General features: G+C 42.8%; 2 protein-coding genes across 2 annotated transcripts; both read left to right on the top strand.

Annotated features, from left to right (window-relative positions):
- The first annotated feature begins 29,101 nt into the window (after nt 1-29,101).
- Nucleotides 29,102-43,219, top strand: LOC133898891 (glycosyltransferase BC10-like). The gene is made up of 11 exons (XM_062339698.1): nt 29,102-29,418; nt 32,697-33,176; nt 33,608-33,706; nt 34,469-34,569; nt 34,733-34,804; nt 34,938-35,028; nt 41,121-41,201; nt 41,673-41,735; nt 41,830-41,952; nt 42,042-42,080; nt 42,663-43,219. Exons 2-11 carry the CDS (start codon nt 32,862-32,864, stop codon nt 42,789-42,791), a joined length of 1,113 nt encoding a protein of 370 aa, XP_062195682.1. The 5' UTR covers nt 29,102-29,418; nt 32,697-32,861; the 3' UTR covers nt 42,792-43,219.
- Nucleotides 43,220-49,159: 5,940 nt separating this feature from the next.
- On the top strand, nt 49,160-60,558 carry LOC133899503 (uncharacterized). Its single transcript, XM_062340490.1, has 8 exons — nt 49,160-49,340; nt 49,434-49,559; nt 49,646-49,723; nt 50,796-50,921; nt 51,024-51,125; nt 51,211-51,357; nt 52,653-52,743; nt 60,434-60,558. Exons 1-8 carry the CDS (start codon nt 49,176-49,178, stop codon nt 60,556-60,558), a joined length of 960 nt encoding a protein of 319 aa, XP_062196474.1. The 5' UTR covers nt 49,160-49,175.
- Nucleotides 60,559-67,686: the final 7,128 nt, after the last annotated feature.

Raw genomic sequence — 67,686 nt, forward strand, 5'->3', positions numbered from 1 at the left:
CACGCCCACTAGTGGATCCACTAAACTCGATGTCCACCTGGGGCTAGGGTTTGGGACGGCGGCGACATCGGGTCCGATTATGGGGCGCAATCAAGTTGGATTTCAATTCCGTTGCTCCGTCTCTCTCTTTCCTGGTGGGTGCTCTATTTGATTTGATTGTTCTTCCTATTCTCAAAATTCTTTCATGGTCACTGTTCATACAAGGTTTAGCTTTTTTTTGGGTTCTGATGCTCCTTCCTCATTGTTGCATTGTAGTGTTCCTCTCTAGAAACTAAATGTTTTGCTGTGGACATGGATGCAATCTAATTCATTTGAATCAAATGGAAGATGATGTATTTCTGGATACCGTGACGAATAATGAACTATTGAGTGGATCCTTGAGTTATGCAAGAATGGTAGATGGAACTAATCCATCAACTTGGGAGTCTTGGTCCTCTGCACCGTAATCAGGTCACTGAAAAAAACCTCAAAACTTCACCTAGACCGAACAAATTAACAAAGCATCCGATCTCTTAAATTATGTTAAGAACATCAAGACCATGAACCTTAAGAACAAAATCTGATCCACAAGTTAGGACATCTTATATAATTTGTTGTCAACTACTCAACTGCAATTCAAAACCAAAATTTGTGGTCACAAGATTACTTCTTACTGACCTAAAACATTCTCTCATACTGAACACAACACAATCAAATGAATACATACAGGAAAAAATATACGGAAACACTAGGTAGCAAGGTGAGCTAAGCTATGCTCGCCTTTTTATATGCCTGCGGATGAAAAGTTCTATCGTAAGTGATAGTTACACATTGAAATATATTATCCTGCTGACGGAATGTTCAGTCGTAGACGTCAATGAGAATGATTGTTACACAATATTGGTATTTGAATTAGATGTGTTCCTAAGAAAGGCTATATAGTAAAATTTCATCTCAAACAAATACAAGCATGTGCAGGATGCAGACGGTAAGAAAGGCACGTATCCAAGAAGTGGCACTTCATGAAATCTTTGAACCATGTAATACTACTCTGAACTTCGTGATTTGGATGTTTACAGTGAGATAGAGAACAACTTGACCAAATGGAATGTCTATCTGCATACCGAGCTGCTCCTCTCTACGTGTTTCGCCATCTCTGTATGTGATTTTGCATAACTAACCACCAAACCCCGTCTACTGTCCTTGCCCTTGACCAACAAGTCCATGGCCTACCATGTCATATCTCTCTACATTCATGCTCAGTTGCCACAAACCGGCAAAGAGGCGAGGATTACAGGAGGGATGGCTCAGGGTCAATCTGACCAATCGACCTTCCTCAGATTTTGTATTAACAATATTCCCCTGCGAGTCTATCATTATCAGGGGCGGGTTCAACGCGAGGGCAGAGCCCCCTAAGCCTCCCTACATTTTTTTGGTATGAAAGAGGAAGAAGAAGAGAAGATGAAAAAATAGAAGATGAAGGATGAAGAAGAAGTTGAGCCCCTCCTAAATTTGACTTTGGATCCACCACTGATCGTTATATCATCATGATTACAATTGTTGCCTCTCCTATCATATTTATAAGGAGGCCAGGTTACAAGAGTTTGACACCGACTATACCGTATACCGCTAATACAACTCGAAGTCTAATACATAACCTATTAGTACATAATATTTGACATATATTCAATGCAGTGCATCAAGCAAAGCATATTCAGAACAAAGGTCTACATTATTCAGTGCCTTAAATAATAATTAGAAAACCAGCTGCTGGTAAACAGTTATTACGAGCGGGTCTTATTCTTGCTTGAGAGAGAGACACAGAGAGATAGAGAGACGTTGCAGCTTCTAGCTTGCTCGTGTGGGAGGCCGCAGCTCATCGGAGCACAGGATACACCTCCCGGGCACAGATCAATTTCCTCAAAATTGTAGGGCACAACAGAATTTGCTAACCTTCTTGTCAGGATTCTTTCTTCCTTTAGTTGAAATCGTGCTCACATGGAAGTGACACGTGGTGCAAAATAACGAGGGACGGCCATCCGCTAAGACTTGTTGTCGGGTGTGACCGCAGAATAGGAAAGCAATACCCTTTTTTGAGAGGAAAGGATTCTTGGTTTCGATGGGCCCACGACAACACGGTAAGCAATGGCCATAACAAACCTAACAAACGTAGCAGACTCCTCCATCATGAAACTGTAGCTGCTACTCAACTTGGCACCTTTTCCGATCTGGTCGTTTCTCCACCGTGCGTACTGCTACTGCATGCTAACTGTAGTACATGCATGGCTGATGCATGATCATGAAACCAAAACCCTAGTTACCTCCCCATGGCCCCATTGTACACTACCCCATAACCACTTTTTCCTGACAAGAAAAACCATTAGCAAATTCCGGAAACCGTCACGGAAGACCTTCCTTGATGGTTCCCGTCATGATTCAAACGTCAGGGAAAGGAATGAATTTGTGATGGAAAACGGTCACGAATGTTTCCCTGACGGGAGAAACCATCACAGGCTATGGTCTATGTCGGTTTTCACCTTCCTGTCAGAGATGGTTTCCCGTCGGTTCTAATACCATCACGGAAGGCCTTTCCCGTCAGTTCTGACACTGTCACAGAATGCCTTCCCTGTCGTTTCTAACATCGTCACGGAATGACTTCCCATCGGTTCTGACACCGTCACAGAAGGCATTTCCTGTCGTTTCTAACACCATCACGAAAGGCATTTCCCGTAGGTTCTAACACCGTCACGAAAGGCCTTTCTCGTTGGTTCTAACACCATCACAAAAAGCCTTTCTTGTTAGTCCGCCTACTGTTGCCCAAATATCTGGAAATTGGAATGATTTGTCCATAACAATAATTATGAATATAATTCATTAACCCGCATAGGTCAACAGGTGATGAAAGCTACATTCAAATGTCCTCATACATCATATCATTAAAATAGCAATGGTATATTCATACATCAAGTTTGAAATCTACATTAGAGCTGTGGCAAAACAAAGTCTCCCATATAATCAATACATAAGACAACCAATGCACAAGGGCAGTCATACAAGTGATCTGCAACAAGGCGCAAATGGCACTTCCAACCATGAACAAAATTTTCCACACCACAAAATACTTGCAGCCATTATGCCAATCTCAAGATCTGCAACAAGGTCCTAGGTTATTCAAATGACCATCACTGTTGCTGTTCACACTATTGATTGAAGCATGAGAGGATCCATATCCAGTCCCTCCCTACATGCAAAAAAGATCAACCTCTTAAGAGCTCAATATTTTGGATGGGAATGCAGGAGAAGTCCCTAATTGGAAAGTCATGAGATCTATTGCAAGCATCAGAAGTCATTGCAACATATGGGTTGGTACTTGCTACATGACTGAAGTATTGAAGTTTGTTTTGGATTAACTGGTGAAGACAATCATCACCAGATTGCATTCAAGGTCATAAGTATTGTTGTAGGGTAATTATTCAATGAAACCGTTAACTACAAATTGTTTTGGTTAAGTAGAACCAGATATATATTGGATTCATTAGCTGCAAATTTACAATGGAACTGATATCAGTTGTGTAAATGTCTTTGCAGCAAATTCTTAAGCGTCAGTTTCTTTCTAGAGTGAAAAAAATGTACTATCACAGTACTGTATCATGTGCGTATCTATGGATATTCCTGATCAAAGAACCAGATGGACAGAGCACATATATATTGCCATCAACATACCAAGGACTATACACAGTGCATGCAGTGCTAAAGAACTCAAGAGGTTTAGGGAACTTAACGATCGGACTTTAGCTTCTCTTCACCAACATATGGGCTCAATATTTTTTTTTGCAAAAAAGAGTAACCTACACTTATGAACCTACAACAAATCAACACTTCTTATGTTTCAGTGAAACAGCAGATATTGATCTTACCATATCATTATCTTATTCCTCAAACACATAGGTGACATCCTTATATCAATCTTGCGACAAACCATCTGCATGAAAAGAAGTACCAACATGATGCACACATCTTTGGACCTTCAATTCCAAAACTAAAAATGCATACCAAAACAGAATAACAACCTCAAGAACACGATTACTTCGATTCACACGTCGAGTCAAGATTGCATTTTGTTGAACCAAGTTCTGGTTAGTCACAACTTGCTCCTCATACCTTCTCAAGAGATTCTGGTAAGACCTTGAGTTTGATGGACTTGTATCACTTGCCTTGACAGCATGAATAATGCTAGCCTTCTTTAGAGCATCATCTCCTATTGCAAGGCAACCATGGGGACAATCACCAGAGCTGTCATACATGACTTGAGGATCAAAAGGCCGCTGCTACCAATTATCTGATAGCTTCAGTCCAGTTATCCTTAGAAATAACATATAATAGTAATGGAAAAATTTAAACACACATAATGCATATATGTGAGAAAGAAGCAGAACTGGCATGTAATCAGGCACTGAATATATGGCCTGGAAAAGAAAGAAACATCAAATATCAGTGGTCACTTGTAGGCTATATGTGAGAAAGACCACGCTGAAAATAACAGAGATAATGCATATATGTGAGAAAGAAGCAAAACTGGCATGTAAGCTGAATAGTTTCATGATCACTACAACTATTGAAATGATGTTATTTAAATCCAGAAGACTAAGGACATATAAGTTTCTCTCATGCATGATACATTGGGGTCATATACAATAATGAAATAATATATGCATATGGGATTTGTTTATCAAAAAAGAAACACAATGCTTGAACTTAATGCTCATCAAAAACTCTACATTCACACGGTCATCTAGGGTTTGTAATTCATCCATTACAATTTCAGAGTAGTGATGCCACTTGCTTGCATGATATTTAAATGACTAACCACCTCTTGTAGTTCCTTCAATGATGGGTAGGTATTTTTGCTTTAAAATCACTCCAAGTATAGGTCATGTCTTCATTTTGTCATCCAATGAGTAATTAACATATTTGAATTGCCTGCAATTAATGCGATTGAGGATCTGTTTTGAAATTTATGAACACAATTCACATGAAATATGTTAAATTTACTTACCTATCACCCTTCGGTAGAAGGACAATCTGACCATTAAGAGGTCTATGTAGTTTGTTACATCCCCTTATCCTCTTTTCTTCAGGTGGCTGACTCTCACTAACATTGGACACATCACTTGGCCGTGCTCGCTTTTCCATCCGATGATTAAAAGACTTCATCTCCTGCCACAAAACATGTTACAACAAATTGACACTAGCAGATTTTTAAAAGCTATAAAGATGTAAAATATAGCAGTACAAATAGTAGACACCTAATAGCTCATACATCCATTGTATCAGTCTAAGCTAGGATGCTACAAAAATTAAAATAGTGGGACAACAATTTAGCAATACAATTATAATTTTCAGAAATCCACCTCTTCATACCAGTCTTCCTCTTCAATTTCAGCAGCATCTCCCTCCCTTTCTCCATCTTCATCATTTGGTAAGGTCTCTTCTTGTTGTGGACTATCGTTCTGCTTCTCAAGCTCCTCCAATTCTTTTGGATCAGTTATCTTATCAGAGGTTGGTGATGCAATTATTTCAAAGTCACCTCCTAGATGAATTACAAATGTGCCTTCCAATCCATCCTCCTGAAAAGTTGAGTTGTTATCAGCTGTCCCTTCAACTTGATTGGAGTCATTTTGGTGTCCATCAGAGGCAAACGGTCTCTCAGTGCTACATGGTATACTACCCACCAATCTCTCAAATTAGATCTAGTTGCACAAGCATATGGTAGATAATAAACTTGTGTAACTTGACTTGAAAATACAAATGGTTCAAAATTTGAAAGCCTTGAGCTATGCTTCACTTCAACCAAACCAAGATTTTCAGTTTGCCTAACACCTCTAGAGGTTAGATCAAACCAATGGCAATAAAATAAAATTTGATCAAGTTGCTCACAGCCTTCCCAAGAAATTTTAATGATGTCTTTGATTACACTAAAATACTCAAGAACACTACCATCATATCAGTACAAGTCACACAAACACTAGTGTTGGTTGTAGCTAATCTTGTCTTATTCCTCTCATGCTTCTCCGACCGAAATCCATACCCATTCACATCATAGCAACCATAGGAGGACACTCTTTTGCGAAACCCATATGAAATTTGACGCAGCACATTGTGCACACTTGATCTAATTGTACAATGCAAATAATTGCATCACATTTATTAGTTTTTTTATTATTTAAAAATTAGACAACTAGCTAGTTCCAATTGTAGCAAAAATAGCCCTATTAGGCCATGATTGTGTTTTTGGTGATTAATGACAACATAGTCAATGGGACTAACATGTTTGTTAAGAATATATGTTAGCAGGTCTCATAGATGCAATACATGAAGAATCCACCGCAGTCGGGATAAAGTTAGACTGAATTGGAGAAATCCCAGGAAGATTTGTCTCACCGGATGGTCCGTTGCTCTAGGTGTTGACCTCACCGAAACATATTTGACAAAATGGGAGAGATGCCTGAAGACCTTACCGGAAGTTCCGGTGATTAGCAAGTGTGCTCACTGGAACAATTCTTCTAGAGAAGGGTGTCGTGTAGAAGAATGAAGGCTAAGCCTCAACAGATAGTCCAGTGACCAAAGTATGGCAACACCAGAGTGTTTTTGTTCAGAACGCTAAATGGACCAACTCATCAGAAAGTTCGGTGATCAGAGGAAGATACACACCAGAGCATTTCCACCAGAGAAGATTGCATCCGTGGAAGATCGAAGATCAACACGCCGGAAGGTCCGGTGATGAAGCAAGGCTACATCGGACAATACACCAGACAATAAACAGTGTAAAGAGGTATAACGGAGTTCAAGGCATCGGATAGTTCAGTGATGAAGTGATGTGCACCGGATACTAACACCAGAGCAATTTACACATAGAGAATGCAGTTGACTCGGATGGCTTAGGATAACTCACCAGATAGTCCGGTGATGGAGATGAAGTATACACTGAAGTGTCTGGTGTTCATAGAGGCTTGAGTGGGGTTCCAACAGTTAGTTTGTGAGAGTACTCACCGGATGATCTGGTGTTAGTACTATTATTCTCACCGGATCATTTGGTGTTAACAACTTTTCTAGGTCGTTAGGTTAATGGCTAGTGCGTAGGTTTGAGGCTATAGATACCTCTCAACTCAGTCATTTGAAGGTGTGGCATACTACTGGAGTCTAGAGAAAGCTCATACACACTTGAGAAGACATCCAAGCCTCCAAAGTGCTTAAAGTGATTATCTAAGGCAATTAAGTACAAGATTAGAGAGTGTTTAGTGCTTATAGGCCTATAGTGAGTTGTAGCAAGGTGCTGCAGCTTGAAGAGTGGATCAAGGAGTGATCCAACCTTGTACCAAGTGGTACGCTGGCACCTTGGAGTCTTGGTGACTCGCCAACAAGCTTGTTGACCCTCCGACTTGGTGTAGAGCGGCGACAAGGCGATTATGCAGGGATGTGGAGACTTTTATCTTGATGGCTCAAGCTCCAAAGTAATTACGACAGCAAGAAACCGGAAGAGAGGCTAGTGATGAGACCTTAACTTGGTGGTTTGGTGGCTCATCAGGGTGGAGGCCTTTTCTTTGTGACTTGGTGGCTCAAGAGTCGTGATCGGGTGCCGACCGGGAGCATATCATTTGTGGAGCTCTAACGTGGACTAAGGGTGGTATTCATGCCATCGATACCACGTGATAAAAATCCCTTGTGCCGAATTTGCTTTCTCTACCTTATTTACGTTTCCACATTTCCATTCTTGCAATTTATATTCTTAGATAGGTTGCAACCGCTTTGATCGGTAGGGTAGGTACACTAGATAAAGCTAAAGCACATTTAGATAGAAATTTATATAGATTTATCTTGTGTAGTTTTTGGAGCCGAATAGATTTTAAGTGTTCTAATTCACCCCATCTTAGGACGTTATCGATCCCTTCAATTGGTATCAGGGCTAGGGTTCACATCTAGCTCTTCGATTTGTGTTAGAGCTTCACACTTTTCACAAGGTTGCCAATTTAAGTGGCATTTGAGCCTTAGTCTCATTATGATCGGTTAGGTTTCACCGTCTAGTGAGTTGTGGTGTTCGGGTTTAGGATGGATTCACATAGTGCTCTACTTTTTGATGGCATAAACTTTTCCCGGTGGAAAATTCTAATAACTTGTTATTTGCAAGATCGAGGGTTAAATGTTTGGAGAGTCACCGAGGAAGGGATGAGCGCAATGAGAAATATCATCTGCTTGTTACTAAGCTCAATGGTATCAAGCAACTACCCAATAAAAGTGCTAGTAACATGTACTCATGTTTGAATATTCTTATTAATAAGATCAATGGGTTAGGTTTGACGCCAATTAAAGATGATCGAGTGGTGAGAAGAATACTTCAAGATCTTCTTCCAAAGTATAAGTTGATAGTCTCCATCATCCACTACAATAATGACATCAAGAAGATGACTCTAAATCAAGTGCTTGGCAAGATCATCGTAAGATGACAATGAACATGGAGGTGGAAGCTTCTTCCTCATCCGACACCAAGAACCTTGCTATCACAGGCAAGTAAGCTCAATTCCAACACATGAAAGCAAGGATGAGAAAACAAGAGCAAGAGTCAAGATCAACTAAAGATGATGGTGATCAAGATGAAGAGAGCGATGAAGAGGATGATCAAAGTACATCAAGTGATGAAGAAATTGATCCTAAGATGGCCAATCTCTTCTCAGATTTAGAGAAGAACATGAAGAGGATCAACACCAAGATTGATCATCATATCTCCAATGAAGACTTGGTCAACACAATTGATCATATCAAGAAGGAGAAGAAGAAGACCAAGAATAAGAGGGGAAAAAGGGGAAGAGCCAAAGCATTCGTAAGCATAGAAAGATGGGTGAGAGACGATGAAGAGTCAAGCTCAAGTGATGAAAGCTTCACCATCCTCCCCTCCAAGAAAATCTCTTCCTCAAGGTCGTCATCAAACAAGCCGTCATTGTGCAAGTCATCTCACAAGTACTTATGGCCAAGGGTATGGATAGCTATGTGAGTGATAATGAATTCGATGAGGATTCTACTTCCTATGATGAACTTCATTTGATCAATAAGCAATAAAGGGCCCTTAAGAAACAATCAAAATGGCCCTTAAGAAACAATCAAAAGAGCTTAAGAAATTCAATGCACTTAATGATATTCATGCTACATTTATTTCTAATTATGAATAATTATTGAGCAAATTCAATTTGCTAAATAAGGAGCATGATGAGCTTAAGGAGAAATTTGAGTGCATTGAATCTCAAACTAAGGTCCATTTGAAGCAATCTATCTCTCTATTTAATTTCAATCATAAGGTAGTTGCTTCTAATTCTTGTGATGATTTAATTGCTTTATCTAGCTCACCTTTTTGCAATAAGATTGTATTGAGAATGTTGTTATAGAATCATCTAACAACCTCATTGCACAAGAGAATGATGATCTTAAGCAAGAAGTGAAGAAGCTCAAGAAGGACTTGGTGAGTTTAAAGGGCACATAACATGTCTAACCTCCTCAAGATAACCGTTCTTTCATAATAAAGAAGCTTGCAGAGGGTTCCACCATGACATGCTTCAAATGCCATTAAGAAGGCTACAAGTCGTTCCAATGCAACAAGTGAAGAAAGATAACAAGGAGAAGAAGAAGATGTCGAACCTCTTCAACAAGACCTCCAATCTCTACACCCAACTATAAGATCAAGACCTAGAGCAACCACTACAAGAAGCACTACAAGATCAAGAAGAAGGACAATGGCAAGATGGTTTCACACATGGTTGGGAGAAAGGATTGGAGTTGGAACCAACCCATTTGGATGCCAAGGAAGTCATCACCAACTTCAAGGAGCCACAATCGGTTTGGGTTCCAAAGAAGACTTGATGCTCGAAGCGGCTATGAGGATTTACAGACTTGGCTCACAAGATGAAGTGAAGGTTCAAGCAAAGAAGTCAAGTATATAAGGTTGGCTCATTGATGAAGATTATGATAATCACATACCTAAATCCCCATACAAAGGTAAAAGAGGTAAATGATACCTAGACTTATGTTCATGCATTTTGTTAATTGCTTCTAGCTTATTTGCCTCGTCTAGGATTGCATATGTTTATTTCAATTTATTGCAATGACTAATATAGGTTTTCATATGGTAGGTTGCTTGTGTTTATTTCTAACCCATGAGCAACTTACATGGTTTATTAGTTGTAGTTTCATTTCATTGCACTAGTTTTTACAATTGGTATCTTTCGTGCGTCATGATCCAATCTATAGTATAAATCTCTATTGTTATCAATAACAAGTGCATATATCTCACAAGTATTAACACTTATATGCACACATTATGTGGAGTATATCCTATAGGTTGTGATTTTGAGACTGACATGTGTTCCAAGTTGTATCTCTTGTAGTCTCATGGAGCAATCAACATGTCCCCGGAGGTATGCAATGCTTTAATTAGTATCACTGTAAAATCTTGTATTCATTTAAGCTACCTCCATACATAATATAGCTTAAACTTCCTATCTTGACGTATTGTCTAGTTGTGCATATGTTTTTTTTTCTCATCATATGTATGCACACACATATGAAGAGTTTAGACTATATTATATGAGTTTCATAAATTATGATCCATATGCTTTCATAGCTGATAATTGGTATCATTCATTTGTAGTAATATCCATACAATTGTTATCCTTTTAATTGGATCATGATTTGTGAAGCTCTCTCCCATGTGCTTTAATATGTTTCCCTTTGAGTTCAATATATGCATATAGCCTTTTTGGGAGATTGTTGATAAAAGGGGAGAATTTTGATAACCAAAGCAAGATGCATGTTGCAAGATGAACATTATGGAGGAAAGAAGAAGAAGAAGCTCTTGCAAGGTTGATCAAGGGAGATCGTGGCGATGGATAAAGGGGAGCTACAACAAAAGGGGACTAAGTGGTAAGAACACACATCCAAGTAATGTAGTAAGATTTTGTGCTCATTTATGATCCTTACATTTGGTATCATTTATTATTTGTCACTCGCTTTGGTTGTGTTGTCATCAATCACCAGGGGGAGATTATAGCGAAAATGACCCTATTAGGCAATGATTATAATTTTGGTGATTAATGACAACATAGTCAATAGGACTAACATGTTTTTCAAGAATATATATTGGTAGGTCTCATGGATGCAATACATGAAGAAGCCACTACAGACGGGACAAAGTTAGACTAGATTGGAGAAGTCTCAGGAAGATTTGCCTCACCAGATAGTCCAGTGCCCTGGATGTTGAGCTCACTGGAGCATATTTGACAAAGGGGGAGAGAGGCCTGAAAACCTTACCGGAAGGTCCGGTGATTAGCATGTGTGCTCACCAGAGTAATTCTTCTAGAGAAGGGTGCCGTGCTGAAGAATGAAGGCTAAGCCTCATCGGATAGTCCGGTGATCAAAGCATGGCAACACCGGAGTGTTTCTGTCCAGAACGCTGAATGGAACAACCCACCGGAAAATACAGTGATCAGAGGAAGATACACACCGAAGCATTTCCATTAGAGAAGGTTGTAGCCGTGGAAGATCGAAGATCAACACACCGGAAGGTCCGGTGATGAAGCAAGGCTACACCATACAATACACCGAACAATGAACAGTGCAAAGAGGTAGAACGAAGTTCAAGGCATCAGGTAGTCCGGTAATGAAGTGATGTGCATCGGATGCTAACACTAGAGCAGTTTACACAGAGAGGATGCAGTTGGCTCAGTTGGCTCATGATAACTCACTGGATAGTCCAGTGATAAAGATGAAGTATACACCAGAGTGTTTGGTGTTCACAGAGGCTTGAGTGGGGTTCCAATGGCTAGTTTGTGAGAGTGTACTCACCAGATGATCCGGTGTTAGTATTATTGTTCTCACTAGATCATCCGGTGTTAACAACTTTTCTAGGTCGTTAGGTTAATGTCTAGTGCGCGGGTTTGAGGCTATAAATACCGCCTATGACAGTCAAACCAGCAAGGCTTAATGCCATTACATAGTTAGAACGTATTGGAATCCCACAAGCATTGTGGACATGCCAAAATCCCATGGGTGCTCCATCCAGCAAACATACCATATGCAGGAAAGTCATGTATGGACCATAAGTATGATGCTCTGAGCCTAAAGTTTTGCTTTAGTGCAGCATCCCAGGTTTCTACCCCATCCCATAGCTTCATCAATTCATCTACTATAGGTTGCATTAAGACACTTAGTTCCCTTCCCAGATGTTCAGGTCCTGGGATAACCATAGCAAGAAATATATACCAGGTGGAAGATTATATGGAAACCAGAATACATGCCAACAAGAATAAGAGGCTGTACCCAAGCTATATGGTGTAAAACCATCAGTTGTAAAACCGAGCCTTACATTCCTCGCCTCTTGTGCAAAGTCTAGAAATCCGCATCAAATTGCTTCTATGCCTCTCCATGACATGGATGCAACATTTCACTAGAGCTTGAGAGGCAAGTTTCTTTGTGTGAACGCATTAGTTTTGCTATGTCCTCATGTGCATACCACCTTTGTAACCTATCTGTAATGGGCAAGTAGCGCAACACTTTATGACGGATATTGTTTGAACCATCCGTGTAGTGGGAGGTACCACAAATGTCACATATATCGTTGTCATTGTTTTCTTTATATAACAACATGCGGTTATTATAACAAGCATCAATTTTATGATATGGCATACCAAGGCCCTCCAACGGTTTTTTAGAATGGTAGAAGTCCTTAGGAAACTTAGAATTAGGAGGGAGGAGTTCATGCATGAGGTTCACAAAATCATCATAACATGCCACTAATGGATTGTATTGTGATTTAATGGCTAGTAGACGAGCAATGGCAAAAAGTCTAGAATGCAAGGTTTTCTCATGTACTAGCTCATCTACACTAGCAACCATCCTATAAACAGCTTGGACATAGGCTATTGGATTTTCATCAACTAATAGTCGGTGATCACCAGCTAAGTCAGCTAGCATATCATCCATCAGTTTGTCTCACCAAATCCCTCAAGTTCTACCTCATACCTGATGTCATGGTTATGGTTTATGGGCCTCTCACCATGTGATGTCCAAGTTTGATAATTTTTCCTGAACCCATTTTGACACAAATGAAAATCTATTTTTGACCTTTTGTGCTTAAAATAATTCCGGCATATGAAACAAGGACACTTGATTGTATCAGACTCAACTAAATGAGGTATTGAGAAAGCATGATCCAAGAACACATTTGTTTTCTCAACCCGTTCATTAGATGACCTACCACACTTCCAACCACTATACATCCACCCACGATCTGTCATCAATTATATTTATCTGTATATTTATTGTACAATTGTAGAGTTAGGATATAATCATAAACAATAAAGCAATGCATATCAAACTAGGACTACACTAGAATACTTTTACAACTCGAGCAACATGGGCAAAGGATTATTCATTTAAGTTCAAGAATAAACCAGTAGTTCAGAAAACAAAGCAAACACGCATATGGTATATCAAATCAGTTCAACCTCAATGATGGAATTAAAATCTTTAATTTCAGTTCAAGCATAAACCATCATCATGAAGTATAAGCAATGACTGAAATAATGCAACCAGGCTAACAGTCAAGAGCTCCAGAGAACATACCTCTCAGTCACAAAACAATGTAGGCTGCGGATATACCCCAATAGTCAAGAGCTCTAGAGAACACAAGTATCAACAAGCAGCCGAGGAAGAGCTTTGAAAAGGTAGAATGAACAACACAATAAGCTTCAAGCAACCAGGCCAACGATCCACAGTACCAAGTCAGAAACCTAAACACACAGCAAGATAGCACAATTCAACCATCATTACCTAAACAAAATGGCCAATCCAAACAACAACATAGGCCAATGGAAAACATAAGTAGCGGGAACCAAATTGACAGATTAACAATTTATCTTTTTAGAGCACTTTACATAATGTTTTCTCCTTTCCTAACTATGTTACTTTATGAAAATAAATTAGCATCAGATAAATGATTAAAATTTTCCATGAGGGAAACACCATCATCATAGTTTTGAGTGATAGTCACACAGGACGGCAAGAAAATTGAGAGACAAAGAACTTACACCCAATGGTTCACGATTTGAGGCCTCTGACCATGTTCCCCTCTCGCAACTGGTGTACATTACAAAGCACAATTTGCTTCAGACCTAAAACCAAAATTTTACCATTGAAGCAAGAACACAATGCATGCTACATCTTACCATCAATGTTGCAGAAGAGCTTGGGGGTGGTGGACGACAACATCAAACAAGTTTTGGGCGGCCACCGCAAAATGCCCTACCACCACTACCCTACACACTCATGGCATACGGATCTTGAAGCTTTTTTGGGTTTGGGGAAAGGTGGGGACGAGTTGGTAGGGAGAGGAGAGGCGGGGTTGCTGGCCTGCTGGTCACTACGGCAGCAGCAGAAGGAACTGGGGCAGAAGGGTTGCCGGTAGTGGGGATTGCTGGTGCCAGCAGCACAAGGAATTGGGTCATGGGGTTGCTAGTGGCGGCGGATTATGGTTTTGGGTGGTGGAGGACCCGGTGGAGGCTGATTCTTATGGCGGCTGTGAGGAGCGGAGGTCGGACGACTGCAACTGCAAAGTGGCTAGATTGAAGAGCGTGAGGTGCAGGACGAACGGATTTGTGAGAAGAAGTCACGGGCGTGGGGGATATTCTGCTGCATGTGCCTTCAAGGCCACGCCCTTTTTTCACGTGGCCGCACCCTCATCTCTCTGCTACCTTGGCCAATCCAGTGATTGGTGCGGGTGCCTCAGCGTGTGAGTCCAATTTCTAGCATGCACAAGGGACACAAATCCTAGACCGAGGCTTTGCATTGGTGCAGAACTGACGGGAGTGAGTAGGGCTGGACGAAAAGCTCAAAGCTTGTGAGCTAGCTCAGCTCGTGTCTAGTTCGGCTAAGCTCGTTCCAAAATCTAACGAGCCGAGCTAGAGTTTTAGCTCGTTTAAATTAACGAGTGGGCTCGAGATGGCTCATGAGCCAAACGAGCTGCTTGTGAACCAGTGGTGTAGCTAAGTGAGCTAACTACTCCTCTCCTGTCCCAGGCACTAGCAAACCTTATCCTCTCCTCTCCCTCACTCCTTCTCTCCCTCTCTCGGCTACACCCAGCGGTTGCTCCTCCCTACCGCCTCCTCTCCCTCAGATCCGGTCAGCCACCCTACCTTACTTCCTCCTATCCCTCAGATCCGGCTGCTTGCCCTGCCCTGCGGTCTCCTCCCAACGCCATCTCCACCGCATCTCCGCTCGTGGTCGCTCGCCCAGCCACCTCCCTTCTCACAGTGCTGCTCGTTCGTCTTCCTCTCTGTGCCGCACCTTACTTCCTTTCAGCGCTCTCCTAGTGGGGCGTCGTGCCATCCGCTTACCTACTCGAGCTATTGAATATTGCATCATTGATGTTGAGCACCGCTGGCTGGCCTACGTGTGTTGCCGCTACCTCCATTGGATGGAGGAGAAGGGTAGAGCCTCTTGTATTGCTGCCGTCCACCGAGGAAGAAAGGATCTCGCCATCGTGCCGCAGCTTGACCAGTTATGGTGAGTCGCCATGGACGTGTGCTGCCATGCTGGTTTTGTTTTCACCGTGTTGTATTATCGACCGGTGGTTTCCTATTCGTGTCGATCCATCAGGGCGCCGTCATGCCGCGCACCATCGTTGGCACGGTGTGCTGCTGCCATGTGTGCTAATTAGTGTGGTCACAAAGGTGCTCGTATCTAGCATCGACATACGTATGCATCTGAGTGCCACTGTTCGCAAGTAACTCGTGAGCCACTCGATCTTTTAATGAGCCAAGTCGAGCTGGACTTTTTGCTCATTTTGCTAACGAGCCGAGCTGAGCCAACTCATTATCTTAACGAGCTGGCTCATTGGCCAGCCCTTGGAGTGAGTTTCCCGGTTGGTATTCTGTGAACGTGAGGGAAGTTCATGCGCTCGTGACTGTAGTTTGCCAATCGAGGGGAGTAGTCCAAACCGTAGGGAAAAAAAACTAGTTTGGGGTAGTGATAAATTGCAAGCACACTAGAGAGAGAGAGCAAGAGAGAGAGAGAGAGAACTTGGGCTGGAGGGGTGCCATGTGCGAGGAGGAAGAGAGTGGGATGCAGCCAAGGATGAATTGCATGTCGGTGTAGTCACACTCCGGTGACTCTTTCAGATCCTTAGACCGCCCAGCCGGTGTCGTCCATCCTTGGCTGCACCTAGCTCTCTTCTTATCACTCATGGCCCGCTCGAAAATAGCACAATTTCCCTTTCGATCGACTACACGTTGCAGGCCAGCTAGTATTTGTGTGAGGGATTACAAGTAATCTAGCAAGCCCTCATCGACATCTCAGATCTAATTCTCATTAATTACTCACGGCTCTTTGTAATATCAATCTCGATCACTGCTATAGTGCTACATCTGATTTCTCTCTCTCTCTCTCTCTCTCTCTCTCTCTCTCTCTCTCTCTCTCTCTCTAAAGGATCCAGAGCGAGTCTGGTGAGGAGACAATTTTTTTTCTACTTTTTAATTTGCATAACTAGGTGGCCGTTTAAAAATATATAGAATTAGCCTCCTAACGCCCATAGCTGGATGATTTTAAAAAATGGCCTAGAGTGTGGGCGACTGCAAAATAAATCACTCAAAGTAAAGGTGAAAAATTTACTCCGCCCTCTAGTTAGGCAAAGTTTTATTTTGCCTACCTATCGGGCGATAGGTTATGGCACTGCTTGGACCAGTAGGATGCTGGCAAGGCCAGTTGCCCAACTGATGGGCGAGATTTTGAAAAATCTTTCGTCCGTTGGGCAACAGTGGCTTGTCGCGCACATGTGGGCCCTGTGGCCTGAATGGTGGGCGGGATTTATAAAAAATGTCTTGACCATTGGGCGATAGCTTGCTCTGGCACTACTGTGGGCCCTGTCGCCTAAACAACATGCATTTTTTTTAACAAAATCTCCCATTGGTGGGGCAACATGGGGGTGTGGTATCCTATCACTCAATGGTCGGGTGACTAGGATTTTCTTTATAAGTCCAAAAATCCGGCTGGAGGCTCATTTTAATCCGAAAAAAAGAAATGGGGAGAGAAGAGGAGAAGAGAGAAGAGGAGAGGGAAGGAAAAGAGGACGGGGCTAGTGGGGTGTCTTTACGGTAAAAACTTACATTAGTTTTATGTTAACCCTAGTAGGTTAGCCATGTGACCTAGGATTAATTGTATAGCGTAGTGGGTAGTGTAGATGTAGATTAAATTAGTATAGACTAGAGTAGTTCTATAGTTACAGTAATTGGTAATTTAGGGTAGATCTGTAGTCATAGTTTGGATCTATAAATTAGATGTAAATTGATAGATTCATAGTTTAGCCACTGTTATCTTATTAGTATAGAAATAACGATAGACGCGATGTCATTTTTGGGCAGGTATGTCGGACAAGTTAGTTTTCTAAATTTTTTATGATGAATGGGAGATTGTTGAGGGTTCCGGAGGGGTAAATCTGTATGGGTTTTAGTCGGTCTTTAGAGGGATTGAAAGGACATATGGGGCATGTACAACTGATTGATGCGAATATTCTAACTTGGTGCCCAACATCATGAGTTGAAGCTGAGGGGTGTAGTTAGCTGTGCCAGGGAAGGTTTTATCTCGGAGTTGATGATGCTTAATGCAACATGGACTTGGAGGTAGTATTTTTATTTGGCAACTCAACAAGTGTGGCCTCTTATATTGCTTGCTCAAACATATAATAGGGAGGTGGTTGAGAAGGAGTTGAGGAAGATGAAGTTGTTCCTAACAGAGCTGATGTGAGTGAAGAAAGGGTGATATCTGGGGGAAGATGAAGAGGTGGATGGGCGAAACGTGGCACATGTGGAACCGATGGGTGTGACAGACAAAGGGAAGTAGCTTGAAGGCATAGTGGAATAGATGCAGAGGGAGGACCGTGAGCACCAGGAAGTTTGGACGGCACTAGGCTTTCCCCTGGACTACGTGCGGGTCATGCCATGTTCTGCTCACTCATAAGTGAAATCATTTTTTGTAGCATGATAATATGACTTCTAATAATCCTTTCTAACTCGTTATAACTTGTAGTATGACATGTAAGGATCCAACGGCGAGTACGTAGTGGGCTCCATGCATGGAGCCTTGGGTGGACCAGTGGGTGGAGGAGCTCGAGGACCCAGTACAGGAGGACCGTCCATTCACGCAGGAGGCTTTCGCCAAGCACCTGCATTGGTACCTTCCACGGATGCAGGTACGTATCACATTCACACCTGCATAAGTGTTGCGGCACACAATGAACCTGGTGGACACATACCCTGCCCATAGGGACCATACCTCATCTCTGGTGCTATGTTGTTATTACCTAGTTGTCTTCAATTAGTTTGGATCCATAGCAAGCATTTAAATTGTCATTTCAATAGAGTGACCTAGACCAACAGGTTGTGGTAGGGTTGGGGTCTGCCTTAACCAGGGCATCCAACTAACTACGACCAAGATTGGGATCACGCTAAACATAATCTTCCACACGGCATCGCAGATCGTGAAGCTCACCTCCTGCCACATAGGTACCGAAGTATTTCCTCCATATCGCACTCCATGTAGAGGACGCAACATGTTGTACACATGTCCACCTCTGCTCAGTGTGACACGGCTACTTCACGGCCTTTGTAAATTGAAGGTAATGTTGTCCGAGCACTTTATTTTATTGCATCTTTATTGCTTTTGTCCCCACAACTTGAACCCTTTAGTTGTGCAGGCTCACAGGTAGGTGTGCGGACAAGTTCATCAGAGATCTCGGATTTGCCTGCGCAAATGGCAGATATGGTTCTTGAGATCACGATCTTCGACGACAACGAGGACGAGGCTGCAGCTCAATTGGATCGGTTTGGATGTCACAAGGTTCTTTTCAACATCGACGCATTCTCTACCCCTTCACAAGACACGCTTGGCTACTCTTAGCTAGGAGGCACACCTCTCTCCCCTACACAAACATCTCAGGACAACTTTAGCACGCCGCTCCTACACCTTAGCCTAGCTGAGATGTGGGCCCTCTTGATGCACTCACTTACTCTTCCCACCACATGAGAGCTACTGGATATAAGCCACCCAAGCCCAGAGTAGTCTACGAGGTGCCCTCAAAGCAGGGTAAGCACTAAGTTTTCTTTTGTAAGACCACACTATAAATTTATGACTTTGTATTATAACGTATTATGTACCCAGTTCTTTATTTTGTCATTTACGACTAATGATCACTCTGGCAATTTATGGCTTAGCATTTTCATATCCATGTTACAACTCGTGCACATTCTTTGTTTAAGTGTGAACTATTTGCTCTAGTTTCATAAAAAAATAAAAAAAATATATGTTCTACTTTCAAAAATAAAAAATGTGTTGTCATCTTAAGGTTGGGCGACAGAATTTTATCGCCCAATATTCGGGTGACAAGTCCAGTCGCGCCTACTGATACGCGATAGGACCTCATCCTGTCGCCCCCCAATAACTGGCAGGCAACTAGCACCTAGTTCTATATATATATTTTTAATGGCCGCTTAGTTATGCAAATTTAAAAAATAGCAAAAGTCGTGAGGAGATAGTCTCCATTTCGGCTACAAATCGCTTATCAAGCCCAGCCTGATAAAAAGCTACAAAATCTGAAATTATCGAGTCGACCTTGTGTTGGGCAGGCTCATTTCAGGTTATCTGTCAGGCTGGGCCAGATTTGCTTGGGTCTGGCTGGCTGGAAGGGCCATTTTTGTTTGTTCCCTCTGAGAGAGCCCACACTTGTAGCCATACCAAAATTTGGCAGTTTTTAACCTGATCGATCGATATTTGGCCACCGTTTGTTTTGGTTCCAAATTTTTGCAAGGGACCCTATTATTTGACACTCGGCTTTTAGTAAGACTTGGCGTTTGTGTATTAGCAACCAAGAACTAGACTGCTATAATTTGAGAAATTGTTCAGCTCTTTTCCTTCTCAATCAGAAGCATGTACAGAAAACATGCTTTTGTGCGTGATTAGGCTTTTACAGTTATTAGTATCGTCATGTACATTGCCCCCTTTCTACTGCTTGGGAATAACGATGCATGAAAGGGGCTGCTGGTACCTTTTGGTGCCTGTTCCCATTATCGTTTTTGGCACTTCCTAAATCATAATCACAGAAAAGAAATAGAATAATATATATTATATTACAGCCAAAGAAGATCTGAAAAAGATTTGGAATCATAATCCTTTTTTGGACCTACAAGCTCATGAAACTCTGAAGCTCAAATAGGTTAATTACAGGCTTCATACTTTTTTTTAAAGGACCGCAAAAGCATTGTCGGGTTTTTTAATAGAAGAAGAGAATTGACCTAGTATATAAGAAAAATCGGGCCCAACTTCACAACTGCGCGGTTTGAAAGTAAACCGGCAGACAACACCGAGACGATAATACAACCTCAACTCGAAACAAACGCACATACCAGAAGTCACAACTAGACAAGCTGATAAGTCCAACCTAACTCAACTCACACGCTAACCAACAATGATTGTCTCCCTCACAACCCGATCGGCGAAGCCCTGCTCCCACGCCACCACAACTTAGGCGCCGAAGCCCCGCTCCAAAGCCACTACAACACAACTCGGTCGGCGGAGCCTTGCTCCCATGCCGCACCTCTCTGTCACACAAGTCGGCAGCATGTCGCTTTGGAGGAACGCGTATTGTAAAAAATAGCTATCGAGAAGCACCCAAACCAGTGAAGAGCCGTTGTGAATCGAGGACATAAGGGTAAACCTATAGAAGGAGCCGACAGCTCAAAGTGCAGCTAGTGCTAAAGCCGAACCTGGCCATGTCGCCACAAAGCTGACGACCACCATGGCGCAAAAACTACATCTCCAAAGCGATGCCTCTAAGGAAGACACGACATCGAGTCGCTGTCGTCGCCCGTCCGGTTGCCCGAATAAATCTTTCACCTAGAGACACTAGGGGAGGAGAGTATGGAGGTGCCCTGGCAACGCCTCTAAGGAGGAGAACGATGCCCGAGGGCGTTGCCGTCATCGATACCGGCAAAAAACTAGGTAAGGCTTTCGGCAGCGGCTCCCACATCCCATCCCACGCGCACAGCCAATCCGCTCAAAGGCCACACTGCCTCCTCAGAGCCGCGTTGTCCCATGACTACCCTAGCGCCAAGAAGCTCCTCACAGGCCCAACCTGTAGAAGAGGAGGTGGTCGGGCAAGGGGAGGAGCAACGTCAATGCCATGGAGCCAGAATTGGCACGATGCCACCTACACCGAGCGCCAGTGAGAGATATGGAAGGAGAGGCGACCCACTACTGTCAGCACCGATGCCAGATTGAACCGAAGGCCTCGTGCCATCGGGCGCATGGAACGGCCACGCCGCCCAGCAGCACGGCCAATCGCCCACCACCCAGCAGCATGACCAATGGCCTGCCGCCCTGCAACACGGCCACCCGCACAGCCAACCATGGTCCCACACGTAAAACCCCAAGGCGGCAGGGGCAGATGCTACACCGGGCTAGCAACAACATAGGCGTCAAGCGCGACTGCACTTCCACCGCCGTCCCAGCCGCAACCACGATGTCATCTTTCAAGCCACTTACACCCAGGAAAGATAGCATGGGCACGGATGCGGATGGCGTCACACCAAAGACGCCATCGCCACATCTGAACATGCTGCAGGAGGACGCGAACTCCACCCAGGAGATGGACGCACGCCAGACCGAGCTCAACGCGTGCAAGATGCGCTGGCTCACCGGCAGCCACGTTGGAACACTGACAGGAGGAGGGTGGCCCCGAGCGACCCACCACCTCCAGATCCGGGCTCAGAGCCAACGGATCGGGACGGGACAGGTGCGGATCCGGCCGAGCACACCCAAAAACACCGAAGGGGGGAGGAAGAGGGGGAAGGGATGGGAGAGAAGCACAAACGGCGCGGGAAAAAAACCGGCCATCGTCGAAGGCTGCCGCCGGCCAACAGCGGCGACGGCGGCCGAGCGGGATGCGGTGGCTCGGGCTCGAACGACGTGGTGCTACCCGAGTCGCCCCGATGGAGCGATCGTGAGGGTTAAAAAAAATACAAGCTTCATACTCTCAACGATTTATATTGGGAACCGAAAGTGAATGACCTTGGTGCGTGAAACAGAAGCAATCATGAATTATTCATGAGAGAGGGAGATCGGGAAGCACAAAATCCTATCCCAATCATGTCATGAAGATATCAGATGAAAAAGAAGTGGCATAAAAAGGAAAGTCTACTATCATCCTGTTTCCACTTTCAATTGGGAATCAAACTTTGGTGCTGCCCTTAAAGGCCGATCCGGTGGTGTTTTAATTTGGCGCTCACATGAAATCATCCATTTGCTTCTGGGTTGATTCGACGTTTTCTTTCCCAATAAAAGGTTGTCCACAAAGTTTTGTGAGTCGAAAGGTTGGTGTTTGAAAGGTACCAAATTTGGATACGTAGGTACCAAATTTCAGTACCTCTAAAGGTGTACTTTGGTGGTACTCTACCTCGTAAACAACTTGGTGGTACCTCGTAGTACATCCCAAGGACCGAAAAAACGACCTAGGTCAGAAGGTTTTCGTCACATAGTCCCGAAACAGTGGCAACCTGATATTTGGAAATCAGCTCATTCTAATATATATATATATATATATGTTGTTGCTTGGTATATCTACTTTGTTTGAAATTGATACAATGCTAGCACAAGATTGGTTATGATTGAGTTCGAATGTGACGAAAATTGTTATGATTGGTTATGTAGCATATATCTCCATGTGTGTCTCCAAAACCAATTGAAAAAATATTCCAGGATGCACATGATGACGAGCAAATAAAAGCTGACCGAATCCGACCCTACCTTTGATGGAAACATACCTCTCTGTATTATTCCATATCCGGCGTGAGGACAAGTAGTAATTTTCTTTTAGTGTATGCAGACCAGTGACCACACAGCAACAGTAGTACCGTTGAAGCAAGATGCTTAATTGCCAATAGCTACAGTTTGGCCCACAAATCTCTCCCAAAAGGATGGAAATCCAGACAGACAGCTCTATATAGACCCCTTGCACTACTGAGTGGTGGACGTATAAGGTCAACAGGCTGGCCCACACCTGGTCGACGATATGATATTCCTTGTCAATCTCGTAGTGCCTATAAATTTCCCTTGAAGGAGCTGCTGTTCTCTTCAGAAGAGTTGAGTGTGCTAGAGAGAAGCTATGTATGTCGTCGATCAGCGCCTGGAGGGCCATGCACGAAGAGGCAGAGAGCAGGAGATGCAGCCAAGGATGACTTGCCGGCGGCCAGCTAGCGTCGACGACGCCGGCATACTGTCCATGGTTGCCATCCCGGCCGGCAAGTCTGTCCTTGGCTACACCTTACTCTCCGCCCATCATGCGTTGCCCTTGCTTGGGTCGAGGTGTGATTTGGTTGTCTGATTACTGCCTTGTATGCAAGCAGTACCACGAGTAAGAATGTATATTAGAATTTAGACATGCATGCTCGACTGGCGCATGCACCCTCCGTCGAGTTGCGGCAGAAGCGATGACCCAATAAGGCGATAACTAGGATAGATGCATGCACACTACTAAATGAATACCTATCTGCTACCGATTATCACTTCTGTTTTTTACTTTAAACCAACAGTGATAACGTATGACTACCGGTTTGTAATGATAGTCCATCTAAGATGAATCGGCAATAATAATATGTTATCATTATCGGTTATTATGAACCAACACTGATAATTGATTTGTAGCCTATCTTCAAAGATTCATAACTTTTTTCTACAGATTTAGATGAAAACAAAATTTATATAAAAATTATAGTCTATCTTTAAAAATTCATAACCTTTTCCTATAGATTTAGATGAAAACAAAATTTATATGAAAATTATAGATTTCGACGAGATCAACAACTTTGTAGTTGATCATTTTTTTTATTTAAAGACGTCTAAGAGTCCAAATCTGGTTTGTAACTAACTTAATATCTGTAACTTATCGGGTTTGACTCGTGGTTTACTCATGGGTGTACTTAGGACCCCTAAACTATATGAAAAGGAATCAACTTAGTAATAACATGATAAATTAGTAATATGTACAATGCTTAAGCGAAAAAAATGATTAACATATTGTATATATAAAATGCAGTCATCTAAGCTCTCCTTAGACTTACATTATTATGCCAACTCAGTTTCAAGTAACATGAAATACGAAATGATATAAAAATATAAGTTAGATAAATGATCATCTCTAAAGGTGGTAACTACGTGTTGAAATGATAATATACACGATGCTTAAGTTGGTTCATGTTAAAGCTAGAAAAAACAAGTATCAATTTACATGATTGTGGTGAGATACTAAGAAATTCATAAAATATTCATACATAGGATGAAAAGAAAATTATATGCAAATTATAGCTTTCAATGAGATTTATAGCTTTGTAGTCAACATTTTCATTTGTGGTAGAAGTGGACCATCCCATTCGATTGGGTGAGGAGGCTGTATTGCACTAACGGAGGAGGAGGAGCATCCCTATTGTGACATGGGCAGGTGCACCATGTATCGATGCATAAAGAAGGGTCATCCATGTGTATTATAGGAGGACTTGGCATATTCTCCACCTCCCTCTGCAAATTGAAGATTTGGTCTCGTAGGTGGTGGATGTAATCTTGGATATGCTGCAGAACAGGAGGATCGACTCATCTCGTGTATTGGCAGTTGTCGGGTCATCGTCGGAGGCCTGCAGAAATGTGAATGTCACAGTGTATAATGTTTAAAAAAAGGATACAAATGGTCATGGTGATATAGTTCTTACCCTACCAAGAGGACATCAGAAGAATTGACGCCCCCCCCCCCCATGAATGCTCCCATCGTACATTTGAACGATGCAATCGTAGCCATGAGAGCACTTGAGCTATGACTCATTCAGGTGCTCGTAAATCCTTAGATGACTTGGAGGGTGAAAATTATTCATATCATGCAAAGGAAAGTTGTAGAGGGACTCCTCGTACTTAGTTGGACCAAACGAACCCTCCCATCTCACGTCGGTCGCCCCGCCCCATTCTTCCTCACCCCCTCTTGCCCCAAGCTTCCATTGATCGATGTGGCTTCAGTTTTTAGGTACATGAGCCTTTTATAGATGTGTTGTAGTAGCATATGTCATTTTATCGTAGTGTAATATTACCATAAAATTTGTATTACCTACACACATCCAACAATGACAATAAATTTAACGGCTTCTAATAGAATTGATCACATTAGTAAACATATACTCTCTTTTCAGACATAGCCTTTTCAGACCTAGCCTTTTCAGAATTAGCCTTCTCATCAGTAGCCTTTTCTAACGTACACTTTTCAGAAAGTAGGCTTTTCAGATGTAGGATTTTTAGAAGTAGACTTTTCAGATGTAGGCTTTTCAGAAGTAGGCTTTTCAAAAGTAGGATTTTTGAAAGTAGCCTTTTCAGTTAAATGACCACTCCTTACTGTAGAATCAACTGCTTTCCCAGTGCTGATTTCCGTAGACTTAGTCCATGCACTAACACGAATCTGCTGTATAAATAGATGGCATCCTGCCCACATATAGAACTAAACCACCAGCCTCAATCTCCACAACTCTGACGAAAATATCGTCCAATCATTTCCCTAAGAAATACATGCCGGATATTACGCCTGATGGGATCGAAGTGCCCATATGCTGGTATGAAGACATTTGTAGGGTGATAAAGTCCTCCGAGTTCTCCTACACATATAGAAGGAAGTTCTTTATGTGCCACAACTACGAGTACAATACACCCCAGGAAAACACCAATGTTTCCTCCCACTACCAGATAATAACTTCTGATCAAACTACTCCAAAAACAACTAAGATTTACCACTTAAAATTTGGTCTTCTTGCAGTCACTGCCACCACTATGTGACTTTTTACAGTGGCTCAATACTGAGCGGTCGGAAGCGGATGTGTTCCTCCTTGACACTTAGCACAACGTTACTTGGAGACACTTTCATGAGATGGAAGCCGACGAGAGGAGGGAGGCTATGCACAAGTGCATTCAAGAGGAGCAGCAAAAGATGAGGGAGAAGCATAACCATATGATGGCGGAGGCCCGTGAGGCGGAGAGAGAGGAAGCGCGAGAGGGCACGTCGGGCGCGTGAGGCAGGATTGGAAGTGACGAGGAATGGAAAATACCCACGTTGCACTCAGTAGACTAAATATTGTAATTCTGTTATTTACATTCTCTAGGGCGTGTTAAGTTTAGATACGGTACTTGTTTAGGTTAGAATGATCGTGAATTGTAAATGCCACCGTGTATATCGCGGTTCCCATTAAAATCATCATGTTTAATTTTTTGTTTCCGTCAAATTCGGGTATCCAAAATATCGCACAAAGTGGCACTGGACGAACCGACAACAAAAAATTGCGGCGCACAGACACCTATTCTACTGCAAATAAAATTAAATTTAGCCACAACAAGGTGTCACCTATTCATTGGACGGCACCTTGCTGTCACCCGTTCACGGACAACAACAAGGTCTCGCTCAGTGAATAAGCGACACGAGACATGTCATCGCTATTTTTTATTTTTGACTAACGAGACCTATAAGGTGTTACCTGTTTATAGGACAATACTTTGTTCTCGCTCGATGAAGAGCGACAGCAATCTATTGTCGTAAAATTTTAAAACCGTGTAATTTTGCATATACGTTCTCCAGCCTTATGCAAAAGTCACGGCACTCTAATCCATTCTGCCAGCAGAAGTTGACCAATTTTTTTTTATTAGAGAGGTAACAATAATGATGGAGGGAGATAGCGAGAGGAAGTTTCTTTTGATAAGACTCATTTGTATTATATCTGTTACATAATTTGGGAGTTTCTTCTCAAATTACATGGTTGTACCTTCCTAGGGCTGCCCATGGCATTAGTGATCGGTGAAACAGGGGCAGACAGGTGGAAGGACGAACTCCGAGATGAAAGCATACAGAAGTGACGGATGAAGTGTTGTCGGGGACCCACCGCTGTGCTGCAACGACCACATCCAACAAGGGCCTCGTCTGTGCTCACCGATTGACCTGCTTGCAGACTTGCAGTCCTCCGTCCAGTGTTAATAAATTAGTTTGGGCAACGAAAATCACTGCCCACCGACTTTTTTAAAAATTGTGAAAATCAGAAAATTCGATTGAAATTCAGTGAGAATTCGGATAAATTCACTTGATTAAATTTATAAATCAGAGAAAAAAACTAACCGAATCGAGTCAGCGAAAACCGATCGAATTCCACTGAAAATCGAGCGAATTCTCTTATTATCAATCGCATTTTTTTTGCATGGAATGCATTTTAAACAAATTAGTTGAAAACCGTAGAATTTCCCAATTTACCAGCGCATTTCTCAAATCTCAGTGAAGTCAAAAACAAAAAAAAAGTTCAATCTTGTAAAATTAATAACTAATTCATCTAAGCTTCAAATCAAATGAAATAAATTTTGTTGGTTTTCTTGTCACATGATTTACATGATAAAAGTATTTATAATCATAAAAAATTTGAATATTTTCTATGAGAAAATGTATTTGCTAAACCTAGTTAAATGCATAGTTAATTTTTTACTAATCAAAAATCTTGAAACCAATTTTGTTAGTCTTCTTACATGATCCTATATCTTTTAAAAATACATGAACTCTTAAAATAGTTATTTAGAATTGTGTAAATGTGTTGAAACTAGATTAATCCATAACTAACCCATCACATCTTCAAAATTAGTGAAACAACTTTTATTAGTTTACATATACTATGCTTTATGTAGAAAAATAAGGGTAGATATGAAAAGGTCAATTACTATGCTGTTTCTTAACATACTCATTTTACGCTTGTGAACTTTGTAAAAATCATGAAGAAATTAATAAAATTCTAAATAAGTTGAAACAGATTTTAAAGATCCTCTTAATATACGTCCTATACAAGAAAAAAAATATGTTTGCATGTTAAACTTTTTCTTAACATGATGGACCAAATCATCATGTTCATACGAACAATTTCATTATATTTTTTAAACTTTCTCCATATAAAATATGATACAAATGACATTATTTTTGAAAATGTCTTCAAGAAAGATCTTAGAACCGTCTCTAGTATTTTTTTTAGAATTTTTTTTGTGATTTTTATTTTTTTAATTTAAATTCGAAAACTGATCGAATTTAGAATTCGGTACGGACCGAATTGACCAATTTTCACGAATATCAAGCGGTTTTCGATGAATTTTCAACCCTGCCCCGTTTGCCTCCTCGGACTTGGACTTGAGGCGTAGATTTGTATTGAGCGTAATCAGACTCTTAACAATTTTGAAGATGCGAGTCTTCTTTAAATCTGAGGAACACTGATGACGGTTTTGCAAGTGCTCGACGCTCAACCCGAATGAAGGCATCGGTATGGCCACTTCTGCAATTACATGATTTCAAGGTTGCGGTTACAAATCAAGCTACCTTGTTGTAACCCATAGCTGTTGTGAGTTGATTTGGCATCAGGCTCCCTTGCTTCCCATCTTGCTCATGGATTGTGGGGACTCTAGAACAGGGCAAGAAGGCGACGATATGGACATGCCTCCCTTCTCTTCTTCGGGTACCGAATCACGCCAACGTTGCACCATGATAACGAGGAAGCACAGATCCGAGGCATATAGAGGAAGAAAGGGAGCAGAGGAAGAGGAAGCTTTGGCACGTCGATGTGTTGGTGAGAAGAAACGAGAATTCCCCAAATAAATAGACAATAATCTAATAACCTTACAAAAATTTAGTTACACTCTTATACGAACGGTTTGTTTCTAATTATTAAGGAGACATATACATATATGTTCATATTTAGCAGAGCTTCGGCTCGTTGCTCCATTCCAGATATGAAATTTATATATTAAAATAAAATAATTTAAGCTTTTATTTTTAACTTAAAATAAAAATAACATGACTTGCCCTAAATAAAAACTCTTGTGTGAATTCACGGAGTCAGAGATTGTCTAGAGGTCTATCAAACATGTCCAATGCTACACACTCTCACCAGTGCAAAGATAACACGCGTACAAGCGTACCTATCACCGCGGAACAGAAGAACGGCAGCACTAGGAGCTGGTTCCCGATTCGGTCATTCGTTAGCCGGGAATCAGACAGGCCTGTTCGTTGTTCCCCCGTTCCCTCGGAGACCGAGAACTCTTCCGCTTCCTGCCCTCCCCGCCTTCTCCGCCGAATACAAAGCCCTCCCAAATTTTTTCTTCAGTTGCGAAAATTTCCCCCATTTTTCCTTGCCCTCCTCCTGCGAGCCACCCGGTCCCCGTCCCGCACAAATCTTGCGCGTTTAATTGCATGCGTTTCCCTTGGTCTCCCGGCGGTTTCTTGGATCGGCTCTCGCCGGCTATCCCAACACGCGGCAGGTACGAACGAGCATTTCCCGGTTCTTGGTGAAAATCGCGGGGCATTGTGAATTTTTTTGGTTCTCTTCTTGGAGATTGTTGCTAGTTGATTCGATCTGGTGGTTTCTATGGGAGACTAATCGTATTTATCTTGGGTTAGGGAAGAGGGACTTTGGTGCCATTGTGTTTGATGTTTTTGCACTGCGTCTTGCATCCTTGGGGCCAAATTTCGTGTTTTTGTGTGCAAAGTTGCAACCTTTAGGTGAATTCTTTATGCGGTGGTCGTTCTTTTGGCCCCTTTCTAATTTGCCAATGTGATGCGGGGGAAAGAACTGTAATGTTGAACAATGCTTTGTTTGTCTCATCCCAGGGATAAAGAATTGTAGTTCCTTGTGCACATAATACAGGAGTCCTGTCATCATAAACACAAATTTCAAATCTTATGGCCCGAGATGATGTTTGGAGCAATGAATTATGCATGTTGGAATCGATCCTGCAAGAGGTGGATCGTAAGAACATACACTGGACATATTTATTCAAACACCCAAAAAGCTATAACTGTTAACAGTTTACTATAGGAGTTTCCTCCTACCAACAACTTCTGATATTTTATTCAAACACTCAAAAGTTTATAGCTGCTAGCAATCTTTACTATTGGATGATCGCTGTCAGTAACTTTAGATGTTTTTTCAAACACCCAAAAGCTTATAGCCGCTATAGCCTCTACTGCTTCTCTGAGCTCATCATTCAATAGTAGAGATTGCTAGTAGCTATAGGGTTTTTGGGTGTTTGAATAAAACATCAGAAGTTGCTGGGAGCGAGAAACCTCCTGTAGTAAATTGTTAGCAGCTATAGGCTTTTGGATGTTTGAATAAACATCAGAAGTTGCTGGCAGTGTCCAGTGTGTGCTCGCGTGTGTGTTCTTACAACTCACCTCTTGCATGATCAATTCCAACAATTAGTATCAAGAGCCAGGGTTGATCTATCACGATGATATCAGCCCCTATGAGTGGTGCAACTCTAAGTCCACGGAGGTAGTTCAACTGCCGCAGCTCCCCATTGTCGGCGCCACAATGATTGCGACATAGAGACGTCTAAGTCGATGTAGTCGCGATGTGGTCGTCTAGCGTGTGGTCAAGGAAGTTGGTGACACGTCGTACCCGATCCTCACATGGAGCAACTACATCAACTGGAGCCTGCTCATGAAGGTCATGTTGCAGGCTCGAGGTCTTTGGGACGCAATGGAGTTTGGCGATGCGAATTTCTAGAAAGATCGCATGGTGCTGAAGGCCATCCTTCGCGCCGTGCCCTAGGAGATGACCGGCATGCTCGCTGTCAAAACGAGCGCCAAGCAGGCTTGGGACGCCATCACGTCGATGCATGTCGGAGACAATCGCGTCCGCAAGGCCTCGGCACAACAGCTATTGAAGGAATTCGAGGCAATTTTGTTCCATGACGGGGAGACGATCGACGATTTCACGATGCGTCTCTCCAGCCTCGTCACCAACCTCACCATGCTCAGAGAAACGATAGAAGAATGGAAGGTGGTAGAAAAATATTTGCGAGTAGTCCCCAAGAGATTTACGCAGATTGCTATGTCCATCGAGACTTTCTCGATCTCTCGCCGCTCACGTCGGAGGAACTGACTGGGAGGCTAAAGGCGGTGGAGGATCGTCTCGATTTGGAAGAACCCCCCCTACCGTCGGCGGAAAGCTCCTCCTTAATAAGGAGCAATGGCTCGCGCAAATCAATGAGCAGAAGCTGGGTGCAGGGTCCTCGGGCAGTGGCATGGGCGGTGGCAATGCCTGTCGCCATGCGTGCACATTGAGGAAGAAAGGGGGAGGCGGCGGCTCCGATGGTAAGGAGGTTGCGTGCGATCTCTCCCACGACAAGTACCTTAATTGCGGGTGCTATGGCTACTGGGCCAAGGATTGCCGATCGCCCAAGAAAGTGCGGGCTTATTTGGCCTAGGGCGAGGAAGAAGACGAGCCTGCGCTCCTGATGGCGCAGGTGTGCGCTCTCAGTAATGCGCTTGAGCCATCGCCAAGCCACGTCCACCTTGACGAGCCACATGCACAAGTCCACCTTGGTGCCAACAACGACGGCGACAACCTGGAGGGCTGATACTTCGACACTGGCACCACCAACCACATGACGGGTCGCTACGATGTCTTCGCGAAGCTCGATCAAGGTGTGATGGTCTCCGTCCGTTTTGGAGATGGCTCGGTGGTTGACATCCGCGGCTGTGGCACCATCCTGTTTGCTGGGAAGAACTAGTGGATATGAACTAGGTGATAGAGATGAAAATGTAGATGAAATTGACCATATTTCATACTTTAGGTCAAATGTGGGGTCCGATTTCCCTTGGCAGCAGCAAACATTGGTCTCGCATGCAACGGACGGCTAACTCTAATCATGTTTACGCTCCGTTTGGCGGTAGCTTTTGAAAAAGCACTTATTTATGTATGATTTTTGACGTGACTGTCAGTTAAAAGCATCTTTTATGGAGTTGCAATAGCAAACTTCTAACAGAATCAGTGAATATTCACTTAACTAGCTAGATTCCAAGCACAGTGAAGCAAATCAAAGCAACCACAAACCAGGCTTTAGAAGGATCACCCACAGTTTTAATGCAGATCACATAGTTCAAGTGTAGTCTATGGATAGATTGAAATAAATTGATGATTTGCCACTGAAAAGATTGACTCGCGCTTTAGACACTAGAACGGTAATGACACTTTGAAGTATTACCGTTCTAGTGTCTACAAGTTTCGGACATGTGCGCTTTAGAACCCTTGCCGTTTCAGATCATCTTAAGTGATATTGGAGGGGATGACTTATTGGATTATGTTAATCTTCACATATGTTGATTGAGGACTAAACCAGTTTTTGGTTGGAACTCCACCCTTCCAAATGGTTCGTTCTTTCTGTAGTCTTTGAATAATTCAGGTTAACACAAAACCCGATGATCACAAAGTAAATTTGTATAATCATTGTCTCAGATCAATTTTGACCCCCTAAATTTGGGAATGCACTCATGTGCAAATAGTAATTCCAGGATTGCTAACATTTTATTCATTTAAAGTATGTGCTGGAAATTCCCAAATAGGCTTATGCAAATTTATTTTGCAATGGAGATTGTTTTTCTTGTTTGTAGATCAGAGTAAATCTCAAGTAGCCTACTAAAATCAGTTGAATTTTATAACATGTTAAATTGCATTATCTTTTAACTTTTACTTTTAATTATTATGTCTCAAGTCCATGTTTAATTAATGCTCCTTTTTGTTGTTATTTTGCAGAAGCGTTCATAGAAGCAGAAAGAAATTTGTTTCGATTTTCAGTGTTGAAAGCTGTAGCAACACAATTTTTTAAGTCAAGTAGAGAGCAATGAAGATGGTGCACTTTAATGCGAGAAGCTGAAAAGAATGAAGTGGTATTAGGTGTGGAAATAGGGCTTCAAAGATATGAAGGGTGTTCCGGTGCCTCGCGCAAGACCTGCTCCAAGAAGACGCATATGGATATCAGTGGCTATAGCATTCATCGCCATCACCGTGTTATGGGCTTATCTTTACCCACCCCACGATTATACCTATCCTGTTAGGGACTGGTTCCCCGCAGAACCTACTCGGGAACTGACCGATCAGGAGACTGCTGCACGTGTTGTCTTCAGACAGATCCTCTCTACACCTCCTTTTATATCAAGGAACCCGAAACTTGCCTTCATGTTCTTGACTCCAGGCAAACTGCCTTTCGAAAAATTATGGGAGTTGTTCTTTAAGGTATCCCATGGAAATTTCCCTTATGTATATAGTTATGTGTACATACCACCTTTGTACATGATATGATTATTTTTATTAGAGACTCTGGATTTGCCATTTCCAGTTTACTACCTGAGGGTTCTGTGTAGGACACAAAATAGAAAGTTTACTCCTTCCAATTAAAGTGGAGATGATTGATGTGCAGCCATTCACCAGTCATAATCAAGAGAATTGGATTAGTTGGTGTTTACGCTACATATTTGATATTTCATTCTTTGAAGTGCTCTTTAGTAACTAATGTAAACTGGGGGCATCTTGCAATGAACAAAAAAGGAACCTAATGGCAGTAGGGGCCTCCCCTACTGTTTGTGCTTCCAAAACAAAAAAAAAAGGAACCTAAACTTTGAAGTGCTCAATTTCTCATTTTCATGCCATTCTGCTTATCTTTGCAGGGTCATGACGGCAGATACACCATATATGTTCATGCTTCTCGTGAGAAGCCCGAACATGTCAGTCCCATATTTGCAGGCCGAGACATACACAGTGATAAGGTAATGCCACCGTAAGGATGAAGCGTTGGTGCGCTTCTGAAATTTACTTAGATTGCGTTATGTGCACGACACGGTTTCCCCACTATTTCCAGTACATATGCATTCTAACTTGTGACCTACCTTTATAGATTACTGTTAGTTCCTGTAAAAGTTAGTCTTCACTATGCTATTCTTTGAATATAGATAGCCGCACATAATTGAAACACATATGGGCAGTTTGTGGTTGTTGTGATCCGATGTGCTGCACTGTGGAATCTAGTTAGGTGGGGAAATTTTTACTAATTCTAGAAGGCTTTGGCTGTCACAGCTCTAGAAAAGATGCTCTCAACTACAAATGTATCCAAAATTAGAAATAAATAAGTTCTTTGTAAAAAGCCACCACAATGCCAAACAGAGCCTTAACAGTAGTGGAAAAATCTGATAGTAGTAAACAAGATTAAAGCGAAGGTTTTTATATCACAATATGTAGCCATTTATCCTGGTGGAACCAAGAAGTTCATGAATTCAACAGTTGAACGCTGTGTTGGTGCTTATGGCTTCCAAAAATCATGGATGCAATACGCATAACATGTATGATTGAGCTGAAAGTAAAACTCTTCAAGCAACTGGTTTCTGAATTGTATTCTTATACCTGCAGATTATCCAATTATATAGATTTGGTAAGATCTAAGAAATAAAGATAACAGTTTAGAGAGTGGAGAACATCTGTTACACATTTACTATATTCTGTAGGCTTTGATAATATTGGCAAATTCCATGCAGGTAGGATGGGGTATGATTTCGATGGTTGATGCAGAAAGGAGGTTGTTGGCAAAGGCTCTAGAAGACATAGACAACCAACATTTTGTATTGCTTTCTGACAGGTGAAGCAAAAATTCTATATTACTACAGTTTCATTTTCTTTCATGATGGCGTCTCTCGGTTTTTAACAATGATCCAAAAAAAAACTTCTATATCACTCCAGCCTTATTTTCTTGCATGTTGATGTCTCTCGGTTTTTAACAATTCCTTGAACAACGATGTCAGCTGTGTACCTCTTCACAATTTTGACTATGTATACGACTTCCTGATGGGATCAAGACACAGTTTTCTGGACTGGTGAGATAGTGTTCTTTCTCAACTATGTTTTGTTTGTGTCCATTAGGCCACTGTCCCAGACCATTGCAACAGTTCTTATTTACCGTTGCCATTTTTTCTCTCCTGCTCACATTCTTGTTTATGTCTTGGCCAGCTTTGATGATCCTGGGCCACACGGAGTATTTAGATACTCAAAAAATATGTTACCTGAGGTTCGAGAGACAGAATTTAGGAAAGGTTCACAGGTGAGCTTAACATTTTCTCTTTGAAGTTCACAAATTTTAGATGGCTGATTGATCAATGTGATAGGATAAGTCCTTGTGCAGTCTTTGTGGGGCTGCCACATGGTGGTCTTGCTGCCCATATGCTTTAGGACAGCATCTAGGACACTAGGACAGCATCTTAGACTAGAGGACAGCATCTAGGACAGCATCTTAGACTAGAGGACAGTATCTAGGACAGCATCTAGGACAGCATCTTAGACTAGAGGACAGCATCTAGGACAGCATCTTAGACTAGCATCTTAGACTAGCATCTTGGCATATGCTTGGCTGGCCATGGGCCTATAAATATGTATCCCCAACCCCTCAGGTTGGTATGACATTTGTGTGAGAAATAGAAAAATTGCCCCAACTCCTAGTGTCATCCTCTCTCGATGAGAGTAAGAATTCTTCTACTACCAAGAGTAAGAATTCAGCGACTAACAAGTGGTATCAGAGCCTGTTTATCCTGTAGCCTGAGCATCTCCTGCTCATCTCCCCCCTCAGCCTCACAGCAGCCCCAGCTAAGAGCAGCAGCAGCCCCGGTTGCTCCTGCTCACCCCTCTCCCTCTGCGCAGAGCAGCAGTAGCTCGTCTGAAGCAGCCCTCTCCCCACGCAGCAGCCCTTCCCCGGTAGCGCGTCATGTCCGCAGGGCAGTCTCAGCGCTCGGTCGCCTCGAGCACGCGGCGCCGGCAGGAGGCCGAACTTGCCGCGGCAGAGGAACGCGAGCGAGCGGCGGCAGAGACCGCTGCGGCGGCGGCAAGGGCGTCGAGGCTGGCAGCGGCGGAGCTAGCAGCAGCCAGAGCGGAGGCAGAAGCAGCGGCGGCGGCGGTTGCAGCGCGTGCGGCGGCAGCGGAGGTCGAGGCTCTGCGCGGCAGCACCGGCAGCTCCATTTCTGCTGACGACAGCGCCGACGCGGACCTCGAGCTGCCGGAGGCAGAGGCAGCGCGAGAGCGGGCGGCACAGTGGGCAGCGGCGCACGCCCACGAGCGGGGCGGCAGCCCAGACAGGCGCGGGCGCGCCGGCGGCGCTCCTGGAGGAGGCGCGCACGCCGGCGGCGCTCCTGGAGGAGGCGCGCACGGCAACGGTGGCGGACGGGTCGATGGAGAGCGCGGCCTTTACAGGCGGCGTGGCTCTCTCTCCCCGGATCGGTATCGTGGTCACCACGGGTTCCAAGCTGTTGTCAGGGACGTCGGCCCCGGCGGTGGGTGGCCTACCCTCACTAAGACCAACTACGTCAAGTGGGCTGCGGTGATGAGGGTAAAGCTCCAGGTGCGGCACATGTGGGAGGCAGTCCGGTACGGCGACGTCGACTACGACCAGGATCGACGGGCGCTGGATGCCCTCATCGCAGCAGTCCCGTCCGAGATGCAGTTCTCGCTTACCAATAAGCGGACTGCCAAGGAGGCTTGGGACGCCATCGCTGCGGCACGCATCGGCAGCGACCGCGCCCGCAAGTCCACACTGCAGGCACTTCGCAAGGAGTGGGAGAACCTGGCCTTCAAGCCAGGTGAGGACGTTGATGACTTTGCTCTCCGTCTCAACACTCTGTTGCAGAAGATGGTGCAGTTCGGCGATGACACCTACGGCGAGGAGAGAGCTGTCGAAAAGCTCTTCCGTTGCGTCCCCGAGAAGTACAAGCAGATGGCTCGCTCGATCGAGTCTCTGCTGGATCTCTCCACAATGTCGATCGAGGAGGCGATAGGTCGCCTCAAAGTTGTCGACAGCGATGAACCACAATCTCTCTCGGGGCCCATCACCACTGGCGGGAAGCTCCTTCTCACTCGGGAGCAGTGGGATGCCTGCCAGGGTGACCGGAGGAAGGGGGAGCCTTCTTCCACGACAGGCGGCCGCAAGCATGGCAAGCCGCGCAAGGCGCGCAGAGACGCCCAGGCCGGGGCGCGAGGACGTGCCGAGGGTGATGCCCGTGGAGGCGCCCAGGGCGGCGCCGCCGGCAAGCACAAGCCGGCACGAGACGACACCTGCCGCAACTGCGGCCGGCTTGGCCATTGGGCCAAGGACTGTCGTCAGCCACGACGCGGCCAGGCCCACGTCGCACAGGCGGAGGAGGAGGAGCCGGCTCTGTTCATGGCTCATGCGAGCATAGAGCTACCTCCAGCGGCACCGTCCGCAGCGGCTCTCCTCCACCTTGACGAGCCAAAAGCACACGCCCTCCTCGGCGACGGCTCCGGCAACGACAAGACTGACGGGTGGTGCCTCGACACCGGCGCCACCCATCACATGACCGGTCGCCGGGAGTTCTTCACCGAGCTTGACTCTAGCGTCCGAGGCTCCGTCAAATTTGGGGATGCCTCCGGCGTGGAGATCAAGGGCGTCGGTTCCGTCATCTTCACCGCCGTGTCTGGTGAGCACAGGCTGCTCACCGGAGTCTACTACATTCCCGCGTTGAGGAACTCTATCATCAGCTTGGGACAGCTGGATGAGAACGGTTCGCGCGTGGTTGTTGAGGATGGAGTCATGAGGATTTGGGATCGCCGTCGTCGCCTTCTTGCCAAGGTAACCAGAGGCACAAATCGACTCTACGTCCTTAACGTGCAGGTGGCACAACCCCTCTGTCTCGCCGCTCGTCGGGACGACGAGGCGTGGCAGTGGCACGAGCGCTTCGGACACCTTCACTTCGAGGCCCTGAAGCGGCTCAGTGCCGCAGAGATGGTGCGAGGCCTGCCGTGCCTCGACCATGTGGAGCAGCTCTGCGACGTCTGCGTGTTGACGAAGCAGAGGCGACTCCCCTTTCCCCAGCGGACGAGCTTCCGAGCCAAGGAGAGGCTCGAGCTCGTGCACGGGGACTTGTGTGGCCCGGTGACACCGGCCACACCGGGAGGACGACGCTACTTCCTGCTGCTCGTCGACGACCTCTCCCGCTACATGTGGGTGATGGTCCTCGGCAGCAAGGGAGAGGCTGCGGACGCCATCAGACGCGCACAGGCTGCTGCGGAGGCGGAGTGCGGCCGCAAGCTGCGTGTGCTGCGCACCGACAACGGCGGCGAATTCACGGCGGCTGAATTCGCGTCGTACTGCGTTGATAAGGGCATTCAGCGCCACTACTCCGCGCCGTACAGCCCGCAGCAGAACGGCGTCGTCGAGCGGCGCAACCAGACGGTTGTGGGGATGGCTCGGGCCCTCCTCAAGCAGAGGGGGATGCCGGCTGTCTTCTGGGGAGAGGCGGTGGTGACGGCCGTCTACATCCTCAACCGCTCGCCTACCAAGGCGCTCGACGGCAGGACGCCGTACGAGGCTTGGCACGGGCGCAAGCCGACGGTCTCCCACTTGCGGGTCTTCGGCTGCCTCGCGTTCGCCAAGGAGCTTGGCCACATCAGCAAGCTCGACGACAGGAGCACTCCGGGAGTGTTCATAGGCTACGCGGAGGGCTCGAAGGCCTACCGCATCCTCGACCCGAAGACACAGCGTGTGCACACGGCGCGCGACGTTGTGTTCAACGAAGGGCGAGGATGGGCGTGGGACAAGGCGATGGACGACAGATCGGCTCCGACGTACGACGACTTCACTGTCGAGTACGTCCACTTCGAGGGAGCTGGGGGAGTAGGCAGCTCTTCTTCGACGAGCGTGTCTACCCCAGTCCCCGAGCCTCCACCGACCCCGGCGCCTGCTACTTCGACAGCACCACGTTCTCCAGCCAGGACCTCGGCTGCGATGAGTTCTTCGCCGGCTCCACCACAGCCGGCAACGCCACGCACTCCAGCACCGACAGGCACCTCTCCGGGCACGTCTACTCCAACACCAGCTCGTGTCGAGCACAGCCCGGTTGAGCTCGCTACTCCGCTCTCTCACGACGAGGAGCGCATCGACGCGTACCACGACGGCGAGCCGTTGCGGTACCGTACGATGGAGAACCTTCTCGGCGACCAGCCGGTGCCGGGACTGGTGCCTCACGATCTGGAGGCGCAGTTGCACCTTGCGTGTGACGACGGCGAGCCTCGGTCGTTTGCAGAGGCCGAGAGACACGCGGCATGGCGCGCCGCGATGCAGTTGGAGATGGATGCGGTTGAGAAGAACCGCACCTGGGAGCTTGCTGACCTCCCTCGTGGTCACCGAGCGATCACCCTTAAGTGGGTGTTCAAGCTGAAGAGGGATGAAGCCGGCGCCATCGTCAAGCACAAGGCTCGCTTGGTGGCACGAGGTTTCGTGCAGCAGGAGGGGGTCGACTTCGACGACGCCTTCGCTCCTGTGGCACGGATGGAGTCCGTGCGACTCCTCCTTGCGCTAGCTGCCCAGGAGGGCTGGCGTGTTCATCACATGGACGTCAAGTCGGCGTTCCTTAACGGCGACTTGAAGGAGGAGGTCTACGTGCACCAGCCGCCGGGATTTACGATCCCCGGCAAGGAGGGCAAGGTGCTCCGCCTGCGCAAGGCCCTCTATGGCTTGCGGCAGGCACCGAGGGCGTGGAATGCCAAGTTGGATTCCACGCTAAAAGGGATGGGCTTCGAGCAAAGCCCGCACGAGGCGGCCATCTACCGACGGGGCAGTGGAGGAACTGCTCTGCTGGTGGGTGTCTACGTCGACGACTTGGTGATCACCGGCATCAAGGATGCGGAGGTGGCGGCATTCAAGGAAGAGATGAAGGCCACCTTCCAGATGAGTGACCTGGGACCTCTCTCCTTCTACCTGGGGATCGAGGTGCACCAGGATGACTCCGGGATCACGCTTCGACAGACCGCCTACGCCAAGCGCGTCGTTGAGCTAGCTGGGCTCACCGACTGCAACCCAGCTCTCACTCCGATGGAGGAGAGGCTGAAGCTGAGCCGCGACAGCACGACGGAGGAGGTGGACGCTACGCAGTACCGGCGTCTTGTGGGGAGCCTTCGCTACCTCGCCCACACACGGCCGGACTTGGCATTCTCCGTCGGCTACGTTAGTCGGTTCATGCAGCGACCGACGACGGAGCACCAGCAGGCTGTGAAGAGGATCATCCGCTACGTTGCGGGGACTCTCGACCACGGCCTCTACTACCCTAGGTGCCCTGGGGCGGCACACTTCGTCGGGTACAGCGACAGCGACCACGCCGGCGACATCGACACCAGCAAGAGCACGAGCGGGATCCTCTTCTTCCTCGGCAAGTGCCTCGTTAGCTGGCAGTCGGTCAAGCAGCAGGTGGTGGCTCTGTCCAGCTGCGAGGCCGAGTACATAGCGGCCTCCACCGCTTCAACTCAGGCGCTCTGGCTCGCTCGACTGCTTGGTGATCTCCTCGGCAGAGACACTAGAGCGGTGGAGCTCAGGGTGGACAGCAAGTCCGCTCTAGCCCTGGCAAAGAACCCCGTTTTCCATGAACGGAGCAAGCACATCCGGGTGAGGTACCACTTCATCCGAGGCTGTTTGGAGGAAGGGAGCATCACGGCGAGCTACATCAACACCAAGGATCAGCTTGCGGACCTGCTCACCAAGCCTCTTGGGAGGCTCAAGTTCCTTGAGCTCTGCTCCAGGACCGGGATGGTTCAATCTTCCCACAAGACGACGCACAAGACTTAGGGGGAGAATGATAGGATAAGTCCTTGTGCAGTCTTTGTGGGGCTGCCACATGGTGGTCTTGCTGCCCATATGCTTTAGGACAGCATCTAGGACACTAGGACAGTATCTTAGACTAGAGGACAGCATCTAGGACAGCATCTTAGACTAGAGGACAGTATCTAGGACAGCATCTAGGACAGCATCTTAGACTAGAGGACAGCATCTAGGACAGCATCTTAGACTAGCATCTTGGCATATGCTTGGCTGGCCATGGGCCTATAAATATGTATCCCCAACCTCTCAGGTTGGTATGGCATTTGTGTGAGAAATAGAAAAATTGCCCCAACTCCTAGTGTCATCCTCTCTCGATGAGAGTAAAAATTCTTCTACTACCAAGAGTAAGAATTCAGCGACTAACACAATGAGCTATAAGATATGGTTAATCAGTAAGAATCCTTCCTGTCTCAGATAAATGTCTTTTAGTTTTAACCTTTAAAGATTTTTGCATGTAACATTTTCAAATCCATTGAACTCATTATGTGTGTTTGAACTAGTACTCAATGTGTTTCAACACATCTTTTTGAACATTGCAGTGGTTCTCATTGAAGAGGCAACATGCAATGGTGGTGATTGCAGATAGTCTTTATTACACAAAATTCAGGCTTTACTGCAAGGTAATCAAATCCAACTTTTGGTGGCCTTCATTGCACACAATGTAGACTGTAGGCACTAGCAGTGTAATTTTGGTGTTGATTAATCAAGTTCTTTCATAAAGTTTGCCTGTGATAATATGATATTGCCTGTCATTCTAGCTTGATGTACTGTTTCTCTCAAAATTCCAGATCCTATACTATACCACTATTATTCATACATGTGGTTTTCTAGTTTGATACCTATGGATCTGTAGATGTGATGGTTGAACAATATGTTCCCATATAACATTTGCCTTCTTTTATTTACACATTAAAAAAGATATATCCATTTTGTACGCCTTGTCTATCAGCCGAAATTGCCCAAACTAAGAAATGCTCTTGTATAGGTTGTATATTTATTTCCATTATTGTTTGATCTCATTCTTTTATGTTCATATCCCTGTTCTCTGCTCAAAAATTTCCGTTTTTGGTTGTGCTTTATGCCCTTTACAGCCAGGAATGGAAGAAGGCCGCAATTGCTATGCAGATGAGCATTATCTGCCGACACTATTCCACGTTCGTGTTCAGTAAACAATAGCATTTTCTATTTTAAAAGCTTCTGATTATCTGCTGAGTGCTGACTTAAAGAGCTCTCATTTGTATTAACCAGATGATGGATCCTGCTGGAATTTCTAATTGGTCTGTAACTTATGTTGATTGGTCTGAAGGAAAGTGGCATCCCAGATCTTTCCGAGCTAAGGCTGTCACTTATGAACTCCTGAAGAATATGACTGTATGTACCATTATTTTGTTTCATCTTCATATGATGAAGATGAACTTCCATGTTTTTTGTTTATGCCTCTAACTTTCATTTTGCTGCAGTCAATTGATGTGAGCTACCATGTCACCAGTGATGAGAAGGTTCCTTCCTCTCTCGCTATTTGAATCAATGTGCTTCCAGTTTTGCTAATGAATTTTTCATCATCTCGCTGTTTTTTTATGAGTTTATGGTGCATGATAAATTAGAGCTCTTATTTACGTACATTCATTTGCGAGGCAGGCTACGAAATTGCATTTATTCACTGAATTACTGTTACCATGTTACTTTCTAATTTATCATACATATTGAATTTATTACACATGGTAAGTTGGGGTATATTTATATTCAATTACCCATTGCACAATCTCGAGAGCAAATTATGGTAAACTACTAGGCTCTGCAGTTCAAAGTCCTTTCAGTCACTGCGATATGTAAATGAAGCAAAGTTCACACTAGGTTTGTTGTAGTAATATTGTTGCCTCAAGTTCATGCGTCACATATGTATGTTGACTCGCAGTGACCTGTTCTCCAATTAGTCCGTTGGCCTGTAGTTTTAAAGAACTTCAGGCCACGTTCTCTTTTTCTGTTGAAACTTTTGTGGACGAATTGTTCATCTGTGGTGTCAACGAACTATTGGGGAAACACTGAACATCCTGTGCTGTTGTTCTTGTTCTTGAGTGCAGAAAGAGCTCTTGCAGAGGCCTTGCTTGTGGAATGGACTGAAGAGACCATGCTACTTGTTTGCAAGGAAGTTCTACCCTGAAGCTTTAGACAATCTGATGAACTTATTCTCCAATTATACAATTTTCTGAGTTCTCACAGAAAGCAAACACATTTTTGGAAGCATTTGGCATTTCAAATTCGGTATATTGCTGGAGGAGCATATCTATTTACAGTACATTCTACACTGACTCGGTATAGAATAGGGGCGGAGTTAGCCTCCCCCGAAGCAAGTTTTAGGCTATTGTTGCACCTGCCGATAAGTTGTTATAGGGTTATTTTCATTTTCTTAGGTTTGCACAGTCACCTTTTCCTGTGAATTCAGTTAGTCCTGCCAAAATTTTCACTTATAGTAATTTTTTTCACTCATCCTTGCACAAAAGAGTTTGTAAAAGGGATTCACCATGTATTCACTCATTCTTGCATGATTCAGTCATCCTTCATTGAAGTGAATGTAGCCATCTTACTCTATCCATCAAGGAGTTCGTACTCTGGGCATATTTTTTCAAAAGTAAATGAAAGCAAGGATAAAAGGAAATGAAAGCTTTATTATTCTTAACTGAATTATGCATTAATGTTTATCCAAGAGTTCCTGTATACCAGGAGTATCCCCACTAGTTGCTGCAGGTCTAATTGCGCTTCCAATGTGTACTATCAAGAATCTGTTATTTGACATTTTATTTCAGAACTGCCAATACTATTTCAGATGTGGAGTATTTGGAATTTTTTATTTAAATGCTAACTTGAACTGAATTCTTTGAACCGAAAAATGTTCCCATATGTAGATGCCATCTGCTTACAGAAAATAAATTATACCTATAAGATAAACATTGTATCTTTTACAAAGCACATAATTTTCTCTATCATTTGACAACATAAGACATACATGTGACTTTATCAATGTTTTCACTTGTTTGCTCTCAATTATCACCTCTTCATTTTTTTAGGAAAAGAAGGCAGCCTATCTGCTGATTCATTGTAGCCGGAGAGAAAAATCAATTACACAGATTATTGCATCATATCTGCGCATTTATATATAACACTCATGAATTATTCTTATTGAAAACATTTATATCAGGTATTGAATATATAGTCATTTTATATTTTTTTCCACTTAATTCTGTACCCCCCATTAATCCTTGTTCCTCAAAATATCGCTTATATATTGGAAATAGGGGAAGTACTCTCTTGACATATTCTCAGTTTGAAAAATTTCAGACGAAATGAAGTTTATTCTTAAATGGAGGGAGTGTCCTCTATAGACATACTCAGTCGTTCCAACAAAAAATGTTTGAAAACCAAATATGGAAATAGAATCTATTTGGCTAATTCCTCGGGAAAAAGAAAAAGTTTATTTTGTGTAAGTGCAGTTGGAATTATAACTTTACAAAGGGAATATTAGCTGGGCATTCGAGAATGATATGTGCATGTTTCCATATATTTTTTCTTCAGAATAATGTATTTTACAATGTTTTGCAAATATATTACAACAAATATGAAATCTACATGTATGGGGCGATTAGGAAATATTCGGATAAATGTGTTAAAAATACAGAGTGCACTTAAGAATAAAATCACGATCAACATCTAAGTTATCAGAAAACTACATTTCTGAATGCAAAGGTTTTGCAATACTCGAACACGAAAAATAGTCTCGATGGATCATAACCGAAAAGTCAATTTATATGTCTCTTTGAAAAAGAAATGGGTTGATACTTCTAAACAAAGGACAGTTATGTGGTATTAGATAAGCTAAACATGCTGATCCTGTCAACAAAAATGTCCATACACCTTCATTGTGGTCATCGTCTTGCCGCCAAGCTTCTCCTTTGCCGCAGCAAGCCCGGCCTGCTTCTCAGCTTCCTCAGGGGCGTTCAGCTGCATGGCCGTGCTGCCCTGGAGCGATCATAAGTGCTCAACTGCTCATATCCTAGGTGGAATTTTTGATCATGCTGGTGGGTTGGGTCAGGCTCTAGGATGCATTAGGAAACCCTAGTGGAGGATGAGGAGAGCCGATGAACCATGATACCGTGGTGGTCACTTTACAGGGAGACCTTTTTGTGACGTTTGTGTCAGAGTTAGTTCGGTCAGGCAGGATAAAACAACTGCCTTATTGTCTGGGCCAAATACTACCAAGACAAAGTATTGATAGGTCAGGCAGGATGAAACCATGTATGCTGTGCATGGTTCAGCCATCCTTCATTGAAGTGCGTGTAGCCATCTTACTCTATCTCCATCCTTCATTGAAGTGCGTGTAGCCATCTTACTCTATCCGTCAAGGAGTTCCTACTCTGGGCATATTTGTCAGAAGTAAATGGAAGCAAGGATAAAAGGAAATGGAAATGAAAGATTTATTATTCTTAACTGAATTATGTATTTATGTTTATTCAAGAGTTCCTATATACTAGGAGTACCCCGCGCGTTGCTGCAGGTCTAATTGTGCTTCCAATATGTACTATCAAGAATCTGTTATTTGACATTTTATTTCAGAACTGCCAATACTATTTCAGATGTGGAGTATTTGGATTTTTTTATTTCAATGCTAACTTGAACTGAATTCTTTCAACCGAAAAATGTTCCTCAGGGGCGTTCAACTGCATGGCCGTGCTGCCCTGGAGCGACCGGAAGTACTCATATCCTAGGTGGAATTCTTGATCATGCTGGTCAGGCTCTTGGCTGCATTAGGAAACCCTATTGGAGGATGAGGAGAGCCGATGAACCATGATACCGTGGTGGTCACTTTACAGGGAGACACCTTTTTGTGACGCTGTGTCAGAGTTAGTTCGGTCAGGCAGGATGAAACAACTGCCTTATTGTCTGGGCCAAATACTATCAAGACAAAGTCCCTCGTGCATAAGAGAAGTAGGATGTTCCGGTGGAAAGATGTACTCAGGCTAAATGTGATCTATGGAGGCATTGATAAGTTCTCAGTTGGTGAAGGCGACACGATGCTGTTTTGGCATGATTTATGGCTAGATGCTCTACTGTAAGCCAAATATCCAAGGTTATATTCATTTATGGAAAATGATAGATTATCTGTTTGAAAAGTCCTAGCATCCATAGACAATCTGAGAGTACTTTTCAATCTGCCCCTGACAGAGCAGGCCTATGAAGAATTGTTGCAGCTGCGAAGGGAGTTAGATGAACTAATAATCGCAAATCCAAAAGACTCCTGATGTTTCATATGGGGTAACAAAGTATACACTTCTCGGCAATTCTACAAACTAGTCTTTCAGCATCAAACAGCCCCACAACCTTTCATACTCATATGAGAATCTAAATGCATTCTGAGAACTAAGTTCTCTGATTGGCTGCTCCTTCAAGATAGGCTAAACACTAGAAACATGCTACAACGCAGAAACATCTTCGATTCAAGATCCAAATCAAAGCAACTGCGTTCTATGCAACATACAAGTGGAGGAAACGATCAATCATCTATTTTTTCAATGTGAGTTCAGCAGAAGATGTTAGAGAACCTTAGGGATCAGATGGAGATTACACCTAGACTGAATGAAAGAATATTGTTGGCCAAACAGATGTTCTCTCACCCTTTCTTTATGGAGATATTCCTCATTGCAGCCTAGGAAATATGGAAACAAAGGAATGCCAAGATTTTTGATCAAGCGCTGCCGTCGCACCATCTCTGGCTCTTGAAGTTCAGAGAAACTGTAATTCTACATCTAATACGAGTAAAATATGTAGTTAGACCTAGTATTTACAATTGGCTAGATTCTCTTATCTAGGTAAGCTCCTTGCTAATCTTGCAACCTTGTTACCTTTTCTACCCCTTAGCACTACAGAACAGTATATCACTATGTGTTGATAACTCATGTCACTGCTGGTTTTGGAACTGATAGTGGGCAAGTGGCAGTGATAGTATAAGCACTATCACTGCTGAGCTAGCTCAAATCGAGCGGGAGCCGCTCAGCCACCCCTGCCACAAGCTCTGCCACCGGCACAGTAGCCGACGACGGCGAACACCTGCACAATAAGAAAATGCGGGCGGCTTGAAGGTCGCCGCCACAGTACATGCACAAACACGGCCCGAATTCGGTCCACGCCCTCCCGAAGTAGTCGTCTTCTCAGCTGCCCTCGCAGCTTGACCGCAGCTGAATCGTGCTCATCACACCTCTGAGCTTGTCGTACTCTTCCTCCAGCGGCCTGGTGAGCTTGGACAAGAGTGGTTTCATCACCCCTGTAGAAGCACCGACAACCTCCATGGCTGTGCTACCAACGAGCTCTCTGCAAGGAGAGATTTCAGAATGTCCGGGCATGAGAGGTGATGGTGTGGCGGGTGTGAGAGCGGGGGGAGCTTCACCTTCAGCGGAACTAATGAGGAATAGCCTCTTCTGCGTTTGCAGTTGAGAGAGCGCATAACTCAAGGTCGCTGCGTGGAGAATGGCCCCAAGTCCTCTGCCTGGTGGCGAGGAGGACTCGACGTGTTGGACCTCTGAACTCCGAAAGAACAGGATCCCGCTTCGTTGTGTAGTCCGTGGCTCCGATGAGCTAGGAGAGGTGCCTGGCTATGGTGAGGCTCAAATCTAGTGGAGAGAGGGGTCAGAGGGTCCTAGAAGTAGGAAATATGTGAATGTGGTAGAGAGAGATAGAGAGAAAGAGAGTGGATGCGAGAGAGCCCTTGGACAACATGGATAGGTGGAGGTGATGGCTGTGGCCAGACAAAAGCCCTTGGACAACATGGTGCAGTGATGGTGACGTGGAGTGATGAATGTGCCCTAGGGTCGATCTCCCCCTATGTGAAGAGATCTCCTAGCTGCTAGCTAGGGCTTGATACCTCTTGGATTTGCACTGTCTAAATGTGCTGAGGGCTTTTGATCCTTCCGATGTGATGTCAATCCTATCCAGTAAAATGTATTCCCACGAACAAGCAAGGGATTGAGTACCAAATATTTTCAATAACCTCACAAAACATGCCTCATTTGAATTGGCCTTAATATAGTTACTTTATGACATCATCAAGGTGCAGTGAGGTGGCGATCGACCTCCCATGGAGTGTGACACTGTGAAGGCTGGCCTTATCACCCTACCCAAATTGGGTAGGGTTGGTGTAGCCCTTCTTTTGGAGATTTTAACTTCATCATATCAAGTCTGATTTATGATCCTTGTTTGAGAATTGTTGCTCTTATTGGGATCTAAAACTTTGTAACTGTACACGTTTTCCCCTTGAAGCCATCTAGTTGCCCAAATAATTGCTAGAAGATTTTGATAGCATTTTAATCTCCTATTACTTCCCTAGCTTGTTTCCACCTTGACTTCTTTCATCTTTTTTCATCCATGGGAGTTCCATAGCATTATGCAAAATAGATCTAAACCTAATAACATCATTACAAGCCTAGACAATTAGTGTCGAGGTGATATATTTAAGAAAAGAGGGAAGGAGCCGGATCACATACTAGGGAAGCGATATAGTTGGGCTAGCTCATTGCAGCCTAAGATGTACATTAACAATTTCATATGGTTTTCCATTTACATTATGGCCTGTTTAGGTTGGCACCAAATTTGCCCCACCGCACCTTACCATAGTTTGGCATTGCCAAATTTTGGTCACAAATTTGGCCACTCATGCTTTGGCCAAGCATTGGCAAAAAAATGAACTAGAGCTCCAAGTAAGAAGATCTTGAAAAGGTTTGGTAGCAAACCAAATGCTTGCCAATTTTGTTCAACGCTACTAAATTTTGGTAAGGCAAACATTGGTAAGAAACCAAATATCTACAAATTCACCCCATGATAAATTGAGTTCAACAATGACGAAAAATTCTAAACTATATGGTAGGAGACTTAGGTACATTTTGAAGATCTTAGCAACCAACTATTTTACACAAATAAATATGTGCTAAAACCCACGAGATGCATATTTAAAATTCTTAAATTTCAAATTACATAAACTGCATTTTATATGCTTCGGAGATAATTAATTTTGCAACATGGAATTTTGGTGTTTACACACAAAATCCCATCCAGCACAGAGGATCCAAAAAGATTGTGCACATGAATAGACAAATTATTGCATACAGAATCCTTCTAGGTGTTAGAACTACCACCACCAAATCAATTGTTGTATTTGGTAGTAAACATAAAGGTTATTAATATGATGACTGCACAGTATATTCTAATTACAGCTATGTACGTCGAATAATAGCTAGCATTAGGTGTTGTCCTCCACTTACCTACCTGAAAGATGCATGCACACCACACACATTGTCCGCAGTGTATTGAGAGAGTAAACTACATTTCAAACCAGGATTATTTACCATACTAAATAAATTACATTTTACACTAGCTGTCAGATCTTCAAAAGGAATCTTTGAGTTGTTCCTTATCAAATGACCACATAATTTATAGCTGTGGTGGATTCCAGTTGGCACAAGATGTCCTCTGGATTGATTTAAATACCCCATCGAGTATTTGCGAGATCCAAGCAAGGGGGCGGGTGTAGAGAATGCTCCCAAACCCTCAAAATGGGTGACAAGTCTGTGATTGTGATCTCAGATGATGAGGGGGTAAAGCAACCAGTTGCGCCAAATGAGGAGGAAGAGGACGAGGCATTAGCGGAGGCACCGGATTGGCTCCCTGATGGATGGATCATGGAAGTCTACCATGGTAAAGATGGCACTATTAATCGAGTATGTCTTATGCATTGTTCTATCTTTACCCAAATTTTTTCTGCCATTGAGATTTGTAAATTTTCTGTAACTTTTTGTGTGCTTCTAATGCAGTATTACACTTCTCCTGTGTCGGATTACACATTCAACATGCCGTCAGAGGTGCTAGAGTACCTTTTTTCTGGGACAGATGAGCGTATACTAGAATCAAAGGGATGTGCTGCAGAGAAAATGCTACAGGTATGTGGCTACTATCTATGATAATGTCTGTTTTAAGGCATGTTATTATGTTTTATGATATATCTGTGTTTTGCTGACATATTCAGAAAGAACAAGAATGGCTTCAAAAGGGGTGGGTGATGGAGATTAGAGCCGGTGGGGAAAAGATGGACAAGATGTACAAGGTATGGATTTGGTTTCATGGAGCTAGTACCTTCGGATGCTGTTTCAAATTAGCTACATGCCAATTTTTCTATACTTTTGATGCTCAAATGTAGTAACTGATTGGAATAAGACAATCTATCTACTATCGGAGTGTTCTTTTTGGATGTGAGTTGCTCCATTCAATCAAGGAACACCCTAGCTCTGAGAAATTGACTTGCTTATATTTGAATTATGAGATAGCTATTCATATTAGCTAGATCTGAGTAATTGCACCTAGATGAGGGGAAAGCTACATATCTGTCATTACAAGCCTTTTCTGATCTGTATCAAGTAAGAACTGTGATTTTATTCATATTATTGTTATGTAAGTTATTGCATACATAAAATGGTAAGGTTCGATTAAATGTGATAGGTGTTTATTTTATTACATATTGTGTAGATGTGAATTCCACTGTTTTTTCTTTCTTTCTTAGTTAGCTGTACAAGTTATAACGCGTGAATAAAGAAAACATATGCAGATGCCTAGGACCACAAGATCAACTTCAAGCAAGAAATTACTTACTTTCGTAACTATCATGAAAATGTGGTATATACATGAATATGGATGTGTTCATATGTAGTACAACCGTATAGTAATAATATTCAGTGGTATATATCATTTTGATCGTATATGAGTTATGCTAATAAATAGGAACTGATTGCATGCAGCTGCATGTGAGCGGAGGTAACGAGTATCAGTGTACGAGATAGCTATAAACTTTCTTTTTTTTGAACTTCACTATATTTTTCTTTAGAAGAAGAAATATTTTTCTTAGATTATTTGTACTTGATGTATTGCATGCTCAAAGAGGGGCATTTCTTTGATGTCTAAGAATTAGTTAGGATACTTAGTGCAAATGTGTCTATTTTGTGTTCATTTCCCACTATGCAGGCTTTGAATTAACTAATTTATCATAATGAAAGCTATATATTGCCTTGAGGACGCATAACAAAAGGAATGAATATGAGCATCAAGTAGATTTCCATGCCAGAAATGATTTCAATATGAATTAATGGCTATTATTGATCAATGTCCATACGATTTATTTGCAGTTTTACGTTTACTCGTACACTGGAGTACGACTGCAATCAAAGGAAGATGTAATACTCTATACCAATAAGAAAAAGGTCTCCGAGTGTGATACAAATGGACAATGTGACATAACTTCTGAAGACAACGTGTGTCTCTTGCCAAAACTTTTACTCCTCCCTGAAAAACACAGTATATATTTTGAATGCTTGATATTTTTTTCAGTTTAATCTTTTGACATATATTTGCAGATACTTGCAAAGGTGGAGCTTCACCCAAGTGGATTGCCAGATGGATGGATAAAAGAACTAGTTTTCAGAAAGACAAAGGATGGACTGATAAGGAGAGATCCGGTAAATAATATGGTTAATCATTTTTCTTCATTGACATAAAAAAGCAGAGTTTAATTTCATGATCATTATTTGTCTTATCATGCAGTATTACACGGATCCTGCTAGTTCCTACACATTCCGTACGTTGAAATCTGCATTATCCTACCTAGAAACTGGAAAAATATCCAAGCATGCCTTTATTCAAAAGATTAGTGTTCATGACCTGTACTCCTTTGACAAGTCTGCAGATCTGGTAATTCTTCTCTTGAGATTTTTTTTATCTAGCCAAAATCTGCACCATATCATAAGTTTTTTTACTGTTGTTTGTAATTTTGCACACTGTCTTGTAAAAAGTAATTGAAAATATTATTTTTCTCGCCACCTAATTAAGCTATATTCGCTTTTCTGTCTTTCAAAACATATAAACTTTGTTTTTTCTTGCCACTCTTCTAAATATGCCTCATGACATTGGTTTTACCATTACCATAAGAAGCTGAACATTTACCAATGTTAAGAGCATGAAAAGGCTATTTCCCCCCTCCCACTCTAGTTGCATTATAGGAAACACCTACCTACCACGTACGTACAAGTTATCTGGCTCATTGCCATCATTCCCTTGCCCAACTTCCATGAACATAACTCACCGCTATTGTCTTACATAATGTTTACCAAACTTGCTAAAATACGCACTAGCTAGATGGCTTGTTTCTTTTGCTCAAGCTTTACAAATATTGATAATTGGATTCTATCCTATATTGTCCTTGTGCATGCTCAACAAACATGAAATGATATAGTAGTATTTTGACCAAACTTCCATTTCTTTTAGTCCCTCTCATAGTCAGGAAATAATTGATGTCGTCAATTGTTTTATGATAAATTTTTCCAATGTATTATGATTGGGTTGACAAAATATGGGAAATCAGTTTCATGAACTAAAAATTTGCGTAACATTGAATACAATATAATTTCATTATAATGATTTTAAAAGTTTCATGGTGTACCTCCTTCCTAAAATACGGTACCGGGCCACAACTTAATCTTTTAATTGGTATAAGATTCACCATTTTATGGTAATGGTCCACAACTTAAGTACCTTTCAATAGACACCTTTCATTCTTGATTATTGGATTTGAACAAATGAATGGCCATTGTAATTCCGAAGCATAGTAACACATCTCTAATGTTTTTGTTTTGTGACAATTCCCTACTACCTTGCTATATGCTCTCTTCAGTTATAGATACTTGATGTTTTGGACAACCCTTTGGTTAAAATTTCCAAACTTTGACTACACTAACTTTTACCATATTTAGTTAGAAAAACTGAAAATTATATATATAGATTTGTCTTGAAAAATACTTTTATAGTGTTGTAAGTTTATTAGATTTATATATATATTATAATAAAAACGAGTGATCAAAGCTACACATTAGAGACTTTGTCATTGTCTAAAACATTTAGTATTTGTGACTGGACAAAGTAGAAGTTTAGTAGAAATAAATGAGGACCTTCTTGCATTATATTTGACTAATGTTCATTTCTCTTGACAGCATGAAAGTTTGCGCAGTAGACTGACAATAAATGGGAGGCTTGATCAAAGGCTCGCACGATCATCTCGACCCAGAGAAGCATCAGGTAGCTGTAAGTTCCTACAGTTTCTGGTATTATAGTAAATTTTGTGTGGGTGTGTGCGCATGTGCAAGATTCTTATACTACATTAATTTTTATGTTCTACAAATTTTGCTAACATGCATATTTTTAGGTACGGTAAAATTCTTACACCTGTCTTAGGTACTCCCAAAATATATTTTAGGACTGTTATTTGTCATCAAAGAAAGTATAGAAATATATTACTGAAAAATTATCTTTTGTCTCATGTAGCCACACAACTTAAGTATAACATCTTTTCTCCTAACATATGCTCATCCTCTGTTGAACAATGGAAGATTCTTGATGGTACCATGTGCTAAGAAAGCTTTTTTTTGAAAAAGTTTTCACGACCGTTTGCATCCTTTTCTAAGCAATGATCGATACTACATGGTAGTATCGTAACAATTGGTGATACTGGATATGTCCCATTAACACTTATAGATAATTTAAATATCATATCGAAAATGGTGGCTTTCGGTATGCTTGCTTTGCGAGAAAATAGGAAAGATCATACTTTCATCTTTATTTTCTGTGGAAACATGGATTTCCATTTCTCTAACTCGTACGTACTGTGACTTTTACTCCATTTATTAGGTCCAACTAAGTAAGTGAAGAGTAAACTTCACAAATAAAAATAGCATGAGTACTTCTGGATAAATGCGCTCAACCTGACAATTGCCCCAAATCGTAGTAGAAAAGGTAAGTGCATGCACAACACAGTACACTAATTAATATAGAAAGCACGATTTTGATCCGTTGCATTGTGTGGCATTGAGTTCATTTCTCATTTGCACCCTTGAATCCCTCACCGTGGGATTTTCTTCGAGTTCAAGTCCAACTGGGAGGTGGAACCCAAGTCATTCAGCGTACCACGCTGGATCCCCTAATTTACTCTCAAATAGCATGCCCTTCTTATACTACTTTCTTTAGGTTCTATAAAATTTCCATCATAGTCTTAGGAACTACAAAATTATTATACCATCTTATGGAGAGATAGAGCATGAGATAACACAAACAGAAATGGACTGTGCCTGCATATATATTTAAACAGTTATTTTCCATTAAGGAGAGTATGGGGAGCGTTGGTTGAAAATTTTACCATTTCTCTCATCTACTAAGTGGGAGGTTAAATTAAATATAGAAATTGGTGTATATGCCCGCAAAAAAACTCCTCAAGTGTTCATACATTTGAACACGGCATCTGCCTTTCTCCGGCAAAACAACAAAAATGGGCCCCACTTATATGTCATGCCAAAATCAGATAGCATGCCGGTCATCAGCATTTGACACGCCACCACATATATGCATTGTACCACACATACTCTTTTCAGTCATCATGTTATTAGTCCATCCACTTATCATGCATTAGTGTATATATAGCCATGGTCCGTAGAGCGCTTTCACACATCTCAGCCGCCTTCCCTTTCGTGTTCTCATTACTGACAATGCAGAGCAAAAGTTTATAGTAATATGTATTAGTTTATGCATCAATCTAATTTTCTTCTTATGTATGCATTCCATTATTCATGCCTTCATCACCTACAACCTCAAAGTATGTACATACTTATGCATCCAACCATACATCTAGAATAAGCTGAGAAGTCATGCCTTAATTGATAGTCCATTTACATAACTAGACAGCGGGTACGTGAGATCTATGTGCACAAACTATGAATTAATTCTATAATGCAACTACCATGCGTTCCAACATGTGCAGGCTAGTTCACTAAAAAAAGTAATATTTCTTTTAAAATGTTAGTAACCAACATGCAGTTTCAATCTAAACAAAGAAGATCAACGTAATGTGTAGGTGCGTCTTGCCCTTCCACTTCACCAACTAATTTCTATCTTCCTTGTGCTAGCTGAAGAAGATGATGAAACCTCATCTAGCTCAAATTCATCATATGAGTCTGAAGAAGAAAAGGTTAAAACCAAGAAGGCTGCAGGCAACGAAGCAACCTACTCAACCACATCTGTCGAGAGTCGGCCAACAGGAAGGCCACCAATATTCGGGATTAAGAAGGAGGCTTGAGGAAATCGGGTTGCAGTCTAATGGAACCACCCGCACAAGAAATCAATAAAATTTCGCCAGCACTTGCTGTTGCATTTTGTTAAATTTCGGTTACCTCCAGCAGATTACTGCAACAGCTTAAACTATTATATACTCATGTGTTCCTGCGGGTATGATGGTTAATGCTTCTATTAAACGTAGTGAAAGTTCGAATTTGAAATATCATAATACTGTGTTCATCATGTTTCACAACAGCATGATTCTCATGCTTTGATATGGATGTGTGTTTTTCGAAGTTCGAACCAGCAGTTAGCTGAAAGTGGAATGGAAATGATTGCTTACTGAAATTTGTAACATAGAAATGAAAAGAAACTCAGAAAACCCCGCAAAATACTTGCTACTTTGCTAGGCAGTTGCAGGGGGAGATATTCGATGTTAGAGCTTGATTCAATATGGGACGCACTACATGAAAACGGCAAATGAGACACAATTTACTGACGGGTAATTATCCTACCCGTCACTTATGTCGTCTCTGGTCGAGACCGGGTGTATACCCGTCACTTATAACATGTAATAGGTAACGGGTAATAATATTACCCATCACCTATAACATAAGTGACGGGTAATGAATAAAACCGTCACCTATAATCTGATCATAAGTGACAAGTCTTCACACACCAGTCATAAGTGACGGGGCATGGTGCAACCCGTCACTTATGACTTGGCATAGGTGACGGGTCTCCCTGGGCCAGTAATAAGTGACGGGTTGTAATATGACCCGTCACTTATGAGAAGTTATAAGTGACAGGTAATATTATCACCCATCACTTATTACTTAGATCTGTTATAAAGCTGACCAGCCACTGTGCGGGTCGAACAATGGTCAACAGTACCTCGCGTTTAGTTCTAGCGATTTTCTCCGGTTCCACTAGAGACTCTCTAATATTTTGTTAATTTGAAGTTTGAATTGGTGCTAGGTATTTGAAGGTTTGTATATTCCCCTTTCCTTCTCCTCTAATCCCTATTTGGTAGATTTGTTGTGCTTTGAGTTATACTCAGTCATTTTGCATCTTTATCCAAAATCTTAGTACAAGTGAGTTGTATTTATGTTAGATTTGGTACTAGGTTTGTCCGATCTACCGTGAGATATCACAGATCTAGTGTATTTGTTGGAAATTTTTAATCACATGCTTAACCACGAAATTAAGGTCATTATTAATGAAGAATGAATGTTTTTACATTAATTGTAGATGACGGATAGAAGTTGGATGTACCTCGAGACCTGGACTTGTATGGAGTACCTGAGCGGGGTGAAGCATTTCGAATAGTATTGATTTCTTGTTCCACATTCCTAACTGTTCATCATCCTTAGAGGATTGATTTCGCTTGCCAAGGACAACATTGATATTTTTAACCTGATTGTGGACATCTTCCCTGTTGAAATGCCTCGGAGGGAACGCTTTTCTCCTTTGTGCCATCGAACTGCTTGTCCATGTTTCGGTACGGGTGCTTCCTGGAAAGGAAACATCGATGCCGTATGTACACTGTTTTCTTTGAGTTGTTCAACCTCAAACTGCATGTGTCATCTAAGGAATGGGAGCAAGCTTCACCTTTTCTTTTGCTCTGACCTGACAAGTTACGAAGTGCTGGCAGATCATTGATGGTGACGAACAACATGGCGTGCAAGGTAAAGTACTCTTGCTTGTACTGATCCCAAACCTCAACGCCTTCCGACCAGAGTTTCTTAAGATCATCGACTAAAGTCTTAAGGTACACATCTATATCGTTGCCAGGTTGTTTCGGTCCTGATATCAAGATCAACAATATAATGTATTTTCGCTTGGTACAAAGCCAGGGTGGAAGGTTGTAGATCGATAATACAACAAGCCAGGTGCTATGTGAGGTACTCATGTTATCGAATGGATTCATGCCATCTGTACTCATAGCAAACCTAATATTTCTTAATTCTTCGGCGAACCAACCATATGTGGAATCAACGATTCGCCACTGAGCGGAATCTGCCAGGTGGCTTATCATTGCATCATCTTACGACCCTCCTTATGCCAACATACCAATTGAGCCTCATTTCTGTTGGCAAACAGATGCTTCAGACAGGGAATTACAGGAAAATACCACGCCACCTTCCTAGGACCACCTTTACTTTTCTTGCCTTCGTCCCGTCACCACCGTCATTTCTACACTTATATAGATGAGTTCCACACACGGGGCATTGATCCAGCTCTGCATAATCTCCACGAAACAAGATACAATCATGCTTATATGCATGTATTTTTTTCTATTTCCAGCCACAAAGGACAAATTATCTTCTTCGCGTCGTAGACACCCTCGGGTACCAAGTTCCCCTCCGGTAGCATGTCCCTTAGTAGATCCAGCAATACTTCGAAACTCTTGTCAGTTCAACCATGGGTTGCCTTCAGCTGTAGAAGCTTTAGGTTCTCAAATATCTGCGTGTACTTCTCCTTACAGTTGGGATAAAAGGGCGTCTTGGAATCCCGCACAAATTAAAAATTACATACAAATACACTAGATCTGTGATATCTCGCGGTACATCGAGCAAATCTAATATCAAATCTAACATAAATACAACTCAAGTCAATTATAACTCAAAGCACAATAAATCTATCAATTAGGGTTTAGATGAGAGGAAATGAGGAGGAAAGAGGGAGATGCGAACCTTCATAGACCTAGCACCAATTCAAACTTCAAATCAACAAGATATTGGAGAATACTAGAGGAGCCGGTGAAAATCGCTAGCTACTGTGCGCGCGGCACTGTGCAGTAACTGTTCGCCCGCACAGTGGCTGACCAGCTCTTAAAACAGAGTTGAGTAATAGGTGACGGGTGATAAGGTTACACGTCACCTATTAAGAATCATAAGTGACGGGTTGAATTATAACATATCACCTTTGCCAAGTTACAAGTGATGAGTCATAATATAATCTGTCACTTATTACTGTTACAGGGTTACCTGTCACCTATGACTAAATCATAAGTCACCCATATTTATAGGCGTTTAGCCACCCGTCTTTGGTCAAAGGTCTATGAAAATGGACAATTTTCACATGCACAAAAGAGACCATCTATGAAAACTTATTATCAGAGGCAGAAGTGAACCGGTTATGGTAATAGGTTCTTATAGGCGATTTCTTAAGTAGACTGCCTCTGGTAGTCGGTCCTCGAATTGACGCTTTTTTTTTGCTAAAAAAACCAAAAAAATTGGCTCGACTAGGCATCCTGCAGCGTCACAAGTCACGTGATTTTTTACGTGAAATACATGCACGTGCGGTTCATGGCACTCGAACTCAGGACTTCTTAGCTCGTACCACACATCCTTACTATTCCAACATAGAAGTACTAGTGATACTAATAGCATATGTAATCTTTTTTTATCTCTTCTGTCTGAAACTTCAAATAATTATTTGAATATCTAAATGATTTTAAATAAAAAAGTTTGCAAATACAAAGTTGTATATCTTGTCGAGGATTACAATTTTCATATAAAGTTTGTCGTCATCCAACTTCGTATAAAAAAATTATGAATTTTTTAAGATAAGTTGTCATCAATTACCACAGGAATCGTCTCTAGAAATATTTTTTACACAGACGGTTCATATAAGGAATCATCTCTGAAAATAACATTTAACACATGTGGTTCACATAAGGAACCGCATGTGATAATCATCCTATTTTCACAGGCGGCTATCGTAAGCAGCCTTATGTAGAAATTTGTTTCTACAGACGACCTGAAACCATAGAAACTGCTCAAGCGGTTTGCCATTTAAGCCGCATGTGGGCGTCCAAAAATATTTTTTGCAGTAGTGATATGTATTAACCATAAAGCTTCACAGATGAAAAGGGGCAAGGTAATGCTGCCCTACATACTATTGACTCCAAAGTCCAAACCTCTTTTTTACTCTCAGTCGATGTTAATGAATGACATATTTTTTCTTTTGTTTTGCTGTTGTATTTGGTAACAGCTAATATTAGGCATCTTTTATATCGTCTCAAGCATAGCATAGGATGATAGGAACTCTCTGCTCTGCTGGAGTTCATGGATGTGGTGTAAATATTAGCAATGAAGCTCCAATGAACATGGCAAAGGTAATGGTGCCACACATCGCCTCTAAAATTGTCGACCAAGACCCTTTTTATCTTCATTGGCCAAGCAATATTATGTGTGTTCTTCATTGGTCGAGTTCTGGAAATATGGAACATTGCCTTTGCAGACAGTGTGAAAGAATAACAAGTTTTCTTTACGAATTCTGAACTTAATTTACATAACTATAATCAGTAGATCATAACCTGATAAAAGTCATTTTGCTTGACTTACCCGACCTGGCAGATTATAATGCACACCTTAAGTCATTGGCTCTTTGATTACCATGGGCGAACGCATACTTTCGTGAACAATTATTTTCGTCGAGCGGGTGATGGGGGGTCTCGTGCGAAGTCCTGCTCGGCTTCCTACCGATGCCGACAACGGTGATGCCATTGGCGTCACTACCTTCCTTGGAGGCATTATCATGATGCCCCCCTTGTTGGGGGTTTCTTTGGGTAAAAATCTAGCTCCGGGTGTCTGAATTGCGATGGCAGCGTCTGCAGACATCGTGCCCTCCTTGGAGGCATCACAGAGGAACCCCCCCCCCCCTCTCGCCCCTGAGTTGCTACTGATGGTGGCTTGTGAGTGGATCTAGATCTTCGGTGGCGGCTTCGACCTCAACCCTTTCAAAGCTCTTGGTTTTTTTCCTTTCATCATATATGTTTGCCTCATTTGTGTTGCTCTCCGTTTGTGGTCGACTATGGTGCTTGGGGCTAGTCGTGCTATTGTGAAGTCGGAGCTGCTGTATTGCAGGAGGCGCAACGGAGCTCAGCAACGATAACACAGTGCATAGCTACTCCCCCCACCCCTCGCGGTGGAGTTGGTGGTTGAGGCAGTTGTTGTGGATCGTTGTAGAAAGTCGTAGCTGCAGTCATGTTTGGCAACTTTATCCTATGGCGTAATCGGTCTGTTGTAGTGTTCAAGTGATTGTAGTATACCCTTGTGGGCTGTTGCTCCGGCGGAGTTTGTCTGTCGTGCAAGGGGTTCCTGCCGGTTATCCCTTAAAGCAACCGTTTGGTTGTGTGGTTTTTGAGCCCAATTTTTTTTATAAATTAAGTCAATTATCTTCTTCTATGAAAAACTCGGCAATGCTCTTGCCGTCCTTTTGGGAAAAAAAAAAAGGTCTGCTAGTGCTGATGTACACAAGTTGTCCACGTCGAGGGTGTCAGTTCGCAGCTAGAGGGTCTTCCTGACATACTTTTGTAAGACAGGTTCATATTTCCAGGAAAAAAATTACTAGACAAACTCAACTAATGTTTCGAATGAACTCATTTGATCTAATGTTGCAAGCAACGTTTCAAGTTGTAGAGGTTCAGGATTTGAAGGCAGTGTTCCTGAAAAGGCATTGTTGGAGATGTCTGACACGATGACATATCAGTGATCTTGCTTGACCTGATGTAGAGTTAGTCATTCGAAATTCATGTCATCCAGATGTGTTTGGTTACGACTTGTGACGGGTTTCAAGATATGTGGCCCGCGAGTATCTGAACCAAAACCAAACACGAATCTTGGTCATTAGAGCTGTGCTTGAAATTTGTGGTGATTTCCAGCTGCTTCTGAAGGCAATCTGAAGCTAGAAACAGAAAACCCACCTGCCAAGATGCAACAACACTGGACTCTGTTCAAAACTTTTGCGTTGGAAGACATGTCTGTGTTCCTGAAGTTTATTCTCTGATCAAACCACTGACGTCATTGCTGGTTTTGTTACCATCAGAACAGCCAGGCGTCACCGTTGATGCCTGGATTGTGAAGACAGAAGGCGAAGCTCGTGGACATGGCCGGTTTTGTTGCTCCACCTGACGCCTCTCCACTGGCAGCAAAGGTAGACATCTGACATGTTCAACGATGATGAAATTGAGCGCCCAGAAAAGGTAGAAATCCAACCTGGTCAAGGGCGCTGCGCTGAAAGGCTTAGATAGTCTATTCAAGTGGATTTCAATGAACAGTTTAACTTAAGTAAAAAGAGGCATGACAGCAACGGTGAATATAAATGTTGTTTCACCACACTTGTACACCCTATAGTTTTGTTTGTTTTACTCATTGTGTAGCAGTTTATGAGTCATCACTGACTAATCATATAGCTGCTCCTTGTCTTCGTGTGTCTTCAACCGAATTATAAGTAGTTCTTGGCGAAGTGTCGTGTCACTAGATTATTCAGCGTGAAACTCTCCTTTTGGTAACTATTGCATTGTATTAGAACACGCGGTAACTGGTCACGAGTCATGACCTCTCTCTCATCCTGGCCATGACCGCAAGGCGTACCAAGAGTTCTGAGACTTATGGCGTGTTTGGCAACATAGGAATTAGATCCTGATAGGAATAGCTGATCCTAGGAACTTATGTGCCCGAAGGGTCCTAAGTTGGATTAGGATTCACAGAAAGAGTGTTTGGCGCAGCAGTTTCCAGCAACCTTGACAAAGGCGGAGTCTGGGGTTGTGGCCGGGGACAAAGACCTGTCGCCTCCCCAATCGCTCCCTCCTTTTGCCCCCAACCACCTCAGCGCCGTGCCGCCGTGGAAGATGAGTTCCCACGAAGGAGGTTGTAGTTGTCCGAGCCGATGCCCCGTCGGGGTTCAAAACGGCGGCAAAAGCACGGCTCCAACACCTATGGTTCCGTCGGCCGCTGCATGTTCTTGCCCAACCAAACACTTCCTTTTGGGCTGGGACATTTCCTATTCCTAGGCATTAGAAATCCTAAAGATGTAAGGGGGCTGTCGGACCGACCGGTCCCTGGAGGCAGCTCCCGGGGGTGACTCGGGTTCGAACCCCAGCGCTTCTCCAGGGCGCTCGTCCATTTCCTCTGAAAAATAGATGAGTGTGAGTTCTGTTTCTGAAAAAAAAATATATTCTAAAGATGTGCCGGATCTTACTCATCCAAACATAACCGTAGTTGATTTTAATCGTATTTTAACAAGGGTTTATGTGACCCAGCTTTATGGACTATTTTTTACCAGTCAAAGATGCTCATCGCTACCTCCTCGTTGCAATATTTGTCCATTTAGTCTGGAATCATCATTTCACAACTTGTTTTTTTAACCGGTCATTTCACAACATTTGTCCAGTAGGGAAAGCAAGAATATAATTATCGCAATATTTTCTCTACCCCTAGATTAATGATTTCGAAGAAATTTAAGTGATCGAAGCATTCAAATAATAGAAGTATCTGTGGTATTTGTTATTAGACTTTGTGCCCTGTAGTTTTTGTGCGTATTAGTTACAAATTTTTTTTTGCAAAAAATCATTAAGCCAAGGAAATACATTCTAGTAGAAACGAAATCGATGGTCTAATATAAGGAAAATGCACTAAGGTACAACAACTTGCACGGTGGGTCAAGGTTCTTGCAAAATGCTCAAATGAGTCATAGAAGTTGATGTAGGCTGCACTTGGTGACATGGACATGGAATTCTGGAGACTAGGGGTGCCACGTAGTGCTAGTGTGGCATCCACGTAGGCACCGTACATGGGTAGGAGGAATCTGACATATTTTGCAAATGGGTCCTTGTTTATTTTTCCCTTTTGGAATCCATAAGACGAAGATACAATTAGATTGTCGCGCAACTTACAGAGTGCCCTAGTGGGCGATTCCTACCATCGCCGGGTAGTTTCAAGGTTTAGGCGATTGGTTCACACTAAAGAAAAACTTATTAGCGAACGGTAAAATTCTCGTCACTGCAAACATATTATTAATATGAATATGTTAGTGATCTATCACTAATAACATCGGATCTAGATCCAGACTCATCACTAATAACTATATACCAGTGACGGGTCGAGTCCAGACTTATTGCTAATGTACGTTTAAAAAATAAAATATTTTTTGGCCTGAAAAAAAAATATTACACCAACTAGGCACCTGAGCACTCACAAGTCAAACGAAATATGCACATGTGCGGTTTGTGGCACTCAAACCTGGGATCTCTCAGCTCGCACAATCTATTCTTACCATCCCACCACAGATGTAATAGTGATGACAATATGATACGCTTTCTTTTGATCCTTATTTTCTGAAACTTTGTTATGATTATTTGGGCATCTATATAGTTTTAAATGGAAAAATTATCAACTATAAAATTATAGATCTCATCGAGTTCTACAATATTTATATAAAGTTTGTCTCCATCTAACTCCGTATAAAAAAAATTTGTGTCCAATTCATATAGTGTTTTGTAAAACAGTCATAATTTTTACATACAGAGCTCGATTTCGATGTTCGATTTTTACTTTCAAATCTAACAAGGAGGTACATCCGAAAAAAGTGCATGTCTTTAAACCTGTACTTTGCTTGACACCAAAAAAAACTAGGAAGACCCTTGACAGGATCTCTGAAGTTTTTTTATCGAAAATTGACCTTCTCCAATTTACCTGATTTTTATTAGAGAAATAGTGCTACATCTGAAAGTTAGTGATACGCAGACGTTTCATCAATCAAAGTTACCAAACTGACAATAAAAATCTTAAATTTGTAGTTTTCAACTTTGTAGCCCTGTGTGTGGCTTTTTTAACGATTTATACTAATTTTACACTAGATCCAATAATTTAGTTTGTAGTTAAGTATGTGGTTTCCTTCGATAATCTTTAGATATTTATTTGTGTATCTATATAGTTTTAAATAAAAATAATAATCAACTACAAAGTTATAGATCTCGTCAAGAGCTATAATTTTTATATATAGTTTTTTTCCATAGTTTATGAATTTTTTAAGATAAGCTGTCATCGACCACGGTTGGTTGTTCATCAACTATGGTGGTCAGCTAAAACTTTATTATGATTATTTGGGTATTTAAATGACCTCAAATTAAAAAGTTTTCGACTATAAAGTTATAAATCTCGTTGAGGGCTACAATTTTTTATAAAGTTTGTCTTCATCCGACCCCATATAAAAAAGTTATAAATTTCTAAAATAAACCGTATTTAGTGATGATCCGTTACTAATGATCAATCGGAATTATGAAAGTGCTCGAGATTCCGACCAGTTATTTATGACGGGTGACAACTATAACCCGTCACTAATGTGAAAGTTATTAGTGTCAGGTCATAGTTATCACCCGTCACTAATAAGCAGTCATATTTTTTGTGTGACAGACTTATGTGAGCCGTCACTGCTGTTTTTAGTGATGAGTGATATCTTCTCCCGTTATTAATGACATGTTATTAGTGACAGATTTTACTCGAGTTCTAACTCAGAGTTATATTAATGACGGATCATCATTGGATTTATAAGTCCATCACTAATAAAATATCAGTGATGATTTCTAAACGGCGGCCGTCACCGCCGTGGTGTCTCTCGTTGGATTCTTAGTGTCAGTGTCGGCGGCGTGGATTGGTTCGGGGACATCGAGATCACGCCTAGATCTTCTGGTCCACGTGAGGCAAGGATGGAGTCTGCTCTTCGTGCAGTCAGCTCACTTGCTAGTTGCTCCCTTCCCTTGCGTAGTGAGTTCTGCTCTGTATTTGGGTCATATTGTGTGTACTGTCGCCTGCTGCACGTGTGGATCTTCGCTAAATTGGGAATTATAGGGATTAATTCCTCGCACGATTGCACTGCCGTGGCCTGATTAGACCAGCCATATTGCACGACAACAAAAGACTAGACTGCATGCACCCTCAGTAGTGTCGAATCCGGATCCGAAGAGGAATTCAGAGACTTCGAACATCGTTCCTTTTCTATCAACGGAATTTTGGCTTTTAATCAGTTTCGGAATTGTCTTGCCCAACAAATAAATAAATATCATATTATATCGAGTAGTCTGATAGGAGTGTAGTTCTTTTTTCTTTTCTTTTCTTTTCTTTTTTGCGGGAAGATAGGAGTGTAGTTCTCTCAGCGCTACCCGCCTGCCCAACACATGTCTAGCAATGGCAAGATAATACCTATCCTTGCAGAACCACTTGAAGAGCGGGAAATACAAGTACAGAACACGTCGCCGAGGAGGTCGTCGAGATTGGCGGACGCGATGGGGATACCTGAGTTGTTGCTCCAGCCGAGGCAGCCAGACACGGAGCACGACAACAACGTGAGCCGAGCGGCGCTCACCCATGAGTGATCGTCGGCGGAAGGTTCGTCCCTCCATCACGGTGGCTGCTGCCGCTTCTCTGACGGAGCAGGAAGACGCGGATGCTTGCAGCCTTGCACGTGATGAGGAGGCGGCCATGGGGCCGACGGCGGTGGCGGTGACGTGGAAGCAAAGGCGGTGGTGGGCATCATGCTGCCTGGGCGCGCTAGTTGAATTTGGGTGCCGGGCACAACTTGCAGCATGCACGTATGGGTTGTGGAAGGGAAAATTTAAACAAGACGGGTTTGTTTGCCAAATTATCCTTATAACCTACCCGTGCCCATGCCACGAGTGGCAACGTCGATTTTTTTTTTCAAACAGTAGGATCATCCTCTACTGGTTATATATTAATTTTAAAAAACACATAAAAGTTCAAGGAGAAGAAAATCAAAAGAAGACATACACAAGTTATTCTTAAAGATGCAAACCATGACCTCATGAGGTCTGCTCGAGAGCCTTTTGCCCTATGGATAACATGGCAAATTTCTTTCTGAAAAAGTTCCAAACTAATTGTGTTGTAGAATCAACGTCATTGAAGACCCGGTTATTTCGGATATTCTAGATACTCCAACACATGAGCGTAATGATTTCCATAGCAAAAGGTGTTTCAAGTTGTTTGTTGAGTCATGTAAAGATTGCAGCGACCTATGGTTATTATGAATTTGAAGCCCCAAATGAGGCCAACAATTTTTCGCAAAGTTACAGTGAAGGAAAAGATGTAATTTAGTTTCCTCAATTTGCATAATGCAAATATCACAGGTGTAAGAAGGTAGCTGCATTATGTTTTCTATGAAGAAGCTCTCTTATGTTAAGCCTATCTTTAAGAAGAAGAAAAAAAAGAACTTTATGCTTCATTTGACAGTAGCTTTTCCAATTCCATTTGAAAATAGGGTGAACCCGAGAGTGACCAATAAGCACTTTATATGCCTTGTTAGCTGAGAAAATGGCATTACCCCTAGATATATGTCTATGTGTCATTATTGGTGCCAAAATTGATATTGTTGATGCGTTCTTGAAGGACCTGCAATTGATCAAAAGCCTATACAGAAAGGGATAGATTAAAGGCATCATGAAGATTATCCATATTAGCTGCAGACGGAAGAGTTTGCCTTCTATCCTTAGTAAAGGAATACAATTCAGGGAAGGCATGCTGAAAGTTGGTGCCAGCCCAAAGATCATCCCACAGAAGAATGGTGCCGCCATTTCCCACTTTGGCATAGGCAATACCTTTGTAGATGTCTACAAGTTCGGTAGTAGTCTTCCACCAAAAGGTGCCTTTCTTAACATTTAACAGTATAGTGCCGGATGGGTAATAATTATCCCAGAGAAGATGCACCCAAGGTAAATCTTTTTTTAAAAAAAAACTTTTGAAGATTCTTCAAAAGAAGGGCTTCATTATGGATCCTCCAATTGATTATCCCCAAGCCCCTTTCCTGTTTTGGTCTACAAACCATTTTCCAAGCAGCTAGAGGAGGCTTTTCAACATTTATATCTGAGCCACTCCAAAGGCAATGCCTTCTAAATTTGTCAATTTGCTTGATGATAGTTGCAGGGATTTTAAGGGTGCACATGAAGAATGTTGGCAAAGAGGAAAGAACTAAATTTACCATTTCAAGTTTTCTTGCCATAGTAAGGAAATCTGAGGTGCTGACCAGCCTTCACTCTACCCTTTGGATCAAAGGTAAAAACTGCTCAAATTTTGGCCTGATGAGGCCTAAAGGCAGCCCCAGATAAGCGAAAGGAAGAGACCCATTTTGACAATTAAAAGTTCTGGAGAGGATTTCTATTTTCTCATCAGAGACATCTATAGGTACCATAATAGACTTGCTATAATTAACTCTTAGCCCTGTAGAATCAGCAAAAGTATTGAGCAAGGCTTTGAAGACAAAAACCTATTTGGGGCAAGCTGGATTAATAATTAAGGTATCATTTGCATATTGAACAACAGGATAATCTTGACCAACCCAACTTGAATAGGTAAATTAAGAAGACCCAATTCCTTTGCTTTGTTTATAACAGTCTGGAGGAGATCAGCGGTTAGGACAAAAAGCAAAGGGGAAAGGGGGCCCTTTGTTTAACCCCTCTTCTACAATGAAAAGTTTTACCTGAAACACCATTTAAAAGGACAGTCGAGGTTCCATACTTTAGGATATCACTGATCCAAGAAACCCATCTCTGACCAAAGCCTTTATGTCGAAGAATATCTCGAATTACTTGATGTTCAATTTTATCAACAGCTTTTCCAAAGTCCAGATTCAAAAGAACAATCTAATTTTTTGATTTATGGCACAGATGCAGATATTAAAAAGACCAAGCAAGACAGTCTTGAATTGACCTTGATTTGATGAAGCCATATTGATTTTGGTGGACAATTTGAAGAATCGCCTCCTGCAACCTATCAGCCATGACCTTTGTGATTAGTTTAATTGTGGAGTTAAGCAGAGAAATGGGCCTGTATGCCCTAGCATGAGAGGGGCTGCCCTTTTTAGGACTAAGGTAATAAAAGATACATTGATGCTTTGCATGCTGATACCCCTCATAAAAAGAATTGCAAAAATTATAGAAGTCTTGAGCAATTAAAGACCAACATTTTTTCAAGAAATCACTATTAAAACCATCAGGACCTAGAGATTTACTGGAAGGAAGATTGGCCACAATTATGTCAATTTCCTCTTTGGTGAAAGGCTGCTCAATCCAATCTAGGTCCTCCCTTGGAGTTGGAAGATCTTCAAGATTGTTGGTGGAAGAAAAAA

The sequence above is a fragment of the Phragmites australis genome, chromosome 18 (genome assembly GCF_958298935.1).
Source record: "Phragmites australis chromosome 18, lpPhrAust1.1, whole genome shotgun sequence".
In the NCBI taxonomy this organism is placed as follows: domain Eukaryota; kingdom Viridiplantae; phylum Streptophyta; class Magnoliopsida; order Poales; family Poaceae; genus Phragmites; species Phragmites australis.

What these genes read in the sequence shown, in the direction of transcription:
- LOC133898891 (XM_062339698.1), top strand. Translation starts at nt 32,862, where the DNA reads ATGAAGGGTGTTCCGGTGCCTCGCGCAAGACCTGCTCCAAGAAGACGC. An exon ending in TATGGGAGTTGTTCTTTAAG is followed by an intron (nt 33,177 to 33,607) that starts GTATCCCATGGA and finishes TTATCTTTGCAG; the next exon opens with GGTCATGACGGCAGATACAC. An exon ending in AGACACAGTTTTCTGGACTG is followed by an intron (nt 34,805 to 34,937) that starts GTGAGATAGTGT and finishes TGTCTTGGCCAG; the next exon opens with CTTTGATGATCCTGGGCCAC.
- LOC133899503 (XM_062340490.1), top strand. Translation starts at nt 49,176, where the DNA reads ATGGGTGACAAGTCTGTGATTGTGATCTCAGATGATGAGGGGGTAAAG. An exon ending in AAGATGGCACTATTAATCGA is followed by an intron (nt 49,341 to 49,433) that starts GTATGTCTTATG and finishes CTTCTAATGCAG; the next exon opens with TATTACACTTCTCCTGTGTC. An exon ending in CAGAGAAGCATCAGGTAGCT is followed by an intron (nt 52,744 to 60,433) that starts GTAAGTTCCTAC and finishes GGTGATTTCCAG; the next exon opens with CTGCTTCTGAAGGCAATCTG.